The sequence below is a fragment of the Spea bombifrons genome, chromosome 1 (assembly GCF_027358695.1).
Source record: "Spea bombifrons isolate aSpeBom1 chromosome 1, aSpeBom1.2.pri, whole genome shotgun sequence".
Lineage (NCBI taxonomy): Eukaryota > Metazoa > Chordata > Amphibia > Anura > Pelobatidae > Spea > Spea bombifrons.
The window spans coordinates 9,871,202-9,943,290 of NC_071087.1; the positions used below are offsets into that span (position 1 = coordinate 9,871,202).

The window sequence follows — 72,089 nt, forward strand, 5'->3', positions numbered from 1 at the left end:
CAACATAACTATATATAAATATATATATCTAGTATATATTCAAATAAAGTAGATATTTATATTTGCAAATAAAGTGTAAATATATATATATTTATATATTTATATATATATATATATATATACGGTATATATATATATATATATATATATATATATATATATATATATATATATATTACGTTCTTAATAAAAATGACTGTGAAAAATGCTGAAATAATTCTATGATGTTACCAAATTGGAAATCGTCATTCGTGTGGAAACCATCATAAAGACATTAACGATGTTTAATAATCTTATAATCGTAAAAGGCATTCAGCGCTCAATCTGATAAAGATTAATTTACTGAAAATAAGAATTAGCAGAGCAAGAAGTTTATGCACAACAAGCTGACCCGGTCCAAGTTTAACCTCACGATGATTATTTTCTCAGCGTTTCCTCCTGTAGATTTTATCACATCAAGGCCAAGACACGGAGGAAACTCAGACTTGGATAGCAGTGAGTTCAGTGCTAATTACTTTGAATGTTTCTGATGGTCCCCGAATAACATTGGCATTGAGTGAAGTTAGTTGGCCACAAGTTCCATCAAACTTTACTAAAACACTCCCAGTATAAGACTATGTAAGCCACTGGTCTCAAACTGGCTTTTAGGCAAAGCTCTAGTATAGCCTCTTCTTCATCATGGATCCACCTGAGAGACATAACTCACCACATGAAGAAGAAGGTCCGTTTAGCAATAGTCTGAAGGTAACAGTAGCTGGAGACAGTAAAGCCCCTACGAGACCCTCGGCCATTAAAGTGAAGATAGAGGCATTACACGAGCTGGCCACATTATGCTGAAGCTTGTGTTTATGGAATGATTCTCGGTCCACATGCTAAGTGCTAAGGTTCCGAAACATAAGGAAAACATATTGTTGATTGCTTCCTATATGTGTCATTTCAGGTGTCCAAATCAGGACTCGTGTTGGGCGGTCTGGGACCAGGAGTGGGCTCTATGCAGACCCCGATGTCACATGACCCCGCAGTAATAGTGCACCAGCTCCTCTGGTTTGTGGCTCCTGCATGTACCCTGGTATAATAATACCCAAAAAGTGTACGTACTGACCCATTATTCTAAAATGGTGGGGCCGCATGAGTTTTTATACTGGCTCCTTCTCGCGCTAACATTAATGATGACTTCATTCATTTAACAACATCTGATCCTAAAGTTCTAAGACCCCTCACATGTAAACTTAATCTATGCTGATTGTATATATTCAGTACTGATGGATTAAATATATATATATATTATCTTAAGACAAATTTGTGAATTGTTTTAATCAGCATTTTTTGCTGTACATTCCAGCCGCGGAATCCTGTAGTCTTGGGTATTATTTACACTTTCTAAGAACTAGAGTTAGAATTCAGAACTAGAATACACTTCCCATGTTAAATTGCCCTTAAATGAGTATTCTATATGAGACTTCCTAGCACTGTATATATTCTTGCTGGTGAAACTGTAGAATACACAAGCAGCTCCGTATACAATAAATTCACCCAAAAATATACACCAGCGGCATGAAAAAAAAAAACATTTTAATGAAATTGAACAAAAACATTTACAATAAATAGATTATGAAATAATGAAACAACGTGTGGCATTGCGATGACGTCTTCATTCTACAAAAATAGATATATTTTCCAGTCTCTTTAAGGGTTTGTCTTATTTCTTGTCCTCTTCTTCGTTTAATGCAGTGACCCTTTGTGCCATCAATCTTTCAGCCAAGGTTACAAAGAATTTAAATCGGACAAGACTGTGTGTGTGTGTGTGTACGTGCGTGCGCGTGTATGTCAGACAAGAGCTTATGTTGTTTCGTTGCAGAGAAAGGCTTGGGACGTGGTGGGAGTTCTTCACGTAGGTTGTCCATGTCCTCGTATCAATGTAAATCCCCATTAAAAATTCAATAAGCCAATGTATGGAAATCCCTAACGCTAAGTACCGAGAAACAGTGGCACGTTCTCGACTCGGCTCGGGGCAACAGTTCGAATTACTTGGCACGTAATGGGGCGGCTGACGAGATCAGAGATCTCCTTTGTACCCATCCCAAATAGGTTAAGGAGAAGCGTGTCCAACCAGCACAGCCTCCACAATCCCCTGTCCCAGGGCTCAGCACGGTAGACGATGGCTGCCGAGGTAAGGGGGCGGCTGGCGGTGCTGCCCTGGGTCAGCGCTCAGCCAAGATACGTCTCTGCCAAGACACTTCGGGTAAGCACAGAGATAAGTTAAATGCATGCTCCGTTACCAGCTCTACCGGATCAGCTACAGTTCTTTCGAAGTGCTTTCCTGATATGTAAAAAGTGCTTTTGATCAGTTCAGAAACTCTATAACGGCCAAGCGAGGACAACGCGTTTCGCACCCCCCCGATAGCACTTTACGGCTTGCTCTGAACTCATAGTATCCCTGTTCATTCATCATCGATGGTATCCGTGTTTTGTTTTTTTTTAAATGTGTTCTAAACGGTTTTTCCATATATAAATCCTGCTAAATATTACATTGCAGTGAATAATACAACCACATGAGATATATCAACCCTAGTGGTATTCAGGCACTATGCTATAAATATAAAATAAATATGTGTAGTATATATATATATATATATATACATACATATATTGACACAATGTTGTATCTAGGGAAGTTAGTTAACCCTTTTGGTGCCAGAGCAGAGAACCACTAGCTCTCCATGAAAGCCAAAGTATACCCCTGAGTAGCCGTAGCCTACTTCAGCTGCCCGAAAAAAGAAAGACGGTTTCCCCAATAACTGTATTTTAACAGACCGTCCACATCAGAGGGCTGATATACTAATAATATGCATCTAAATATCTCGGGACAAAAGGCACAACCTATTTTCCTTTAACTGTACTTATGTTTAACCCCTTAATGACCCTACATGTACGGGCTCAAAATGCATTGTTCTCAATGGGTTTAGGAACCGCCCATTGTCCTTAAGGGGTTAATGTAATCCTGATGGTATAATTTGTTTGCCTTTAAGGTATATCATTAGCACACCCAATATATATAGCTTTACAACGGCAAACATGAACTTGGTTTCCTGCAGTAGTGATGGATGGACACAGAGGACGCTTGTTTTAAGAATGGAACGCATCCCGTTGCCGCTGTTCTTGGTGTCCGTTTTCCTTCGCCTTGGAGGCGACTCTCGACGCTCTTGAGAAAAACCAGACGTGTTTTAATGAGGCTGGTCCGGAGGGTTTACTGTCCGCCAAACCATGCTTATACTGGTGTGTGTGTGCGGGGGGGGGGGGTACCTTTAAAGCAAGGATACTCGTATCAGAACGCAACGATGGAGACGTGTTCAATGAGCGCGTTATTTGAGAAACGCCGGCTTATTTCCATGTAAAGTTGGTGGGTTTGGGAGTTAGTGAGACGCCTTCACTAAATCTTTGGCACAAGAGCAAACAAAACAATAAAACAAAAAAAAAAAAAAACGAAGAAGAAAGAAAATGTGCAACGAACTGCCATGAAAACATCCCGGTGTCACAGAGGAGGCACTGCTTAGTAAATTGCACACACTAAAAAGCCGAGTTGTTCCGTAACAGAACAGAAGTGTTTTTTTTTGTTTCTTTTTCTCGCTTTGTGTTAAAATGCTTTATGTCCAGATGTCTTTTTCAAAGGTTGGTGCCAGAAACTGTCTTCAGGATTTACCATCTGACGCCTGCCAGGACGGGAGGAGGAAGCCCCGCTTGGAAGGTCTTCTGTGAAACCAGCCGGTTACCGCACGTCACTCCTACAAGAAGAACAGAGAAGATCATGTTGCCATGTTTATACTTACAGTTCAGTGTTTCCTACGTCTACCCAAGGGCTGGAGAGGGATATATAGGTAATATCGCTTCGACTGGGCAACCACTCAAAAGGCAATTTATCATCAAATTACCCCTGCCCAAGACAACACAAGTATAACTGTAAGCTCTGCTGGACAGGAACCATTCATGCATTGATACCTGTGTATCACCGCGTACATCACTACGGGTTTTTACATGGATACTGTCTATGGCTGCGTCTTCGCTGTCGGTGACGCTCGAACGGTCAATAATTTCTGCATAGAAGCGGAATTGCACAGAGATTTAGGTGGTACGGACAGAACACTAATACATTTTGCTCTACCTGGAAAACTACTTTGCGGGAAATTGCCTAAGAAATTTTGGTCCCCCGGCTTGTTTTGGGGGTGATGACAGCTGGGGATGATGGGATTTGTATTGAAAAGTGTAATGGAGAGCTACAATTGAATGGGTCCTCATAAAAGATCTGTGTTAAAGGCTAGTTCCAGGTGGGTTGTGCTAAACCGATACTAGGCCCCCCCATGTTTTCCATGTTGACCCACGGCACATACAGCAGTCATGTTTCTACATTGTAAAGCGTGTGAACGGCTTACAGCTATTGGCAGTTGTCAGTTTAGGAGTTCACACTGGCTCGTTTTCGCCTGTTCCCCAATGGACCACTACGTGTTGTTCCCCAATTTACCACTAGGGGGTAACAGGGAGCTTTCATTCCACAGCCGTGATACGGTCTACTTACAGCTGGCAGAATGTTGGCGTTATTTGTATCAATCTACAGTTATAATGTAATCAGTTGGTCTATACCGGGGCGTCCAACCTGCGGCCCTCCAACTGCTGTAGGACTACATCATTATGGGAGATGTAGTCCTGCAGCAGCTGGAGGGCCGCAGGTTGGACGCCCCTGGTCTATACTATGTAACCGGAACATTTTCTTTACATATGAGAGAAAAGCTACAGGCTGTTCCTCCTGCAGGTAAGGATTCTCTGCAAGGCAGGAAACCCTTTAAGATGGATCTCCACTTTCTTAAGGTCTAGTGATAAGGAGAATGAACGGGATTGAGAGATCCAGCCATGTTGTTTTGAAATGTGGGGTGCAAAGGTTAAACCCTGAACCCGGCCTGGTATGTAGGTCTTTCTTATCCTACCATACTCACCTCCCTCAAATATACTTATAATGTCATTACTACGATATACGGTAATGTTCCATCAGACTAACTATAAATTCACAAAGCACTCACTGTCAGGTTTTACGGACAGGATGGAACAGCCATCCAGCAGAAGTGGTAGATGTTAATACAGAGAGGGAATTTAAACATACACGGGATAGACATATGGTTCCTGAATCTAAGACGGGACCGACGACTGGTTAAGGTCTGACTCTTTACATCAGGAAAAAATGGGCAGACTAAACGGGCTGAAAGGTTCTTGTTTGCCGTCAAAAATTCTACGTTTCCACATGCGTTGCCTGAACTTAAAACACAACCCGGGGTAAGTGAACCGACCAACGTAGCCTCAGCCCGATATCGGACCTCGCTCCTAAAGCTGCTAATCTTCTTTTTTTTAACAGACTTAATGAAAAAGCTTCCCGGTGCCGTATAAATATTACCAGCCCCTTTACAAAACTTTACCCGTGATCAAAGTTTAAAAAACGAGGAGATTAAAGGCTTCCAATGTTATGCTTTTGGAGAACTAAAAAAAAAAAAAAAAACTTCATTGCTGATCTTGTGCTGCGCATACCTAAATATTTATGTAAGAAGTTAAAATATGTATAAAGTAGACATTTTTTCCCTTCTTTCTTGCAATAATCTACCGTGTACTTTTTGGAATGGAGGGTTTCTAAAAGGGAAAGGCTATGTTCTGTTAGACCCTGCTCAATGGGCTGGGTAAATCATCGATCTCACCCAACCGGCCCATTATCATTATGGAGTACCATGCCCTCCTGTCGCTGTGTGTCCTGAAAATGAGGAGCACGGGGTATGACATCATAGCCTGGTGGCTCGGACGGGGCGGCCGGTGGCAGTGCCTTGGGATAGACCTAGGGCAAGTCCAAATGTAAATATGCCGCTGGACACACACCCTTCTAATGGAGGGCATCTCTGAAGAATCTTTACCACTGGCAGTTGCAATTCCACACAAGGCCACAAGGGGCATCTGTCAAGTCATAAAAATGAAGCCTACAGGCAGCATTTCCACCATGACTGGATTCCATACGTTTTCCCATGTGCAGCTGATTTACGGGAAACATTCCCAGGTTTTGGCATAAGTTTATTTATTAATATATTTATATAGCACTGTATTTTCTGCTCAAGGAGAAACATATTCTTCCCTAGGACTTTAGGCTTAGCTGTAGCCTTTTTGCCGCTACCCTGGATTTGTGGCTCCGTTTTCCCCATCAGATAGCAGCGTATCTCTGGCTACGGCGGGTTTTACACCCGGCAGTACACTCCAATAATATATATTTGTATATGAGACCCAGACGGGCCAATGCTGCATTATTTCCCTGTAGGAAAACGCATTTATCATTTTAAAAGTGAATATTGGGAATAATAAACAACAAGTTACTTTCTAGTCATTTTTATTTGCAGATTCCCCTGCCTACAATTTATACCCGCCATATAAATTCACGCTATAAGGTCTTTTTCCAAGAGAGCCAAATGGTTTGTGTTTAAAAAAAAAACAAATAAAATATAAAAAATGAAAGCATAAATAACAAAAAAATAAAAGAAATAAAAGACATGCTATTAACACGTAACATACATGCATCTTCATGATTTCACGTTAAAAGCTCATGACTTCTCCATGCAAAGTGTACAAAGTCAGCTTCCTGAATGATTAACTAAACAATGGAAATTCTTCATAAAAATGCCTGTGAAGGGAAATGCCAGGGTTCTCCCTGAAAACACGGTGGAAAGGACAGAAATAACGAATCCCAAAACAAGATCACTAAACTGACAGCAACGTTCAGGGAACGGCCTATAAAACATATCCGGCACCACTTCTAAAACTCTAAAAACGACGCCTTATCTCACCTGCCCGCTACACCGAATCTATACCTGATCTATACTGAATCCATACCGAATCCATACCGAATCTATACCGAATCCATACCGAGTCTATACCGAGTCTATACCGAATCCATACAGAATCTATACGGAATCCATACCGAATCCATACCGAATCCATACCGAATCCATACCGAATCCATACCGAATCCATACCAAATCCATACCGAGTCTATACCGAATCCATACCGAATCCATACCGAATCTATACCGAATCCATACCGAATCCATACAGAATCTATACCGAGTCTATACCGAATCCATACCGAGTCTATACCGAATCCATACCTGATCTATACCGAATCCATACCGAATCCATACCGAGTCTATACCAAATCCATACCGAATGCATACCGAATCTATACCAAATCCATACCAAATCCATACCGAATCCATACCGAATCCATACCGGATCTATACCGGATCTATACCGGATCTATACCGGAGGATTTCTCCAAAAAATATGTTCTAAATGTATACTTCTATGTAGTGTATAATAAGGATCTGATCAAGTCTGACCCTCACAGGCTTCCTGAATCTCACAACACATGCAGGTCCCTGATAAATCATACAGTGTGACCGTGAGCGTCTGATAGAATAACAACATTGTTACCGTTCACTAATCTTTTTTTCACAGTATATAGCCACATTTTAGCCAAAAATCTAGGTATCCAGGATTAATAAATTAATTATTATTTATTAATTTATTAATAAATAAATAAATAAATAAATGTTAAGAAATATAATAAATAATACTAAATTATATATATACATATACTATATATATATATATAATTGTTTAGTATTATTTGTTATATTTATTATTTATTTATTATTTATGAAACAATTTGATTTAAGATATTCCTTCCCGTAAGTTTTGTGTAAATATGTTTGTAATAAAAGTAGGTGTAAAAGAGAACCGTATTATAACATAATATAGAATTTCAGTGACATCATTTCTGCGGTTACGCGTTTGGAATTTGTTAATGACTACCCCAGAGTGATATTGTGACGTTAAGATATATATATAAATAAATATATATAAATATATAGTGTGCAGACGCTATGTAGCGTTTGTGATCTCCCCAAGGTCACTGATCAAGGAGACGCTGACGCTGGATCTGAATTTCTGTTCTTTAACGTTAATAAATGCCTTTTATCCGGCGAGCGGTTTTTATTCTGTCCGCATGCGGCGAAATATCAATTTCACACAAGCGGTAACCGAATTCCGAAGTTGCAGCACAAAAAAAAAAAAAATAAAAAATAAAATAAAACAAAAACTTTTTATGAAACCCCAACTGTTCTGCGGCGGTGGGGAATCTGGTTTCCTCTCTCATAAAGAGACCTTTAGCACGGATTTTCCTGGTGCCTCTGAAACAGCTGCTCTCTGTGTTGTATCCTGAGTGATGATGAGGTCCTGAAAGTGTTTTTCTGGAACAGATGGCCAGGAGAGAGCCGCGGAGCATGCCAGCAAAAAGCTGGGGAATGTGCCAAATCCAGCAGTGACTGAGTGTTTTAGGTTCCAGCTCGCGTGCCTTTCCCCTGCCCTCTGCCCTAAGTGGCGCCAGTAGGACTTCCCAGCTAGAACTCTGAACATCTGGAGTCTGAGGCTGCCAGAGAGAGAGAGACGGAGGGGGGGGGAAACAGACGAGTACACGGCGCGGCAGCTGCGCTCTAACACCGGACCCCTCGCAGGCTCCACGGCTGGCGGACACGCTTTTATATTAATACACGCAATTCTACACGGGAGACAGAGAGATAATAGATAGATAGATAGAAAGATAGATAGATAGATAGATAGATAGATAGATAGAGCGAGAGAGATAGACAGACAGACAGACATCTAGATAGATAGATAGATAGATAGAGATAGAGCGAGAGAGAGAGAGAGATAGATAGAGATAGATAGATAGATAGAGATAGAGCGAGAGAGAGAGAGAGATAGATAGAGATAGATAGATAGATAGATAGATAGATAGATAGATAGATAGATAGATAGAGTGAGAGAGAGATAGATAGAGCGAGAGATAGATAGATAGAGATAGATAGAGATAGAGCGAGAGAGATAGACAGACAGACAGACAGATAGATAGAGATAGAGCGAGAGAGAGAGAGAGAGAGATAGAGCGAGAGATAGATAGAGATAGATAGAGCGAGAGATAGATAGGTAGATAGATAGATAGATAGATAGATAGATAGAGATAGAGCGAGAGAGAGATAGAGCGAGAGAGAGATAGAGCGAGAGATAGATAGGTAGATAGATAGATAGATGATAGATGGATGATAGAGAGATGATAGATAGGTAGATAGATAGATAGAGCGAGAGATGATAGATAGATAGATGATAGATAGGTACAGAGAGATTGGTAGATAGAGAGCATGAGCGATAGATAGTAAGATAGATAGAGGAAGATTGAAAGATAGAGCGAGAGAGAGATAGATAGATGGAAAGATGGGTAGATAATAGAGTGATAGATAGATAGATAGATAGTCTGCCTATGTTTCATGATGTAGAGACTCAGCCCATGGTCTCGTCTTAGATTCAGGAGCCATATGCGTATCCCAGACATGTTTAAATCCCCTCTACCACTTCTGCTGGGAGGCTGTTCCATGTATCTATCACCCTCTCGTAGATAGATAAGTAGATTTCCCTTGCTTTTTTCAAGGCGCTGTATTTATTATTTTGGGAAATAAACTATAAATTGAAACCCCCCCTATTCACCACCCCCTGCGGGCTTTAGTACCAGAGGTTGTAGTTGCTCAGACGTTTGCCTCTCAAAGCGTTAAACCCGGGATCAGAGCTGGCGACCTCAGAAGACGTCTCAGAAGGCTTAATATCCTCCACAGCTATCTGTCTGCAGACTGCACAGCAAATCAAAATCACAGGAGGGAACGGGAACATTATCTCGCCTTTCACACTGATTTATAGAACCCTCAGCATAGTGTAAGCTCTTCTGAGCAGACCTCGGGGGAGTGTTACTCGGCTACAAACACCGGCTTGGGGGGGGGTTTCTAACAGCCGTACAGATCTGCTTAACGGGTCCCTTCATCATTTCTCTGCGAGCTGAAATGAGCTCTGCTGGGAGTGCTGGCCGGTGAGTGAGACGTCTGCATTGAGTGATCGCTTCTCCTGAGTGATCACTGGGGGGGAGGGGAATACCTGTCAATCACTGACTTGTTTATCACGTCCCAGTGATTGACAGCTTTGTTTCCCGAGGCATTCGGACCGAGGGACAGGCCGGCAGCTTTCAGTCCAGGAATTCTGTCCTAAAAATACATTGAGAGCGAGCAAAGGAATCCGACACTTTCACCAGTCCTATACACATGCTCAGCACTACTGAGAGAGAGAGAACAGAGGATGACGGAGCAAAGAAGGGATCAAGGCAGAGGGGAAGTGCTGATACCTGCAAGGTAACCCTAGTGCCCTCTCTGGCCACATCTGGAATTGCAGACACACATTGCCCATCTATCTATGTTAAGACTTCAGACCTCACTTAGTCCATGGCCTTGTGTTATATCCAGGGTTGTCTTAAGCCTGCCCCATGTATATTTAAATCCACTGCATTATTCTTTACTAACTCTGCCGGAAGGCGCATCCAGTTAACTACCACGCATTCAGTGCATACTGTTACTCTTATATCCCCCCTATAACTTTCACCCTCTAATTTCAGACAGTGACCTACTGAACACATTATATATTATATTTTATTCATATAGCGCCAACAATTTCAGCAGCGCTGCTTACATTCAAAGGGTCTGGCGCCACTAGAACCGACAGACTAAGACGAGCCCATACATCAGGTAACGAGGGTCCCGCTCGTTCCACGGTACCGGTACCGACTCTACGGCAAAAATGATGGGGCTCCAGTCTAACAATCCCCTTTAAGCGTCAATCCACAGGTACGGACACGCCGTCAGCCTTTAGCACCGACTATTTCTAAGCATGATCACCTGGAAGCCCTGACTTCTACCGAGTGTGTGATGTGAAGAAAGGGAACAGAGATGGTCGGCCGACGTGCTGCAGACTGCCGGGACGAGTCATGTTTTTTTTTTGTCCTTATCTATCAGTGTTTCTTATAGTTTTTGTTAGGAATACAGCCACCGACAGCTCATTCACTCGCATCTGCTGTTAACTCTGTGAGTTCCAGTACATTTCACGTGCCTCTGGCTTATGCTTCCTAATGCAAGGAGGTTGAGGATAAGAGGGGAAACACGGGTCTCAGTCTTTTATACGTATTCTATATAATAAGTGCCTTGTGCCGGTCCTCTTGGATTCTTAACCCCTTTTAAGTCCCCAAAAAGTGAGCTCACTCCTCTGGCACAGAAAAGGTTATCCCAGGTCTGCCTTTATTAGAACCATATGTGCAAAGAGACTCCGGGCAAATTAGGTCTGATTTAAACCCGACTGCCGTCACAGAAGCATAATTTGATTGAAAATGCTCTATTAGGGCTTTAATCCGCTCACCTTGCACTTTAATCACACGGTGCCTCGTCCACCAATATTCCCCAACTCTGTACTTAGGAAGCCGTGGCCACTTTTTAGGTTTTTTTTTTAAAAAATTCCTCATTTTACTATATAGAGCATTACACAATGACGTGCGGGTTATCCTACAAGAAGCGTCGTGGCTTTATATGTAAACTAAAAGTGCATTGAAAGGCCATAGGAGTAAAACCTAAATAAAAATGAAATAAATACAAAAAAAAACAAATAAAAACTTTGAAAAAACAGATATTGATCTGCAGAAATGAGAACGTCGTTACAGCCTGTAAGGGAAGCATTAGACGCCTTAACCTGTAACAGAGATAAAACTAAACCGGCTGAGGGTAATGGGAATTGTGTTAGCGTTTGGGTCGTTGTCGAATCAACCCTCCTATCACTCTCCACCAGCAACAGGCAACTTAAGCCACATCAGCTGGAGGGACGCAAATTAACCGGCACCAGAAAGGTGCAGAAGACATGGATGTTAGGGAGCGGTCAGTGTTAATGCTCCTTGTTGCCATAATAAGGAGCGAAGCCCTCGAATACGAAGCCTGATCGCCACCTTGGCCAGCATTCACGAGAGAAGAGACGCGGTCTTCGCATCGACAGATCCACACTCACGCTAACACCAAATACAAACAAAAGCAACACTTTGAATAATCTTACAGCGGAGAATCCTAAAAACAAACAAGGGGATGAGAATGTGACGTCCAGCTGTCTCCGCGAAGAGCCGCGGTCCAAGAAAAGACCTCAAGGTGCAAAACGAGCAAGTAGATTGCTGAGAAGGCTGAGGGGTCTTCCTTCTCTCATGAAGCTGTTTAACGGGGATAACCAACGTACTGCCCCTTTTACCATCACTTTGTGTAAATTCAAGAGTTTACCGTGTTAACCCTTTAAATCCTTGGAGTTAAAATGACTTCCAACTAAAGCTATGGGGGGCTTTACTAAAGCAGAGCTGCGGCCCCCCGACTGCGTCTAGGTAATCCCTTTCCTGTTGGGGCCTCTGGCAACAAAGTTCAAGAGTTTGTTTTATTAGCTCGCTTTACTAGATACTTTTCCCCGCAGTCCAGAGGCTCGTTATACAGAATAACAGAGCAGACGAAAGCCCCGCGTGGCTATAGAGTTAGTGACGTCCAACGCTCAGGGCGTTGACTCACACTCATCTACGCAGTACAGATACTGGGTATTTTGGAGCTCATTTACGAGCGTTTAGGCTGTGTGTGGGTCGGGAGTGTTGGCAGGTATGCACTACAGTCCAAGTTGATATCAACATTCACGCCGATTAAGATGTATTTCCAAACTGCCGTGAATTGGACGATGCTACTTCAGAAAGTTGTTTCTTGTTTGTACAGCACCGAGTTCATTAATCGTTCTTTATTCAGAAACCCCACGTTTTTACAAGTCCACTGACTTGCTTTGGGCTCTTTGTCTGCCCCCCCCCCTTTTTCTTTTGCACTCGGATGAGCGGAGGGACAAGTAGCCACCAACTAAAAAAAATCCCCCCCACTAGCTGCTCATTCATTTACTTTGGTCCGACGGGCCGGCTAATCGCAGTGACAACAGATCCCAGAATCCACAGGGAGGTTCAAGCCGAGTTTACAAACCTCCTTTTGTTAATAAAAGCCAGGACACAAACATCAATCACCCTTTTTCTTATTCATCCATGTTATTTTCCGAAAAGGAAAACTGTCCGAACAGTAGGCTTCCTCTTTAACGTGGTTTGATGATGATTTCAGCTAATTGGTCCAGCGTTAAATAACCTGAAGGAATGCGATCCGTAATTAGTGCCGTTTCCTCAAGATACCCGCGGTCGGCTGTGTGCTTCCAGATAAACCTTCAATTAGCTGCTACTTGTGGGAAACGTAAACTTAAAGCGAAGTCCGGACTGGGATCCAAATGCAAAAAAAGAACAAAAAAGTAGGATTCCTGGCGTTCGTACGGGATAGAAGAACCCCCCCCTCCACCGATTTTGGGAGGTGTGGAGAAGACTTGTTTTTAATTATATACGGACATTTAGAACTTTCTTATCTATTTCTGTAGGAATAATGATAATAATAAAGTTATTGTGGAAATATTAGGTTTATATTTTTTTTCCCTTTTGTGGCATGGGGGATGGTACGCATGGATTAATGTCTAGATGTAGAATGGTGAGCCATGATGTCATTCATATAATGTGACCTCATTTCTGATCTTTCTTCCATCGTTTTTTGCCCCAAACACTCTGACCGCTGCCCCATAAATATGCCTCCATAAATATGCAGCGTGTATATGTCAAGCAGTCTCCTGGGCTCCTCTCCATCTCCCAGGTGCTACTAACCCTAGGCTCACCCCTGACACACACTCACGATAAAACCATGCACAGACATCCACGCAAGCTTAACCATATACTAACACACACTCGTGCTAACACCATATACTAACACACACAATCTAACACCATACACTAAACAACATATATTCACATACACTTAAATACACACACACACTGACTCTAACACTATACATAAACACACATATACACTGACTCTGACGCTACAATACACACACACACTAATCCCTCTCCATCTCAGGGAGACCTGAGGGAGGTCTTCAACCTCAGGGTCGCGTAACACGTGTTACGTGACCCATTGGGCACATGCAGCCATACACGGGTGCCTGGGTTCCCAATGGCGGCCCTGGCCCAGCCTTCCTCTTTGTCTTTCAAACCCTGGGCATCAGGAAGTGATTTCTAACTGTACACTTATTAGCTATTAATGAAAACATGTTCCCACCCGTAAGACAGAGTAGACTTGGCTATGGTGCCACCATTTTGGGGGTGGCAGAGGCTATAGGCCACAAATCCCTTACTATTTGGTCAGTTTGTAAAGTGCCCCCCACCACAAACCATGCATTGCTGTGCACAGTGGGAAGGCTAACTAGCGTATCGCTCTTCTAGGGGAATGGCTTTAAATAGGGGCAAGGCTAGTCATGTGTAGGGACAGGGTTAGCCCCCAAAAATCCTTTACTGGGAAGGAACTGGCCTGGGAGCAGAAGAAAAGGGCCATGGAGCAGAGGGCACATGGGCGAGGCGTGAGCATAATCACACGCCGCTCCTCTGCCCAGAGAAAGAAGAGACCCAGGGAAGCGGGAACTCCGCGGCAAACCCAGAGAGTTCCCATGTATGATGTTGGGTCTTGTTACACCCCAATCCTTACCCACCCCATCTTTTTTGCATGGCGTGTGAGACGTAATCTCTGTGTCCGGGCACGTGTGGAATGTAAACCTGGTTCCGTATGTAAGTAGATAAGATTCACGAGTATATCACTACGGTTCACCTACCTTCCGCTTCTTGGACCTTCCTTCGGACTGTAGCGTCCTCGTGCATTGCTCTACACACTCGGAGAAGCTCAGGTTGCTGTGATCTGCGCTGTAATCGAGGTCGGCCAGCCGGGCTAAGGAGAGGATGTAGTTACAGGCTATTCTCAGGATGGCCAGTTTAGACAGCTTCTGTCCGTAGGAGTAACACGGGACCTGCAAGACAAGACGCAAACCGAATTAGAGGGCCGACAAACCCGTCTGCTACTTAACATCCAATAACTCGAGCTCAGGGGGCCACATCGTTCACACGACAAAGAGATTTCATTCTCAGACGCCAAATAAAAATAAGTTACGTTTGGTTAATTGTAATGCTCATGAATAAAAAGATACACAATATACACATTTAAATAGGGGGTTTGGCACAATCGTCTTTATTTAACACAAGATAAAAACCTTCTATATCATTATATCACAATTTTCCTTTATTATTTTTATTATAATTTTTTGTTTTATATAGCGGCATCATATTCCGTAGCGCTGTACAATGGGTAGGCAGGACATAACAAGTAGTATACAACATAACAACGACCACCTTTCCTGCTTAATAACATTGTGTTGATCGAGAAATAATAGCGTCCCCTCCCACCTCCTCTGCCAGAAGTCTAGTCCATGCATCCACAACCCTTTCTATAAAACTATTCCAGCTGTTATTCTCAACTGCGTCGCCCTAGTTTCATCCTTAGAACATTCCTTGACCGAGAAGGACGAGGGGATAACGTATGGGGGTGCAGAGCGGTTTCTTTCAGCTTTTTAATGGACACAGATAGCTGACAGAGAATTAAAAGCTGGGTGGTGAGACTTAACTATTAAATACTGTAGGAATTATGGGATTTTCAGGTTTTCTGGCAAGAAAAAACAAGAATTCTTACAGATAGGAGAGGAATAATTATTATTATTATGTATTGTTTTACTTAGCGCCATCATATTCCATAGCGCTGTACAATTTGACCATCAGGTGAGGACATGGGTGCCAAAAGTGGGCGCCACTGATTTGGGGGATCCTCTAAGGGGGTCTTATTCAGCTAACTGGGACACACACGTTATTCCTACCAAACCTGACCGACAGATCCAACCCTGTATGAAAGCACACAGGCTCCATCTGTTCATCTATTAAGACGCATTTCCATCAGATGGTAAATGCCTCCTTCTTGGCCGTCGGCTCCTAGACTCGGCGGCTCCCGGGTCTTCTGTCGGGGAGAAATGCTTTATTTTCAACACATTATGTGATGGATCGCTTCCCAGACATGCGAGCTATACGGCATATCCCTCGCTTTAAAGACAAGCTCACATTTATGGGACACCAAGACGTCCATCAATCACAGGCTCCTCGGGAGAGCTTCCTAAAACTCTAGCGCGGTCATAACCAACGTATAAAGCGAGGCTTTCATATTGAATGGGAGGGCATCGGCACGTACAGCGCTAGCCGTGGAAAGAAAACAAAACAATTTGGTAAAGATTATACCCTTAATGGCTAACTTTTTTTTTCTTTACTTTTTAAACCCCCCTTCCCCTTAGATAGCGCAGGATAAGAGACCCCGCAGCTAGATTGCAAGCTCTCTGTACCTTCTGTCCCAAGTGTTTAAATACGTCATTGATATATATCTAAATATATCGTATATCGTATAAATCTAACGGCACTATATTACCGTAATAAATAGTAACCAACATATATTGAATTATACTTTTATTATTAATGTTTATTCGCACAAGGCTTCTGTATACCCTTCCAATAAATTACGTTTCTAATAGATTAGGGGCACAATTTAATTTAATTGTCTTGATTATTTTAATGATTATTTTTAATATTTATTTATTTAAGTGCTAACATATTCCGTGACGACCCGCTTGGGAGTGTACAATCATAAAAGAATTAAATTATGCATTTTGGACACTAGATCTATAGTAAAAATATTATAAATATATATATATATATATATAAAAATATATATAAATATATATAAATATATATATATTTATTTAATATCCTTGGAAACATTCATTTGTAGGTAGTTAGTAGAGACCAAAGAAACCCCCCCAACGAGCTACATCTGTTTTTAAAAGCTGAGAAAAAAGTATTTGTAGGGTCGCTCTGGGGGTCTCTGACATTGTGCTGACTCGACTTTGTTCCATAATAAGCTGCTGAATTTCCCTATCTTCTAATTCTTTGGGTTTATTTTTGTTCTGGGAGTTAAAGTATTTGAAAGTCCCACCGGAGAAGAAGTCTTGGCTTGGACTAGATACGTTAACTGTCTCCTCGTTTCAACGGCATGACACGCCAAAAAAAAGTTTCCAGAAGGTTCGTATAAATGTCCCTTTTTTTTTTTAATAATTCCGGCTTCCTTACGTCATTGACATCTTAAAACTATTTTTACTCGTTATTATAAATAGAAAGATTTTATGATGATTTTTTTTTTTGCAGTGCAGACCACAAATAAACCCCCAGGAGCAACATTGAAACTTGTTAAGCCGTGTAACCTATTCACCTTCCCCGGCTTCCATTAAACCCCTCCATGTGCTGTCTGGAGTCAAACGTCATCTGTCTTCATTGTTACCAAAAAGTAAAAAAAATAAAAAAAAATAAAAAAAAATTAAGGAATCAGAAAATTAAAGATTTATATCGTCAAAAAATGGAAGGAAAAAAATTCTCTTTTGTACCCAAATTCCTCTCTCTGTCATCACTGATACCCACCCCAGAAGCCCCTCTCAGAAAAGAGGGGGGAATAATCCTTTATTAAAGGGACTCTCCTGCCATCATTTGTACTTTAATGCATATGATAGCTACGTGATCATGTTGTCCATTTTGGAAATGATTCTGCAGAATCCCCCCCCCTTATATGCATTTGCCACCCCTACCCCCCACCACTCAGCTAAATGCCCCGCAGGAGCCAAATCCAACTCCTTCTACGTAACACACTCACCTGCGGCGCCGGCTCAACGAGTGTGGAAAATGCTACTAATTATTTCAATGAGAGCACTTTTCTGCTACCACCTGGCTACATCAAGCAGCCAATCAGTGGGGAGAATAGTTGGGCCGTGGAGGAGGAGGGCAGCTGCTGCTGCAGGGCTGCCTCTTCTGTACCAGCTATTACTTCCTTTTGGAAGAATGCACATTCAAGTACTCACAGGGGGTTACAGTTAACACGCATCGTTTATAATGGGGGTGTCAGGGACGTCGGACTGTCCCTTTAATCTGTAAATTATTATGTGCTGCTAAACATTAAAAGTAACATTAGATGGTTATTTGAACAATTCCCTTGTTTTGAGGAAGCAGCTTGCACTTTGGAAGTTTCAGGCTGCTTCCCCAGGGTGAGTAGTGTCAAGAGCGAGTCGGTCACCGACAGTCACTCAGTGCTCCTGCATTCAGAGGCTCCGGTTGGACAGAGATCGATAGGTGGGATCTTAATTAGGTCCCCTCTATAGGTTGGGTGTGCAAACATGCATCTCTTCTTGTAGGTGCCGAGAGGGAGAGAGGAGCTCCTGATATGTTGTATAGCACCATCATATTCCATAGCGCTGTACATTCCTGTCTCAGCTGATTGGCTGAGGCTTGGCCAGGCGGCATCTCTATGCTTCTACAGCGCAGAGAGGTATATTTCACAGGATAAACCTCGTTTTCTGAAAATTCCCACACAAACCAAAAATAACAGTCTCCTACCGGAGAAACCAGTATAATTTTACGCATCGAATGGTCCTTTAAGCGGCTGAATTTTACTAGGACCAGACACGGGCAGGCTAAGAAGGACTTGGCTTTACAGACTAGGAATGCACTCAGTGCTCTATGGTACCGGAGACATAAAAGATGGTTAAATACCAAGAGGAAGGCTCATCCAAAATATCCTCTCCCGCCAGCATTCTTTAGAAGTGCCTTTGAACGGCTTTATCTTGGAAACGAGCTGAGGTATTATCCTTATTCCTAAATAATTAAATCCCGCCTGCTGTCTCACCGACCCTCTTCAAACCGATTTCTGCAACACACACACGATCAAAATTTCATTATACAGATGGCCGAGCTGTTAATAACCACGTCTCCTACAACGCAAGCTGACCTTTTACATGCGACTGAGGCTGACTCTTCTGGAAATGACGAACATTTCATTCGGAATTTTGGAATAATTTTGGAATATATATGCTTTTTAATCATTGTAGACCTGAAAATAACCTAAATTTATTTTCCAGCCGAAGGTCTTAACTCATGCCTCCCAGGAGGGATAGTCCCTCCTATGTACCCGAATCCCCCGGCCCTTCTTTCCTCCCGAGATGTCCCTCTTCTCTAGGAGCTCAGGACGTCTGCCCAACACCAAGCCATGCCTAACCACAAAGTACCCTACTCTGAAACGTTAGAAGGTACGATGAATGCTTCTGATCAATGAGAAAGATATGACGGGGTCGGCAGCATGTTAGGGGCAAAGGTAGACAATCCCCGACCAGCCATTGGGCTTCCTCAGCTGGGAAGCTCTTCTTTCTAAACTAAAAAGCTACTTTAATAGCCAGGAGATAATAAAGATATTTCAACAGGATACGTAGAGAGAGTCAGCAGTGCGGCTTTAGAACCCTCTCGGCCGCGGATGGATCGTGGTCGTGGTTATGGAGGGTGTCGTTACGAAGGCTGTAAAGGATCCTTGGCCAGACGGGTGGCAAAGATCAGTAGATGGAGGTGACCTTTCTCGAACCAAGCTAATACGAGTGATGTGCAAAACTGGTTACACCAAATAGTAGACATTGGAGGAGTGGAAATGGAGGTTTCTTTAGATCTTACTGGTTTTGACCAACAAACTAAAGGTCCAGGGTAGGAGTCTTCAAGAAGAAGCTTGTAGGCCACAGTTGGTTCTCCGGCCAGCGATTGACTTATGTGTTTTTTTTCTGACAATACTAACCGTCGACTATTAAAGAATAAATGAATAAAGTCTTTAGAATGCCATTTTTTTGTTACCTTTTCGTGGTAGTTCTCCACAGCATTTACGGACGTTTCTGCATCTACACGGGATGTCATGTTTTGGAATCTAGAAAATGTCCAGCCAAGCAAGTTTCAAAACATAGTTATTAAGCTACCGCGCTGCTCGACTCATTCGTTTTGTGGCATCAAATGGTGAATGAATTATAAAATATTCCTCATTTTATAAAATGGTCAAGCGCGGCATGCCGTTACCGAAGAGAGATATGGTGAAGGCTGGCCAAAAAACGTATCGTTTCTATAGCGATTCGTCGTTTTCTGGCCAGCGGCGGGGACTCTATAACTCGTGATTTTCCGAGGCTATCTGTTTTTATATGTATCCTGTTTTCAACAAACAGAATGTTCCTGCTCTTGAGGCGTCGCGATGAAGGACAACTGGAGAGGTGCTCTTCTCCTGGTTTTTTTTTTGGGTGTTTGAACTATCTTACATCCTAAGTTTCATGTTTCTGGAGCAGGAAATCATCTCATGACGCATTCGATTGAATCGTCTGCAAAGTGCAGACCTTGATTTATGGAATAACAAAGCCTGGCTCCAGATTCCCAAGTACAGAGAGACACTTTGTAACTTCACAGTCCCCAGCAATGCATGATTTGTGCTTTTATCCGGTACAAAGCAAAGCATCGAGTTACAGTCGGAAGGCTGGAAACGCTTCTAGAAGCTTGAGGTTAGATGTCGTTTGGAGCGGTGGCCACTTATTAAAGTTGGCAAACTGCACTGGGAATTCCTTTCCATTCAGTAAAAAAAAAAAAGCCTTCATTCTTTCGCTCGTCATTAAATATCGGTGCCGTACATTTTGTTCTATTGTATAAAGGGGGGGGGCATTAACTGAACTTTGGAACTGGGATAATCTTTAAGCGTAAAATACTATCGGCCATAAAGAGAGGATCTGTAGAAAATTCCCAGAATTCTATAGAAAAGAATAAACTGCTTTTGTTAGCCAAAAAAGTGGCTTTCGTAACAATCGGCGCCGATGACATGCATGTTAAACTGTGATGCCTCATCTCTCCGCTTATGTCATCACATTCAGTTCCATATGCAAATATCTTGTAGGGGGGGTAGGGAGATATTGTGGGTGCGGTGGGGTGGAACATCAGGGGTTAAATAACATTATGGGGTCATTTGTCTCTGCCCCTGTGTCAATAATGTTAACCTCTTGAGAACTTTGTTCTGCCCTTTAGACTGTAAGCTCTTTGTCTAAGCAACATATAACAATTATGTTTAACCCCCTCCCTCCCATTGGGTGATATATGTAAAAGGTAATAATATTTTGCATTATATATATATATATATATATATATAGCAGTTGGAATTACTTTCCCGGCACCCATGGCCCCAAAGTTAGGAGGGGACTTTACGATTACAGATGCAGAAAACATTTGTTGCATTTTGTCAACAGGTATTGAATGTCTCTTAATTGTCACCGTGCCCTTTGAAGCAGGGATGTCAAACGAGTGACCTTAGGGGCAGTTGAGGTCTCCTTGCTCCTTAACTCTGGACCTCTGTCCACTTTTATTTCGAATGGAATGCGGCCCACCAACGGTTCTACACATAAATCTTCTTCAGCTTCCCTGAAACAACCTTCATTACATTAAAATATGATTATATCTATATATATTTAGGTTGGGATCATCACAACACTCTCCACCCGTGGAACATGCCATCTGAAGCCCTTTGCGCATGCACACTGGCTAATTTGGGGGTTATGTCTGCACAGTTGCCACCCATTCCTGGCATCTGGGACAATAGTGGGGACTCTACCAGCCGATTCGGACCTATTGGTAGGGATGTCTTCAGCTTGTTTCGCAAACCAGATCTTTAGCTAAAGGCATCCAGAAATATCACTACACGGACACTAATGATTAGCAACTAACGGTGTGTCTTCACAAATTAAATAATAATTCGAATCACTTATTATAATAATAATAATTATAATACATATGACATTGTTTTTCTGCTTTCATGGCAATGCATAACTATCAACTGTCCTAGGTTTGGCAGGACTTCCTAAACAGGAGCATACACTCTGCTGTCCATGGTTACTCCTCCGTGTGTATTGTTCACGTGCGAGTATCCAGTGCAGTCCACGAGTATTATACATCTGATCTGTGCATGCGCTGCTAGTCTACAGGGTTGCCTGAATGACAAGCGGAATGTGAGCTCAGGGGACAAGTCCCCTCCAAGCCAAAGTCAGCCCCCCCCCTGCCGCTCCCATCTGCCAGCGGCTTGAAAGAGTCGTCAGGAATGGCCCGGCCCCTCCATCCCAACAGGGCTGCTGACCTTCTTAACGAGCTCGGTGTAATATCACAAGCAGATAAACCCATAATGTAACTTAATACACCTTAAAGACTTTCCCAGCAGGCCGCGGGATGCCCAGAAGAACCGCATCCACTCATGGTGGCCCCAGCTGGACGGCACTCATTTAGGATAAATGTGACAGATCATCGCGTTGGGATAGTTTGCGTTTGTCACGCGTGCGGCACGCGGGAACGTCTTCCAGGTTCCGGCCTCTGTCTGGTTATACGCTGGGCGCCTATGGGTGGGGAGGTGATGGCCGTGAACCCCCACTGACATTCTGCGCGCCCCCGTTTCTAATGCAAGGAACTTTCTCAACGAGCCGGCCCCGAGAATATTTCAAGGGGCCGTGCAGCCGCCGTGTGCCCTTTAATGCATCTGATAGCCAAGTGCCACCTTACAGCGTAACTACTTTGTATCCAAATGCCTAGAGGGGCTCAGAAGAAGCCTATCTGCATCTGGCGCCTTGCACCCCCTCCCATAGGCGCTTTACCCCCCCATGAGTGAGAATGAGTGAGAATGCCATGGGGTGTAATGAGAACCCCAGCGCGCATGCACAGAAATTCCCATTGATTTTAATAGGTGTGCTTTCCTGCCAGTGATTGGCTCTTCTAAGCGGCCACAATGTATGGGAAACGCTGACAGAGGTGTGCGTGCATGAGTGTGTGAATGAGTGTGTGCGTGCATGAGTGTATGTGTGCGTGTATGAGTGTGAGGGGGGTACATTGCAAATCTGTTTTTTTGGGCATTTTAGCAGTTATGTCTTCTTTATTAGTGGTGATTATTGATCACATGTTACTATCTATTATAAGTGCTTTAATGAGCATTCCGCGTTGTGAGGCTGTAGGGCCGTCCCAATACAACACAAAGCTGTTTGTCGGCATCAATTCCCTAAATTCACTATTCATTACGAAGGGCTATCGCCTGCAGCGAGCCGGCCTGAGCTGGCCCTGTATAATGCATGAGTCAATTGGTAAGGAGACTGAAGAAACCCCACTGATTTAACTATACTTTATACAGGGCCAGCCTAGCTCTTCATGCAGAAGCTCACTGGCGATGGCCCTTCATAATGTATAGCTATAAACAGACCGTCTATTGCAGTCACCCCATTATAATGCCAACTAGTTGGTACTAATAACGGTCCTTACAGAAAGTGACCTGTCTTGTGGTAAAGATATTCTGTATTGTCACCTGTGTTCAAGCAGGTATTTCAACTATAAAGTACCAGAAAAGCACCGATCCAGATGCCCACATATCGTTAAAGAGTCAGTTCCAGACTGCGGGACTCTGCAATCAGTTACATCAGAATAATTAAGCTCGGGGTAAAAACCCTACGACGTTGGGGCAAACCCTTAAATTCCCAAGGTATGCCAAAGCTTCCTCTGCCATTCACGGACACCAAAGGGTTACACACGCATAATAAATCATGTTAACTATATATATATATATATAAATATATACCCAAACTTATATTATTCTAGAGGATCTTACCAAATGCCACCGCGGGGCATCTTTAACCCCGCTCAGTCGCTCAGTAACGGGGTAGAAATAAGCATTGGGGTGACAACAGAAAATCGAACACTTTTTCTAGAAAGAGGTTGGCCCCCGAAATGACTGCTTTCCATCTGCTTTTGAACATAAAACGGTACATTTGGCATCGTATTCCCTAAATAAATTCTAATAAACAAACTGACGGCCAGCGCAGCCGCCATAAATTACAAATAAACAATAAAATACGCCCCCCCGGGATGAGCCGCCGCTCGACAACCACTGGCAAAGACAAATGCAATTCTTCTACGTGTGTCCTAGTGCCCTGCGGCAGCTAAACGGTTAACACCGCCTTATAGAATGTAGAATGTTGGATGCTCCCGGGACACACCCCCAACATTCCAAATGGCCCCAGAGGGACAGCTTTTGTTTTAGGGGGTGTGGTTAGAGGGGTGCGTAGGGGGCGTGGCTTTACAATGCTTTCTTATATGACTTTGTGACCTCTCTGCGTTTAGAAGAAGAATGTTTTTTATTCACTTTGTTTTCTTTATAAATTTATTCCCTGATGTTTCTATACACATTGTCGGGGCTTTTAGTGTTAGTGTTTGTGAGTGTTAATGTGTGAGTGTGTGTGAGTGTTACCATGTGTTAGTGTGAGTGTGTGTATTACTGTGTGAGTGTCAGTATGTGTTAGTGTGAGTGTTTGTGTGTGAGTGTTAGTGTGTGAGTGTTAGTATGTGTTAATGTGTGAGTGTTAGTGTGTGAAGGTGTGTGAGTGTGTGTTAATGTGTGTGTGTGTTAATGTGTGTGTGTGTTAGTATGTGAGTGTGCATTAATGTGTGTGTGAGTGTTAGTGTGAGTTAATGTGTGAGTGTGTTAATGTGTGTGTGAGTGTTAGTGTGAGTTAATGTGTGAGTGTGTTAATGTGTGTGTGAGTGTTAGTAAGTGTGTTAATGCGTGAGTGTTAATGTGTGAGTGTTAGTGTGTGTTAATGTGTGAGTGTGTGTCAGGGTTAGTGTGAGTGTGTATTAATGTGTGAGGGTTAGTGTGTGTTAATGTGTGAGTGTTAGTGTGTGTGTGAGTTAATGTGTGAGTGTGGGGGGGGGGTTAGTGTGAGTGTGGGGGGTTAGTGTGAGTGTGTATTAATGTGTGAGTGTTAATGTGTGAGTGTGTGTGGGGGTTAGTGTGTGTTAATGTGTGAGTGTGTATTAATGTGTGTGTGTTAATGTGTGAGTGTGAGTGGGGGTAATACCTGTTTCCTGAGAGCCTCGAACGCAGCGCTGATGGTGTGCACCCGGGTCCTCTCCCTGGCATTGGCGAGCAGTCTCCGGGTCTGCTGGATGGCTTTGATCTCGGTAGAGACGCCCGCCGTCTCCCCCAGCCGGCTCCTGGGCGACGCACACGGGTCCGGGCTCGCGCTGTACGGAACTTGCGAGACGGCCAAGTACGAGGCGTCCGGGGGTCTCTGACAAACCACGAGCCGGGGCTGCGCCTCCAGCCCCTCCGCACCCCCCACTTTCACCAAACCCCTCTTAGTCTGCGAGCTGCCCCGGCCGGTCACCCCGGCGGCTGTCACAAACGCCCCATTCCTCAAGTCCAGAGCGTCGGGGCTCGCACCGCTCCCCGCGTCCATGATCTGCGCGCCGGGCGCGACCCCCGCCGGTCTCTCCTGCGCTGCACCCACTACCTCTTCGTCCACACTCATCTCCACCCGGAAAGCCTTCAGTCCATTGGCGTGCCTGCCGGGCTCCCTGCTCTTCCTCTTCAGCCTCCTGGCCCCGTTCACCTCCCTGATGCAGTGGCTCTTCCATTGCCTCTCCGGTAGGATGTGCAGGTTTTTCATGGCTGCTGTAACGATCGCCGTGCCTGCCGTGTGTGGCGATCGGCGGGGATCTAGTGCCCCTCCGGCAGCCTGGCTGTCATTGGATGTCCCCGCCGCATTGGCAGCATTCTCGCCGCCTGCACGCGGAGCTCCATCTGTGTTTGTTTAGCCTTCGCTCACACAGAAGCCCCTGTTAGTGAGATGAGTGAGCGAGCGCCTCGCGCAGCCACAGAGTGAGTGAGTGAGTGAGTGAGCCCCCCCAGCCTGCAGCGCTACAGATGAGCCCCCTTTAAAGAAACAGGAAGCCCCCCTCCCCTCTCCCCAAAACAGCTGGACTGCCAGTGCCCTTTGTTCTTTTCTCTTTTGGAAGAATCTGTTTCCTTTAAAACATCATTTCTGGAGAAAAAAAAATCCCCTTAATATCAGCGTGCCTGGCTTATTAACCCACGGCTCGCCGGTGGCGGACAGCAGATTGCAAGCCTGCCAGCCAAGGCTTTGTCTCAGTCCTAGTTTCGCCAGGTTCTTTAAACGTACAGACTGTAAGAATAAAACATAATAATACCAAATAAAGGTGCTGGACGTCCCAAAGACGCAATGTTTTTATGGCATCTGCCAAATAATAATAATAATAATAATAATAATGTTGCTGTCTTTTTATTTATTTATTTGTATTTAAGTATTTATGACTCGGCATTCTTTCTACAAAAGTTTGTTTTTGTTAATGGTTTAAACATAGAAAAATTGGGGGTTCCGTCCTTTGAGGACCATTTATTTAACCTCTTAAGGACCGAGGACGTAGGGGATACGTCACCAAAGTACTGCTCCTGAAGGGGTTAAATATCTGAAAGCTCTTTCCACATTGGGCTTTTCATTAAAACACCAGTTTTGGCAGAGTGTTCTAAAAGTGATAGGATCACCATGGCAACCACCATAGCTTCACAGATGTCCTTCAGGAGTTGGGTTTCACGCTGCTCTTTTAGTCCTCCCCAGGAGCCAATGGTATGAATGCCCCCCCCCATGTGCTCTCTGCTACCGCCATCACTCAGGATTAAAACTTCGCTGCACCATGTGAGAAGCCGACGTCACCACTTTGACCCCCCCATGCCAGGTGGGCCTGAGAGGTTCCTACAGACACAGCCCCGTCCAAAGTGTTCAACGGGGATCCTCCTTAAAGTGTGACAGAATGGGCCGTACGTGTGATGTCACCGGGGTATTTGACAGCAGACGGCTTTAAAGGTCTCATCCCCTCCCCCGCTCGCTTCTACTGCAGAAGAGCCAAAGCCCAAAGTTAAAATAATTTGATAAAAAGTCAGGAATGGATGTAAAATGTATATGGGGAGCCGGTGACATATACTGAAATATATAATGAGATACCAAGTTCTGTATATCATTCCTCCTCCACTACCGGCTCCAACTGAAGGAGGCGCTATACTGAAATACACTGGCTAGAGTAGCTCTGAAAGAGTAGTACATCCCCTGTGACTCGGTTCCCTGGTGCACTGCGGCTCAGCGGGCCGGTTGGGGGATCAGAGATCTTTCTTGGTACCTGGCCAGTTGCGCACAGAGTTGGAGCACCAGCATATGATGTCATATCCTAGTGCCCAGCAGAAGGGGGAGCCACTGCAGAGGTGAGGGGTGACGGGGGGCTTCTCTGGGCCGGCGCAAATGCATTCCTGCTAGCGAGAGTCGCGGGACAGTCTCAGGCAGTGGACATCTTGGGCTGGTTGGGGAGATCTTTTCATATCCGTGACCGGTTCTGGAAGCTGTAATAATCAGTGGCGCCCCCTCCTGGCCACCTTGTGATGTTCTGCAGATAAGTGCTGCAAGGTGACTCTTTGGGCAAGTTGGGTGGGTGGTGACGCATCTGACTCCACCCCTCCTGTGTCTAGCCACACCCCACAACACAGGCATCCCGATAATGGGGGGCTATGGAAATGCATTATTAGCAATGGGCCCTCACAGCTCCGCCCACATACTATTGAAATGAATGAGAGCTCCGCTTTGTGTTGACTGGTTGCTGGGACGCGGAGATCTCGGAGGTGTTTCACTGATTGGCGGAGTATGTGAGTATGAGTTGAGATGAGTTGAGTATGAGTTGAGATGAGTTGAGTATGTGAGAATGAGTACAGAGGTGGAGAAACTGAAAGCCCTAAACTGCGTAACCTGTAACTGCTTTGCGTTATTTGGCGGCTCCTGCTGCGTGTTCCATGAGGATCGCCGCTGTATGGGATCCACCTGGGGATATCCACGCCAACCAAAGGTGTGCCTTACGCCCATTACCACCAGGGGAGCTCTACTCAGCAGTGAGGGCAATTGTTTGGATCTAAAGTAAGACGAGACTTTGGTCGTGTTTTCCACCGCACATCACATACCTGGGAACTGACGCTGGGACTCTTCAAAGATTAACATTTCAATAGCCCATCGTGAAGATGTAGTGACTCCCCATATCTGTCACCCAAATGGCTCTGATACCGGTCCTCATGGAAACCTTGACTTCTCATTATTTGAAGATACACTTCATTGAGTCACCTGCATTCAAGCAGGGATACAACTTAGTGATGACAATTGGGAGTTTCATATATGGTCATAGTAGTATAGCAGCTCCAGACTTTGTGACCCTGAGAATCTGCTCCTTAACCCCAAGACCCTGAGATTGAGGCAAAAACCATGAGACTCAGGGGCAAACCCTGCACATAAGCCCCCTGTATTAAAGCATTTTCCCAGAAGAGGGATAGCTTTGGGTAGCCCACCCTGGGAAGTTCCCGAGAAGCAAGATAAAGACTCCAAATGGACCCTCTATGCGTCACCCACATTATTTAGAGGATGGGGCCCAGGGGTGAGCTGGCCTGGGGGATATTTGCCCCATGCCCCCTTTGCCCCCCTTTTCCCTTTGTGAACCATTTTGGACCGGCCCGGAGAGGCAGGAATGCAGTGGGGTAACACAACCCAATGTTACGTGAGTGTGTTAAAAGTGAGACTGCTCGCTCACAGAGTGTGAGTGCCCAGAAAGGTGTGTTAATGTAGTGTAAGCGTGAATGTGTGTTCGTGTGTAGCGCATAGACACCTTTTTGTTTTTCATTTAGTAAAAGTCTTTCTACCTACTTCCCTCTCCTCCCTTCACCTTCTGAAGCTAAAAAGGGAGGAATACTCATGAAGATGAGGAGGGATTTCTGACATATATAGATTCTTTAGATTTTTGTTTATTTTATTCAGCATCATTATACAGGTTTATTGAGTTTATTAAACTGTAAAACATTCGCTTTTCTAAAGTGACCCTTCATACATAAAGCTTGTAAGAATGATGGCTGAATACATTGCATATGTGCCACCGTCAGCCACTAGATGGCGCTCTTACAGAACTAGAGAAATAACAGCGAACCATGGTGGATTACATCAAAGCTGCCATGAATGGACAGCATATGCTTTTTTTTAATCATAAATACATAGTTTTTAGATCTCTTTGTCATTCATGGCAGAGGAAGATACGTTATTGTGAAACTCTGTAATCCTGTATGAACAGTTGTCTGGTAAAGAGGTAGCAATAACCAAGAGGTAGAGCTCTCTGTAGAATGTTTATATCAGCGGTTTGGTGCTGGTTTCACAATAAAACCTCCAGCGATAGTTTAGAGTTATTCTGGAAATAAACCGAGAAAGGCACAGGTTTTACGTCTGGTTTTGAATCATTGTTTTGTGAAAGGAGTCATTGTTTGGATCCATTGGTGTGGAATGTAAGTTCACCCGCCGATAAAACGACTTTGTTCTGTAATCTTATTGATGCCCATCACTGCACTCATGACGTAGCGCTTCTCCGGTGCTGAGGGTATTGTCTCGGTACATAATGTTAATGGTGGAAGAGTAATGCTGCTCAATATCCCAGCTTTCAACACTCTCTAATTAGATGGTCCCATAAAGACAAGTTGGTCTTGTCATTACTGTCCACACTTGGCCTTCATGTCTACAATGTTATGGTCAGTGACGTATCCTGGCTGACTAGGCCTAGTATGGCGGGCGATCTACTAGGTATGGCCTAGGGCAGTGTGGAATGTAAATACGACGCTGGTTATTGTTATCACTGATCTCCCCACTATGGAGGGCTAAGTCCACACGTTCCCCCATAGCTTTCTTCTGTCTCGCGCTTCCTTTCTAATGATGGTCCCCTGATGCCTAGTAGTAAGGACAGTGAGAACGAGGGGGTGCTTCCCTTGGTTAGGCCTAGCGCAGTGCTGCCGTTGGTTAGGCCTAGCGCAGTGCTGCCGTTGGTTGGGCCTAGCGCAGTGCTGCCGTTGGTTAGGCCTAGCGCAGTGCTGCCGTTGGTTGGGCCTAGCGCAGTGCTGCCGTTGGTTGGGCCTAGCGCAGTGCTGCCGTTGGTTAGGCCTAGCGCAGTGCTGCCGTTGGTTGGGCCTAGCGCAGTGCTGCCGTTGGTTAGGCCTAGCGCAGTGCTGCCGTTGCTTAGGCTTAGAGCAGTGCTGCCCTTGGTTAGGCCTAGTCCAGTGCTGCCCTTGGTTAGGCCTAGTGCAGTGCTGCCCTTGGTTAGGCCTAGTGCAGTGCTGCCCTTGGTTAGGCCTAGTGCAGTGCTGCCCTTGGTTAGGCCTAGCGCAGTGCTGGCGTTGGTTAGGCCTAGCGCAGTGCTGCCCTTGGTTAGGCCTAGCGCAGTGCTGGCGTTGGTTAGGCCTAGCGCAGTGCTGCCGTTGGTTAGGCCCAGCGCAGTGCTGCCGTTGGTTAGGCCTAGCGCAGTGCTGAAGTTAAATACACCACCAGCGATCCTTAAAATAATTTAGGATTGGGGAACTGTATAGCTGTGCAGTTATTCTGCTACATTTCCCCACAAAAATGGTACATATGTTTTTTATTCACATTTTACAGTCCAGCAAAATATAGATACATTTACTGTTGTCTTGGCTGCCCAAACACTTTGATTTCAGTATTTAAGGAGTGCAACCGCATCCATTCATTGATTTGCACATTGACTTTTCCATATAGAGAAAAAGAGATACATCCCTGCTTTAAAATAACGTAATGTTTTAATATAATAAAAATTAGAAAATATAAAGGGAAGGTGGCTCGTGAAGACTCACCTGTCCACGGGAAGATCTAGTGTGAACAGTGAAGGTTCTGGGCCATATACTATACCCAGCGGCGTATTAACCCCCAGCGCTGCCCTAGGCTTAACCCACGGCATGCTGCCCCCTCTATGCCACCACCCTTTCTAGTGGGAGTCAGGATATGACATCATATCCCAGCGCTCCACTTTTAAATAAATAGGGCGCCCAGATGCAATCTTAATTTACTGGGTCCTTAGTACATATCTTCAAGGTCAATAAACACAACTCTGGATGTGTCTTCTTATGAAAATGTGTTTTTGAAATTTGGAAAAAAAAAAATTCCTTACCTTAAAAAAAATCCAATTTATGATTGCATCATACTGTTTATTTTTATTCACACGGACTCTCTTAACACGAGTCCACCAAGAGTAATGCAGTCATTTAAAGATTCTGGCCTGCGTTCAGGTTCTAAAATGATTAGCATATTCCGTTGCGTTCTTTTGCTGTTGAAAGCCGCGCCAAATGAAGGAGAGCCATCATCTTCACCCATTAAAGGACATTACATTATGCAGTCTGGGAGTATGGCCGTTAAGTAGCGAGCAGACACCACTCGTGTTGGTGATGTCAGTGAAATGCTATGATGTTCTCGCCGTCCAGCTGGGCTAAATTTAATCTTTACGGAATGGGCAGGATAACACCACCAAGACGCTAACCAAGGGTGGCCAAGCTGGCGTTCCACAGCTGTTGTACAATTATTCCCATCATCCCTAATCCTTCTCGTAGCGTGACTTATTGAAGTTATTCAGGCATTCTCAAAGTTATTCTACAGCCCGAGTATGTTTTTCTCCGCACTCCTGGGACTTTTGATGACGAGAAGTCCATTTATAGCTGAAGAGCCAATGGTGGTTTTTTGAGGAACGCCATTCTCCATGGAGGCGATGGTTCGTTGGCGCGACGTTCTGACAATCGCCCTTCCTCCGTTAGCGGCGCTCGGCGCTCAAATCGATTACGGAGCATTCACATTGTTTAAACTGCTAAAGCATCGCATCTGTTTGTCATAAAGCCTGGCCTCGCCATCATGAGCAACACATTAACTTCTTATGCAACCCCCCTTTGATATGTGGCTCCAATGCTATGGATGTCGTTATAACGTTAGCCTTGATTTCTAAAACATATTTCCACATATGCCCTTTTTTTTTTCTTGTTTTTTTTTTACATTTATCATCACAAAAAATATCTTCTTGGTAAAAATAAAATAGAAATAAGATTTTTGGCACGTGTTCTGCTTGTTTATAAAAACACTGGTTTTTTTTAAACAAATATTAGAAGATGAGTCATTTTTTCTGACCATTCCCTGGGAATATCATTAAAAAATAAAATCGTTAGGAATTAACTAAATGACGTTTCTCAAAGGAATTTTCTACAGAAACTGAGGGATCATAAATGCGACCAATGGTTTTCACTTTTTAATCGAGGTGGCCGTTCTCATAAGATACAATGAAGCGACTTCCGGTTGGGGAGAAAAATATTTCTGACTCCAAAAAAGACAATCTGATTTCTTCCCGGACCACCAAGCTAGACCATATGACCAAAAGTATTTGGACACTTGACCATCACACCTGTATGAGCTTGATGGACGTTCCATTCCAAAACCATGGGCATTAATAGGGAGTTGCCCCACCTTTGGGGCTATTAAGATCCTCCATGTTTTCCACAACATTTTGGAGAGTGTCTTGTGCTCACTCAGCCTAAAAGAGCATTTTTCGGGTCAGGTACTTATGTTCATACCTGGGAACTTTTAGGCTCCTGCTACCCGAGCCCCTCTTGTGGGATGCGACCAGGACCACCGATGTCAGTGGGCGTTGTTGCTGATGTCACAGGACCCCCCCCATTTAAGGTGGAAATGGTCAGGGAGTGTCAGGACCCAGCTCCCTCAACCCAGAGGGTTCAGGTGTCAACCTGCTTCATTGCTGAGCTGTTACTCCCAGAAGCTTCCACTTCACAATAATAACACTTACTGCTGCGCTTCTTCTGCCGGGGCCATAACAGGAGGCGCCCTGTATCCACTACCTAGCAATGCCACTGTTTTTAGATGAAGCTGCTACAGTAACTTGACAACATACTGTTATAATTTCTTCTTTGAAGAACACTTAAAGTAACTTTGTCCCCTAAAGAAAACCAGCATTTTAAGAGAATACGAGAAGTTTCACTGTTCTCTTATTAACGCAAATGAGGATTTTACAAATGGAATGCATATAATAGCTTCATAGGTTTAAAGAAAGCATATTAAAGCACGTAGCAAGTATTTTAACAAGCACTATAAGGCTCCTGGGCCCTGCCGTGCATACATCATTTGGGAACGACAACTTTAAATTTATATTGGTGTTCAAACAATTCGGTTTTTACAAAGTAATAATGTGTGGCCGCGTCTAGCGGCCCGGAGGTCACACGTATGACATCACGTCGCTGTCCTGCGCTGTTTATAGCCGCGGTGGTTTACGGTCTCACAGGTGCAGATTACACGACATGTGGCTGCCGTGGCAGACGCAGCTGAGAAAATAATCTCATCGTCTGTCGCTTTCACGCTTGCATAAGTGGCCCTTTACTTCCTGATACCGAAGACGGACATTTCTTCCTCTCTCATTGTACAAGTTCTGGAAAACCCAAACAGATAAGAAATAAATGCAAAACGAGCAACAACAAGATAAAAGATACTGAAATGTTACATTCCTTTATATAGAGAGGTTTTAACCCCTTAATGACAAAGCCCGTTCATGTACGGGCTCAAAATGCATTGTTTTCAATGGGTTTAGGGACCGCCCATTGTCCTTAAGGGGTTAAAAGAACATCTGATTGGTGTTCTATATAAATAACAGTATCATTTATTGCAATTCCACCTATAGCTTAATGTTTTGTTGCAAAGATACATGCATGTGATCTCTCCAGGTGTGACTTGGAGTCTCCGGGTGAAGAGTTACTTCCCTGGGTCTCTGAGTTACTTTGCTGTTTCTCCGAGTTGGGGAGCGCTGTTTAGTCGCGCAGGGTCCTTGCCCAACCTTAAGGTGGATTTACCTGATTTTTAGCACACTTCATATTCACGAAAGATGGTGTATGTTCTGGGAACTTTAAGGATGAGGCTACCTTGGAGCTGTACTTCTTCTGAGACGTGGCTTCATCGGGGGCCAAGACTAGCCATGCACAAGGGCGGGCCCAGCTGCTTGAGAGGTGTGGCTAGCCATGGGAGGGGTGGGGCTAACTCAGAAAAGGGCAGGGTTAGCATTAAATGGACTGGGAAGATGGGAAGTGAGCATGGTCCCTTACCCTGGAGAACGAGGAGAGTGACCTGGAGATCCGGGGAAGCAGCGCCTCACCCGGAGAGTCCCCGTTACTGCTGTCATTGTGTTCTTTGGATGGCTGTTGTGAAAAAACCCCCAAAAACGTAGCATTTATAGCAGGGCTGTTTTGAGACGTATTCAGGTTGACCTAAATATATTTAGATTTGTTGTGTGTCCCCTCAATAATTGTGTTGTTGAATGAGATTTATCGGCGGTGCCATATGCTACGCATTTCGAAATCCTTTTCGGCGTAGAAGTATGTGACCTTATGCTTAAGTGACAGCTCAGGCCTGGAATGGGCACAGGGGCAGAGCATACATACGGAGCTACGCGGTGCCGTGGCAAGCCACCAAGCTCTTTATTTGGCTTTAAGGAATATTAAATGGATTAGCGAGTTAGGAATTACAGCATGTCTGGGCTTCCCCTCAACAATTCGCTGCTTTAATCTGTCGTTCCATCTTTATGGAGAAACAAAGCATAGTAATGCTCCTCGTTCCCGGCCATGTCAAGACGCCGGGATATTTGAAAAGAATCCTGGATTGTGTGGCCGAGTCCTCTTTGTGTCCCTCGGATCGTTCCATAGGAAGCGCCTTCCTTCCATACTCAGCATCTTAACCCCAGGCGACCTTTGTCCCCCCCCCCTGTGGACTTGGTGGTTTGGTGGCCACATGTCGTGGCAGCTACCAAGGGATTGTAGTTACAATGTGTTATTTTAATGGTGACGGCACTCTGTATACGCCGTGGATGGGAGACCACACAGCGGAAAAACACAGTAAGACAAAAAAAAAAAAACCTCTCTTCTGCATTCTCAGATTTCCCTAAACCGGCCGGGATTTGTTTACCTTAAAAAAAACCATGAAGGCATCCAGTCACTTCTGGGCTGAATGCCAGCGATTGACTAACCTGATGCTTCCTCCCCGATTCACATTCCACTGGCATGTTTTTTGCCCTAACTGACGCCAACCTTATAGCTCGACCCCAAAGCAAACATTCACCACTGGCACCGCTGCTTGCTTTTTTCTGAAGAGGCGATTCATAGCGTTTTTAATCTTTCACTATGTCATTTGTTTTTTTCTATTTCTTTCTTTCTTTCCATTTTTTTTTCGCCCCCTCCAAATTCGGTGCCGTCCCGGGGCCGCCTGGAGCCGACAGGTGACCCTAATTAATGAAATGGAATTTATGTGACGCACGTACCGGCCGTACAACTAATGCATTATACCTTATGCTGAATAATGCGGCATTTAACACACAACAAGACAGCGTGCCAAGAAAGTGTGAGGTTACGTGACGGGCACTAAGCTGGCCCGCGTTTTTAGTAAGAAGATTGCAAGCTTTTGAGACTACTGATGGGAACTATATGGGGCAGGTAGAAATATCAATGACAGTGAGCACCAATTTAGTTATCTGGAGATCTCAGAAAAGCATAGTTGGCATAATTATTATTTTTTATTAATATTATTATTTTATTAATATTATTAATTATTTTATTATTATTAATTATTATTATTATTGTTATTATTATTATTTTTGGTGAATCACTTAGAAATCCCGCTTGTTTATTTCCTCGCCAGTTACTTTCTGAATACAGTTATTCTGCGCATGAACGCGTGACAATCCATCCCCCTCTAGTCCACATACGTGACGCACTTCACCGCTGGTGGTCATCACATTAAAAGGGCCGCAGACGCTATTTAGGACACAGAGAGGCTGGGGGTATTTCAATATTTGATTAAAAGTTAATGGTTGAATTTAGTTGAGTTTGGTTGCTTTTATTAGAAAAAGAAAAAGATGGAAAGTTACATAAGCATGGATAGAATTCCACCAGATTCCATCTGAAAAAGAGACCCATGAGCCCCAGAAACCATATCTAGCATTGGTACTTTTATATGTTGGTCCCATAAAAGGAATCAATTTGGATCTTTTTCTATGTTGCCCAATAATCAGTGTCAACTAAGTTTTCTCTTGGACTAACACGGCTACCATTTTTCTTTTTTAAAAATGTTCTTGGGCTTGGCTGTTCCTTTAATTGTTGTTTTTACTTTGACTATTATTATATATGTTATATATATTATATTATGTATTTATTTTTTTTTATATCATATTCCATAGTGCAGTGCAATGGGATTATATATTATTATATTATAATTTATGTGTTTGTTATCTCTGTATTGACAAAAATCACAATAAACATCTTGATTTTTTAAAAGAATAAAGCGCTTGTTTTTTTTTTTTTTTTTTAAAGAAGGGGCAGTTATGAAGCCATTGATTTTCTTATACACAGTTTAAAGGAAAATGATACATTGGTTCTTTTTTTTTATTTAATTATATCGATAAACATTTCATTGCATCTTTAAAATGATAGTGATAATGGATAGTCTGATGTATACATGTTTCTGAAACGCTCTCTTTTCATGTGGGGCCCAACATCTGTTTAAACTATTTAGATTGTCGCCCCCCCCCCCTTGTTGATGCGCTCCCGGGTTTTTCTGTATTGAGGTTCAATGATTCTTTTTCATCATAAACGGTCCGTGGCTTTTCCGCTTGGATTTTTCTCCTTTGTACGCACAGCAGGTACAGCTAATAGATTTCTAAATGGACTGGAATATTATGGTTTAAGGAAATCATACTTGCCAAGTGGTCCTTTTTAGGCAAGGGTCCTGTCTCCCCGTGCCGGTTCAAAATAGTTGAGAAAGGGCCCTTCCGACTTGGAACGGCATGGTCCAGGGTGTATGGGGTGCTGTCAGCCAGAGTGCCAGTAAGTATATATATATTGTTTTATATAGCGCCATCAAATGCTGTTGCGCTGTACAATGTATAGATATATATATATGCGTAGTTTTTTTATTCAGCGCCCAGTGTTTGCTGGATCATGCAAATCTCATTTCGATTAAGGCATTGCATTCCTTTAATTGCTCTGCGCAGCGGCCAAATATTCCGCAGCTACTGAAACAGTATCTGGAGTAATAAATCTAAAATAAAAATGTTCCCAGGTACAAAGTGCGCATCATCAGTAAGTTAACACCAGCCTCGATGGGGATCAGAGGGGATGAGATCGTATCATTATCTGCTACACTAAAACAGATTTATGAATGACGTTAGATTAAAACACCATGTAATAAATTATGAGTTATTTCACAAAGTTTGCTTCAATGTTAAGGGGGTCTTCGATGGGGTCCGGTTGGGTGGAGACTGCCATGGAAAGTATTTGATGCCAGCTTAAGAAGCTTTGGGCAATTATACAGGAAGGACCCCTTGTCTAGATTTCGCACCTTTACCAAGCTCCTTTCCTCTCTTTTTATCTGTTTTCTGCCGGTCTTCTTTCCTTTTGTTTTTTTCTTCCTTTTTTTGCACCTCGCTTGCTGACATCATATACTTGCTTAGATGTTGCTCCTCTAAGCCATAAACCAGTCAATTACACTCTGAGATTACGTAAAGTAAACTTGAGGCCGCAATAGCGACCTTTAATTTGGGAATGAAGCGGTTCCAAGGTCCTGTGACATTGGTCACACAAATCTGAGCATTGGTAATGTGATAATGATGGACGCGGGGCAGCCTGGCGATAGTCCACCTTTAATATGGTGCCTCTAAATGAAACGTAGATGCAGAGAGACTAGGCCACATTGGCCAGTCCTACCCAACATAACACGTTCCTTTCCGTGGATCCTAAAACTAGTCTTGGGCCCACTGGTGGCCATACGTGGAACTGCAATTTAAAATAAAAACCTCTCCTTATTATTATACTTGAGGGTAACGGGGTAGCTGGGCAACCATTGTGGGGAGGAGGTTCAGTAAATACAGTTGTTTGCATGGAGTCCTCTTTCCACATCCCCACCTTAAATACAGATGCGTTGGTTTGTGTCATGGCGGGCAGGCTGAAAAACATGAGAGGGCTCGGGAATAATTTTAACAAGGATGCCCTGGGTGGGGGGATTGGTGGCCTTTCTTCTAAACACAGGGGCTAAAGGAAAAAAGCGAGCAGGGTTTTTAAACATGAAAGGCACTTTGAGGGCTGGAAGGGGATGTGGGGGCATGGGCCCTAATGTGATACTGGCCCAAAATGTCTGATAATTAGTCCAGTTAACTAATTTTTCCTGGGTCCCACCACAAAAAAATAGTTTCTTAGGGATGTCAGCGGTATTTGCACATGGAGGCCGAAGAGATGTTAATCCGCAACTGGTTGGTAGCAAAATGTTGGCCTACTGGAACATTTCTATATTATACTATTTTTTTTAAATAATTAAAACAATCCACTTAAACAGCATTTACATTTATGAAGTGTGTAATATGTATGTAAAGGGGGCAAATTATAACATTATCTACATCATTTTTTTTTACATTATTATAACAATGGAAATTTTCTATGGTTTCTTACGAAGTTGTAAAATGATCTTTTAGCTCCCTCTACTGGCCATTTTGTAGAATACAAATTCCACAATATTCTACAAGAAAGCAATATTTCTATTTGATTATTGAGCAGAATTATGTGGGCTGTAGCAAGAAAAAAAAGTGAAAATAATAACGTTTTAAGGGACGCTCGCGCCATCATATGCTCTTTAATGCCTATTATATCTGCATGACCCCCTTAAATGTGTGTGTAGTCTGTTTTGCAAATGCATGCAGAAATCCTGAAAAATGAATTTACCCCTTTTCCCCAAACCCAGCTAAATGTCCTGCAGGAGATGCATTCGGCTAAACGCATGTACCTCCAATCAGCTCCAGTACTGGCCGGGGCGAACGCTGCGTTTAGATGCCAGTGCCCTGGGTAAAGTCTTCCCGTTGATTTCCTGCAACTGGTTGAGAGCTTCGAGCAGCCAGTCCATGGCAAGACATTTCGGATCATAGGGAAAGAAGGCGGTTTTGCAGTTCAGTGTCAGGTAAATATTTTATTTATTTTTTTTGGAAGAATACATATTAACTTCACAGAGGTTTTTAATATGCATCCTTCTACAGTGGGGGGACACTGGACTGTACAACAAAATAACAGTAAAACAAAATAAAAAAGAAAGTATTAAAAAGAGGCTACTGGTGCATGCCGGCTCAGATTGTGTTTGTTCTACATTGTGATTATCTAATTCATCACAAGACATTAAATCTGCTCCATGCTGCAATGAGAAAACGCGGGATATAAAACTGAGACTGCCCCACACCTTGTGGAAGTGTAATACATTCAGCAAATTAATTCAAGGATGAAGGATGTAACTTATCGATCTAGAGGAGGTCCTTATACCAAATAGATATATAGGATAGATGTCCTTCAAAAATTTGGAGGTCCCTTCTCCATCCCCATAAGAGAATTTACTGGATATGTAGAAATATCACCTAGCTTGTCACTTTACTAGAGGTATAGGAGCCTGTTTGTATCAAGGAAAATTTGGGCAAGAAATAATAACTTTGCATCAAGTTTTCCTATGTTGTCCATTATTTTGGGTGGTATAGGATGACGCATGTTCTGCATCCCATTTTCCTAGCTGATCAAACTTATGTCTCGAAATTACTAACATATAAGCGAAAATATATTAATAGAATAATAGAGGAATCTTTAAAAAAGAATATACCATTTTCAATAGGCTAGCCCCATTTCTTAGCATTTCACCATTTTATAATCATTGATTTTTGCTAAACACAAGCTGCATTTCCTATAAGGCAAACTAGGGCACCTGCTATATTTTCGGGTCACCGTGGCAGGGAAATGCTTGTGGCTAAATCAGGTATTTGGCAACCGGCGGGGATCCTATATTTGGCACCCCCCCCCAATTTAAAATGTACAAACACCCAGAAAAAAATTTAATGTTTGCAAGAATATTTGTGATCTGCTTTTTTTTTTGCGAAGCAGCGACAGGATTGGAGGTCAGCGTCTTGAGGCAAGGGCAAAACTAGAAACTACTGGGCCCCAGCATGCAAATTGCCCTGGAGCCCCCTGACTTCACCAAGTAATAAGTCCCATAGTGCCATCTTTGCCAATAAACAGCTTGTCAGTGCCAGTTTTGTCCACAAACAGCTTGTCCGTGCCATCTTTGCCCCCAAAAGGCTTACCTGCACCATCTTTGTACCGAAACAGCTTGCCAGTGCCACAAACAGCGTGCTTGTGCCATTTACCCCCCAAATAGCTTATCTAAATAAGTAGCCCAGTGATTGTCCAATTTTGTTCCCAGTAAGTCCCCAAGTTAGATATGCGAAAACCAAAAATCCAAAATGGACAGTTTTTATGTAGAAATGTATTCATGTGAATAAAAAGTCATGACATTATTAAGTTTACCGTCCCTTTGTTTTTCCTTTTCTATTTCCATGTGTGATTAAATTGTTTGTCTTCTGAAAAGGAGAAGAATGCTCGGGTTTTGTCTGTTCTAATGGTTCGGACTGGACTTGGGCATTGGTGAAGTCTTCCTTACGGGCGAATATTTGTATACATTCTTCATATTCGGTTTTCTCTTTGTTTTCTGACAGTTTCCTAGTCTATCCTAGCAGGGCTTAATACAGGAATCCAGAAGGGAGAAAAAGCTGATAGTGTGAGAAAAATAGATCCCTAGCTCTCTGACCTCACGCTCGTTACGCCGAGATGCACCTCGGCTTCATCAGGGCCGGGAATCACTAAGTGGTGAATCTGGCTTTGGAGCCAGGATTTTAAGGTCCGTAGGAGCGACTCTATTGGTCGCTGGCAAGGGGCTTGTCTGGCATCAACCAATGAAGAGTCTGAGCAGCTACTGTACCCTTTCCATTCGTTCTTTAGTGTGAAATGAATGCAGCTATGTCAATGCTGCTGCTACCTGTTACAGTGTTTTTATGAATGAAGGACGGCGTTGGATCCTGCATATAAATCGGCAGAAGAGAACCTATGAATCAAACAAATGTATAACACTGTAATAGTTAGCAGCAGCATTGACGTAACTGCATCCACACTAAAGAATGAATGGGAAAGGGCAGCTGTTCTTCATTGGTTGATGCCAGATGGGCCCCCTGCCAGCGACCAATAGAGTCACTCTTACCCTGAGCTACCCTTTTCAAAACATACAGGAATCAATAACAGCATGACGCTGGATGCAATCAACCATAGCTGTATTGATACAACCAAAGGATTTACCAGGTGAAATATATACGCCAGATACAGTATATCTAAAGTGTACGTTTGCAAGCAGGGCCCTCTTTACCAAATGTATGGGTTTCTCTTAATCTGTAAGTCCTCGTCCTGTCAGACTCTATTAATGTATGAACTGTAAGACACAACATCAGAGGACCGCCCACTGATGTCAGTAAACCCGCCCACTGATGTCAGTAAACCCGCCCACCCACATGTTCCGAGGTGTGCAGATCAACTCCTATACAGCTCTGTTACCTGCATAGCAGTATCTAAAACATGTTTACATGTTACATGTTTTACCAAGAGACTGGGGTAAACATAGAGCTATCCTGAGACAAGACCAAGGACTGATTAAAGTCAAATTCTGTGTTTTATGGCTGCTGAAAATTTGCTTCCAAACAAAGAATCCTCCAGCCACAATAACATAAACCCAGGACTGAACAGGGACCCAGAAGGGTAAACTTTAAACATTAAAAGTTGCTCAAAAATCATACAGAACCAGAAAGCTTCACCATTTAGGTGATCAGACACCACCACACGCCAACAGCAGCCTCAGAACCAAGGCTAAGAAAAGGGTAGGATTAAAAGAATCACGGGCCTGGTGCTGAGGATTTTGGTGCCACACTGACACCCAAACAGACGCACAACAGGACAGGCTCTGCCACACCGACACCAAAACACAAATACCAGGACCAGAGCCCCGCATCCTCTGAGAGCTCAAGTTTGCCCTGCACTAATGTCCTGGGCGGTCGTGCGGCTGCATCGACCACTTCAGTGCTCCACCAGCCCCTGGGCCATGGGAAATCTCCCAGTTTCCTGGTGGCCAGTCCGGCCATGACTAGGCCTTCTTTCAGATAGGGGCCTGGAGCTGCGGCTCCATCATCCCCTGGCCCTAGCTAAGAACCAAGTAAGGTTGGACGGCAGAAAAAACCCCCACTAACAATTAGACAGGTCAAAATGCTTTAATCTGAACAAAAACACCAACATGTCAGACCTAAAAACTACTTATGCATAAATGGATTTGTATGGATGTTATGCTGTGAGATCAGTAGCCATCTCTATGTACATGAAAACATATTAGTTGTTTGTTTGTTTTTTCTTGATATTCACAGCTACCTTCTCTTGCACAATGTCATTTTTATACGTAACGCTTCATATTCCTCTGTGATGTCAGAGGTCTGTCTGCTCAAATACAGACACCTGAGCCTGAGTTCCATACTTTGCGCGAGGCTTGAGCGTTCCTTTCTACCTACTCAAAAGATGTGACAATGGGGAATGCATCCATCATTTTTTAATCTTAGCGTATTGGTTAATCAGGCTCTTTATTCCGACTCAGCCTCATGTAATTATAAAGCGTTACGCTAAACAATAAATACCAGAGAGAGACCCACAGAGGCCAGGTAGACTTGTGATTATTGTGTCTTTAACAACAAAAAAGGCAAAGGAGAGATAAAACGAAGGCTGGTTACACCGATCCCTTGGGAGAAACTTCGTGCCCGATTCCCTAGGTAAATACTTTGATCAAATATAGTCAACTATTTAACAGACACAATGTTGTTTAAAACACTCAACTCACTAAAATGAAGATCATAAAGTAGTGCTTGACCTGATTTTTCTTTGGCTTTGATGTTCATTTGTTTCTATAACTATAGCCCATTGATCCCACCTCATATCCAACGTGGTGCGGAACGTCCGCTGGTGCCTTCTGCCCCCAAGGTGTCTCCCGATAAAAGCTGTTTTGTTTTGGAGCAGCCGTCTTCAGAGGGAGCGCAAGCCGGTGCGAGGAGGACAAAAGGTAAATTTAGTTTGAAGCATAAAAGACTAAACTTTATATCTTGCACTTCCCACAGCAGAAGCCAACAAGCAAATTCATGTGATGTCATCGGTGCCTGTTGGAAACAAATACAGACACGGGCCAGTTAAACACAGAGCACACTACAAAACAGTGACCTAAAAGGATCCCTTCCTGATGATAACAGCGCTGGAGTATTTAAAACTGTGTATTAATGTTACTTTTAATTTATAATAAAAACATAAAAAATATTATAGGTCTGGAGACTGTGTGTTCTGTAAGGAAAATTGAACTGTGTGATCTGCGTGTATCACAACATCATGGAATATTTTCATAATTGGAATATTTTATAGATGATCTAACCCTTTTAATGATTGATGCGCAGAAATAACACTTGAAGGGCATCACTTTCATTCCATCTGTGGGGTGCCCAACCTTATCATGCATGAGGCATTAGTGATGTCATACACAACTTGTTACATTAAACAGGATTGATATGAACTTGGCTGAGAAGGAGGCACAATCCCAATGAAACTGACGAAAACGAATGGCAACACCACTTTGTTATGTTTCGTTCATTCATCATCTCCACCTCTCACACATTTTCTGCAACGGTTGCCAGTAATCATAAGTTGTTGTGTTGTCTGGGGTCAGGCAGGCTTACGGAAGCTATGATTGGCATTTTTGGAAGCATACCTAGAAAATGTGGTTATGGTTCAAAGTGGGTACACGTGTTAAGCATCCAGAGTCTAATAAATCTAACAGGTGCTGCTATTATGTATTAGTAAATACAAACTCCGCAGGAAACAATCAAGGACAGGGTGCAAAAGGTTACCTCCAGCAAAAGAAAAAAGGGCTATAGTTAACCATTGCAATGCCAGAGATAGCTATACTGAAAAAATCCCACCTCAGATCACTCTAAAATTAAACTTTTAATAATATCTTTACAATTCTCATCCAAAACACCAACTCAGGAGTTCTGTGGACCTCAGGTTACTTATATTCACCATCCCTTGAGTAAAGTAAATCTTCCTTACAGTATTACATTAAGAAAAACTAAAAATCTCAGGGGTTCTGTGGACCTCAAGCTTATTTTGCTGGGAGGCTGTTCCACATATCCACCACCCACAGTAATGTAAATATTCTTTACATTATGTAAGACTTTATAACATTTAATACAAATACAAATCTCAGAGTACTGCTAAACCAATTGGTTGATGCCAGAGGAGGCTCCTGCAGGCGACCAATAGACTTTTAAAATCCTGGTGCTGCAACTTGGCTCCAAGAGTTAAAGGTCCGTACGAACAACCAATAGAGTCGCTCGTACGAACCTTTAACTCTTGGAGCGGGGAGACAAGCCAAGTTGCACCGTCAGGCGTTAAAGGGCCGTGCGAACAACTCTATTGGTCGCCTGCAGGGGCCTCCTCTGGCACCAACCACTGCAGGTGACCAATGGAGTGCTTTGTGTGAGTGAGTCTATTGGTCGCCTGCAGGCGACCAGTAGAGTCGTTTATCAGTTGATGTGACAGAATGTGCGATTGAAGGGGGAAGGCATGAAGGGGATGTTGATAGTTTGGGGTTTACACATCTGATATCGCTAAGCCCAGGGCACACTGACATCTCACACATAAACAAAGTAGCGGAGACCCCATGTATGCTATCAAAATAGAATTCTGGAGACTAAAATGTACATTCAGCAAACAAGTGCATGCTGGGGCAACATAGTTTATCTTGGGACAATCCCTGATTCCTTTTTATAAATGTGCTCACAGCTCACGCTGTCCTGGCCAATAGTCGGGGGTTTAGAGAGCACCACCTTGTGGGTTAACACAGGCATTACACGGGTTAAACAGATGTAAGCACCTTAAAGCCACAAAAAAATGAACATGTCAGTAGTATCCCACTGTGCTTCTTCCCTTCATTCAATAATTACAACCCCTCACCGGTTTCACTAAATTAACTAAATTAAATGAATAAACTTTTCTGTAATTCTTTTGGAGAAATGTATTTTTCCATGTAGGGAAGCCGAGGCATAAATTGGCACGCTAACAGCATAATCGTGTCCTAAGTCCTCTCTCTTCTTTTCACTTTTTAATGGTAAAAATAACTCCATGATCAGGACATAGTTATTTAGTAAAAGTGCGGTTTCCAGTATGAAGTCATTTGTAAGATCTCTCCACCGGGGGGAGCTGCTGTACTCTGTTGTAATGCTTATTTTGGGGTTTTATTAAGTACAGGTTAAATAATGTTTTTTATAAAATACCAACAAACTATTTAAATTTGCATTCTCTATTGTGTTATTTACATTATGGTTAAGTTACACAGATTGCAAAAAAGGAAAGCAAAATCTATAGGTTAATAAACAGCTTTAATCATGATAAAACTTTTTTTTCTTTTTCTTTTTATATAGTTGTTGCATGCCACAGTTTCCAGATTGTAATGTAAAATCCCTCTGCTAAATAGGTATTTGTGTCCAAAACTATACAGAATAATCTTCATGGGACAACCTACTGTGATTGGTGAAGGTAAAAAATAGAGAAAATAACGCACATAAATACATATAAAGAAAATGGATACTTTATATCAAGGTGAGACAACGGTTGATACACAGTGACTTTGTGGGTCCGTTATCACATCCCTAAAAAAATAATATGGTACAGAATGACATCTCGCAAAAAGTAATGCTAGGGCGGTCACATAAGTCCCCACAACTGACTCACACCGGAAGAAAATGAAGTCTGGTTCGAACTTCTATAGTACAGCATCTTCGCTCTGTATGTCATACTCAGATCCTGAGCTCCAGGATATGACATCATAATCTTTGTCTGATGTTAGGGGGGCTATACTATAGAAGTCTGAGCCAGCGGAGGCAAAGACCACTGCTAGACTGTCAAGGATCAGACCAAAGAATCGACCTAGATTGCACAGAACCCGCACATATGAACCAAAAACACAAACCAGGAATTTTAGATAGTTCTTTGTACAAAGATAAATAAATAAATATACATCTTAATTGGCTTGGTGTGATTGATCAGCACGTGCTATCGTTATGAACTAACTAGTACACTTTATGTTATAAGGTGCGCTTTATCAAATAACCAACCAGGGGCGGGCTGGGCCGGGGGGCAATTGCCCCCCAGGGGCGGGCTAGGCCGGGGGGCAATTGCCCCCAGGCCGCCCCAAATCTAATCTAAACGGCCGCTGGGTGCTGATGCCGCCGGCCGGCGCTACTTTAATACTTTTTTTTAAAATTTAATATGGCAAGCCGGATCGGCTATTAAATGAAAAAAAAATAGTATAAAAGCAGCGCCGGCCGGCGGCATCAGCACCCAGCGGCCGTATGCGATGGCCGCCAAGTGATGGGAGCATCGTGAGGGGTGAAAGCTCCTCCCCCTCGCACTCACCTTTCACCCCTCACGCTGCTCCATCACTATGCGGCCATCAGATTGTTGGAAATCGAATCTAAACGGCCGCTGGGTGCTGATGCTGCCGGCCGGCGCTACTTTAATCCTTTATTTATTTATTTTTAATAAGGCAAAAAAAGGATTAAAGTAGCTCCGGCCGGTGGCATCAGCACCCAGCGGCCGTTTAGATAAGTTTTCCAGTAGTCTGATGGCCCCATAGTGATGGGAGCAGCGTGAGGGGTGAAAGGTGAGTGCGAGGGGGCGGAGCCACTTCACTTGACTTGCCCCCCAGGCCTTAGGCTGCCAGCCCTCCCCTGTAACCAACCCTGTGGGTTTATAGAAAAGGAATCGGCGATGCTGAGTAAAGTGTAGGGCAGTATGGCGGCACTTACATTATGAAGTATTTTTGTTAAGGTATATAAAGCATGGCGTTGATTACTGCTGTACCTAAGCTGAAGAGGACGCACTATTCCTTTAGCTAGGTCCGAAACATAAATTCTATTTTGTATTGTGTTTCACTGGAAGGCTTCTTGCCTATTCCCATGTCTACCTTCTCCAAAGCAGATATTCCAAACACATAATCGTCTGTATACAGCGAGCTCTTAGAGGAACGAGTAAAAGCTAAGTTGCCATGAAAAGTTACATTTTCACGTTATATTTAATTGAAAACTTGTGAGCGTTCTGGAATGCCACCAACTACAGGAAGGGTGAATACTTAATATCAATCTTATAATGTGCTTACTGGAAAACAAAAATCATTGACAATAAGGTTCTATTTCTACAGGCTTTGGAACACCGATGAAAGAGAGTGCTTCAAGAAAATCATACAAGGTATGGTGCCCGTTTTTCTAGCCGTGGAATGCTGGCTGAACAGAGGCCTTAAGAAAAAAGTTATAGACAGCGTGGTGCCAGTGGATTGGAACACCAACCGAGAAAAGTTCTCCATGTAAAACACAGTGCCAGTTCTTCTAGTTATGGGACAGGGGTGCGTAACACCATTTTACGAGGGTCTTCTGGAAATTTGATGCCCGTGATCAAGCTGGGATATCGAAAAATGATGGCCTGTCTGCAGCCCTCCTGGCCTACAATTATGCCTACGTTGAAGATCAACTAAGTTGTATAATTGAGGCCTGAGCTGGCTTATTTGTGACATTTACGTGTCATGGCAAAGACCCCGTGTGGATCAAAATATTGACTAAGGGCGATGCTTGATTAATAAATACTACTTTTCATATTTTTGGGGAGCGTGCAGGACTTTTATCTCATATTTGAATTATTAAAGCAATAATTATCATATTTTAAACCTAGAATACGAATTACAAACAGGGTAAGAAGCCCTTCTCGTTTCTTGTTAACAAATTCCAAACACATGGGATTTAGCAGTAAGTATTAATTTCCAGCCCCACAAGCAAGGAAGGAAATTCCAGGGTATTTGCCAAAACAATCAGAGGTTTGAGATATTCTTGTGAAACCGTGGGTCAGGCAAGACTTAGTTTCTCATCCTTAGTCAGCAGCACCATGGAAATAGACCTGAAATGTGCTGTTTGTTCTGGTTGAGAGATAGGGAGGTCATGGCCAGGTTTTTAGATTTAACTGGAGCAGGCAGTGCTTTTATAGCCAACACGTGGAAAAAAAGGAGACAACCAACATTATCAAATACCATAATATAAAATATTAGAATGTTGGAGCCACTTCACTTGTTACATCATTGGAATATTCACCAATAAACCAAATAATTCCATCTCAGGAGATACCATATATCTCTATCTATCAAAAGATGTTATTACACCGATGCATTATTCCAATGGAAGGACTGAATCTTTTTTGTTTTACCTACGCCGTTAACATACGGTAAATGTTTTACTTTATTTCCAGACGAACTTGTTATATTAGGAGACTTCTGATCTCCTTCGCAGACGCAGTAGTTGTTTGTGGAAATATATTATCAAAATCTAGTCATATAGATGGCATATGTATTGAGGAGACTTCTGCATTTGGCTTCAAGTGAATTTTAACGAAATCTGCCAATTTCGTTAATTCACATGAATGTCCGAAAATGAGAAGGGACCCCAAGGAAACAAACAAGCAAAAACGAAGGGGCGAGCTTCTGCTTTTTTCACGATTTCTCGCTCATTGTCTCTCTTCACCAACCACTTCCATGTCCCAGTCTCCTTTTCCTCAGCTCTGCTTCTTGTCTTTCGTCTTCTCGTTTTTCGGTCTACTTTCTTGGTCCGCTTCTTCCCGCTATCTGCTCTGGAAACCTGCCCTCCTAGACTGGGCGGAGCCATTGCGCACACCACGGGGACAACCTATCCCCCGGTTGGAGGAATGGGGGAAAGGCGGTTACCATGGTGTGCTCTTTGACCCCGCCCTTTTCCAGTAGTACTCCAAGAGGCCAGAATAATGGGGTCATAGAGAAAAGAGAGGTGCAGAAACGCCTCAATCGGGGAGAGGGTGTGTGTGTGGAGGCTCTGTTCTCTTGAGGTCCTCTACCCCCGGGAGGCCTGGAGAGTGCAGTGAATAGCAGGGAGAAGCGGAGCTGCCGAGAAGAAGTCATTCCTCTAGTTGGGCAATTTTCTGCAACTATAAATGACAATTGATATAATATTATGGGACAGGGGAAAAAGTCATATTATTTTTTACAGCCTTCCTTTGTACTCCACAGTATTTCTGACTCAAATCCTCCTTAGGGCCACTTGGTTGCACCCCTTCATTGTACGCTAACCTATTTCAATCCTGAACTCTGCCGACCCTCGTTAAGAAATTATGCACTAGAAGTGTTCGTCTCACTGATACTTCAGAAAATGTACATTACTGCTTCTCTAAAAACACTATGAAAGTCTAATTTTATTTTTTTATCCTTAAATCTCTCATTCTCCCGTTCCTGAGAAAACCTCATGTTCTGAATTAAATTTGCGTTAAATCACGCTGTACCTTGGTTGTACGATATTGGTGGCTCTAAAAATATTCTCCAACCTTATTATTAATGGTTACGTGGTAGAAATATTACTGGGTCAATAATTACTCGGCAGAATAAGTACATTTATTATAAAAACACTATTGGTGGGTGGTCAAAAAAAAATGTATAATGATGACCGTGTTTGACTCGTTTCAGATACCTCAGTTGATATTAACAAATCTCCCCCAGAAACAAAAACATATAAAAAACAAATAGTTTTTTTTTTTAAAATAGTACTATTTTGCTTTTGTGGAATAAAAAGCCAAACTTAAACGTTTCTTAGTTGGAAAAAAAAAGATATATTTACAGAAAAAAGCCCATGTTGTGGGGGTCTATAATTACCAGGGCCGGTTTGAATTTTGGACGCAGTAAAAGTGAGATAGAAAGCTGCCGGTAAGGTAAATATGTGTGCCGGTGTGTGGGGGGGGGCGAGGAGGAGATGGTACCATTTAGCTTTATCCCAGATAATCAATATATTATTTGTTGTGAAATCGGCCTTCCATCTTGTTTATTTAATGTTCTCCTAACTAATATACCTGATTGTTTTATCTTTTTTTTAATATTGCCCTGTATGCTCATTGGGCAAAATTCCCTGGGCAACTGCCCCCCTATTGCCCCTGTCCATGGGTATGGTGTTGTCAGAGCAGGGTAATGTCCGCCTCTGTTGGTACATTCTCTCTTTCACTGTTCTTTGCATGCAGTCATAGGCTACTAGCAAATTAAGGAGCTGGGTTATAATAACCCGAAGCTTAATATGTCTGGGGAAAAGGGGGATAGAATCCTAAACTCCCATCTGTCCATGCTTATAGATAAGTCTATGAGATGATGGGTCTACCTGGGAGCTCCCCATGGGTTGACATCCAGAGCGGAGACCCTACTGCTGTTCAATCATTTCAGGAATCTTCCAAATACTGCTTACCCCTAGAAATCTTCTCCTAGTCCTTAAGGGAGGTGGAGGTCACCCCAGTATATAAGAAATCCGGCAAGAAATGGATAGAGCCAAACGCCTTCCTTCCCACCAGGAGGTAAGAGCCAGTCATTGACACCAATTGGGATCGCTGGATCCTCTGGCTAAATCCAAAGAGTCCTCATGTATGATAACAATGTTGATCTAGATAGAAAACATAAGTACATTTTGGGTCACCAAGATTCTTAGATTTTTTACCTACCCGCTGAAATAATGTCAAACTCTCTTGGTTATTACTTTAATTCTATACCCCAGGCTCTTTTTGTTACATGGTTAATCCACATGGTATTGTAGTCTCGAGAACCCGCTACTTTGTTAAATCGCCTTCACTATTTTGGCTGGTCTGTCACCTCGTTGCGATAAGACTCTGCATAACTCTATATTCACAGGACACTCTTGTCACCCGTCCTTGTATAAATTGGCTGTGGTCGTAGATAATGCGGTTCGAGCCTAGTATAGTTCAGCGTTGCATTCTCTGGGAAGCTTGGCATGGAGTCGTTTCTCCTTTCCATGTAAGATGAGCTCATCTCCTATTGTCACACATCTTTTTTTCATCCTATCTCTGTTACTTTAGTCATTGACCTTACCGGTCGCAGGAGCCAGGATTTCAGTCTCCACGCATAGTCTTTGAATGTCCCTTTTTGGTCTGTTTGCGTTGCCTGTTAGTTGAGGGTCATCTTTTTTTTTTTTTTCCTGGTGTCTGCTCTGTTTGCCAAGCTATGAACGATGGCTGATGGATCGTCTACTTAAACACCAAACGGATTGTCTGCATAAATTCCGGACTCCTCGGCTTGTCTTTGTGAATTTCTGAATGACTGATGTTACCAGATGGAAATAACAATGCGACGCTTTTTTTTTTGGGATGGTCGTCTAAAAGAGAAGACGTTGTTTTTGTTGGTTTGCGGGAACATCAGCAAACATTCCGCACACTCAGGATTTCATTTATAGGACATATTTATAATTTAGTACATTAAAAAAAACTACCGTTCACTTTACAGCTCCGTGGGCCATTCAGTGGAGAACCCAACTGACCCATATTCTCCACCGTAGCGTAGCAGTGGGGTAGCCCAAAAATCCTAACTGTCCGAGACTGTTGGCAGGTATGGTAGTGTTTTACTGCTCACCATGTTGTTTAATATATTCTTGACTTCTATACTTAAGTTTCAATTAGGTATATAAAACAAACCCATACATACATAGATACAGACGCTGCTGCCGGAGCCCCCCCAGCACACAATCTAATGCGGGATAATATTTATCAACAGAAGCTCTTCTCTTACATTCAGCTAAGATACCAAAGTAAGAGCGGCCTTTCTATCACATTTAATCCATTAAGGAGTGATTACACTACTTCCCAAGTGTCCCATTTTGATCCAGACAGTCACGATTTTCAGGCACTGTCCCAGGTTACCCTACTGTGGCACCTTAATGGGTAGTGTTGATCAAGGGTTGGTTTGGGAGACCCTCTGATGTACCACGAATCAAGGTATGTGCTGTTGCCCTGAATGTACCCTGAATCAAGGCATGTTACATAGTTACATAGGCTAAAAAAAAGACACACGTCCATCAAGTTCAGCCTTTCCCATATCTGTTTATTTCTTGCTGTTGATCCAAAAGAAGGCAAAAAAACCCAGTTTGTGTCTCTTTCCAATTTTGCACAAACTAGGTGAAAAAAAATCCTCAATTGACCCCAGAATGGCCGTCAGATCTCTCCTTGGATCAAGAAGATGTTTCCCCATAATTTAAAAATTATATCCCTGAATATTACATCATGATGTCGCATTGGTCAGGTATGTGATGTATCACATTGAGACTTCTGCTTCACCTTCATCTAAAAGAGTAAGGTTGGTGTCCCTGGCCTTTCCAAAAGTCTATCCACCTACATCCACACCCCAATGACGACGTCCTGGTTTGGACACCAGAAATGTTCGGGGTCTGCATTATGCACGGACACCACCAGCAAGCTTCCTATGCTAGGAGGGCTGAGTATTGTAGGAACAATACACAGCTAAATAGTTTAGGGGGCTGAGATTGCTTGAAGAGATTTGTTTTATAAGTAAGTCACCTTTACCCCTGGGAAGCCGAGGACTGCGAAAAAAGTAGGAAAAAAACAAATAAATGAAATGTTTGTCTGGCTCTATGGAAAGGTTGTCCAATTCTGCGCCATTACAAACCGAATGTCAGGTAACCTGCGCTGGTGTTAGACTTTTACGAGGATTTTATTTATTTACCAATGTGCTAAATGCGCTTCCAAAAACATCGCTCCTCGGAATGTTCTGTAGCCAAACTCTGTGAGCAAATGGCGTGTTTTTTTTTTCTATGGAAATGACTCCTCAATTGGTTAACATTTGGCCTGGAAATGAAACCTTGAAATTTTAATTTAAAGAGGCTTTGGCCCTGGATGAAGCTTTTTCCATTGCCCAAGTAAACTCGTCTTGAAGGACTCGTTTCGGGCGTACTGGGACGTTGTCAACGTGCGCTGGAAAATATATGTTTCATAGCAGGTCAGCCATTGCAGAAACAAAGCCCTCGTAAATTACATTTCACAAGGTCCCTAATAAAGTAAGTTGTAAATGCCAAATGTGTCTGAACAAATATATGACATCTAAAGGGACACATTCTTCCCTGTTTTATGAGCACGGAAAACACAACCTAATTACCAGTACTTTTTGCCCAAGTCTTGGAATAAAGATTTTTTATTTTTATTTGTTTTAATCAAGCTGCCTAGACAGACCCACAGCACTGAAAGCTATTTTTTTGGCATTTAAATAATATAATATATACACCTGACAGGGAAGCTTTGTTCGCTTGCTTTGTCAGAAACCTTCCTTTTTAATACTATTTTTTTGTTCATTTTCAGTCTGTAAGATACTTTTATACTAACCCATTTGATATTGTGAGAACTTTCATCTTGGGTTGATAAAAAAACCAAGGTCGCACAAGATCCTACTTTAAGTAAAATGCCGTATTCATTAGTTAGGCCGAATAATCAACGGCTTTTTCAATGATGGACCTAATCGGATAACTAAATAAATACTACATTGTCTAAAAAAGCAGTATAATGACCTAACTCAATTATTTTCTAACAAATACAACTCATTCATCACCTCCTTCTTTTAATGAAACCTTTATTTCCTAAATCGCGGAAATAAAAAACCTGTGAAGGACATAATGTTGGCATTGAGTGGTCCAACAGGGAAAAAAAATCAATGATGTCTCATGAATCGATAAGCTCCAGCGAGGTTCTAGGTATATTGAGGGAACCCTTTTCTCTTAAGTTAGCCAAGGAATAGATTAAACCAAAAGTGTTAGGTAAAAGCCTGGATTTATAGGACAAATAGTACCATGGCCTTCATCCAACTAAGCACCATTTGTTGAGGAACAGTAAAAGAGCTAACGTATCGGTCTGGCGTTTTTGTCAGACCATTTCAATGTACGTTCTGTATGAAGCGCTGCCCAAATTGTTGGTGCTCTGTAAATAAAAGATAATAATAATAATGTATAGAGCTGGTATATATATATATATGTCCCAATTACAATAAGAATGATGCACTGAGTATTAGGGTAACATCACGGTTCACTTGTTTGCCTTGGGACACTTTAAGGGTTATCCTTAAAGTGATTCCTGCATCAACATGGCAACCAATTTGAATGGCAGGTGGTGACAAGACCATTTTTAATATTAATAATAAAAGATAGATATACTATTAATAACAATAATAATAATAATCATTCCCAGACAAAGTAATGTCAAAGGCCAACAGGTAGCGTCCTAGCCTCGGCCACTAACTACATCGTTAAGGCATCCCCATCTAACTACCGGTACATCAATTATTTAATAGCAATCGCTATATAGTGATTACACAGAACACCATAACATGCACCACTTATGTGGTTGGCGTTTGTTGGCTAGTTTGTCATCTATGTATGGTACGGTGTAAGGGTTAAAGGATGAAGCCAAGGCACCATTGGAGATTCAGATCCTCCATAGCAGTATGAGTTATTTTGGTTCAAGGCTTTATTATGACACAAACGCCATAGCAAAACGTATGAACTTTCAAAGAAAGGGCAGGCAACTAAAAATGGTTTAATATTCAACCAGATGGGGGCACGCGGTACCTGTGCGGCGGCTGAACACCTGGCCGTTCCGTCCGGGGGAATGTCATTGTGTGCTCAATCTCTTTCGGGGTTTATTTGCTGGTTACATATGTAGCTCCTGTTCAGCTAGACAGAGATTAACCTGCTGGGTGTTATCTGGAGCTTCGATGATCAAACAATAGAAAGCCTTCCACCTGTAGTAGCCGTGCCCCATTGTCTCGTGACAGATCCAGAATGGATGCGTGCCGGCCTTTGTATCCCATCTGTCTTTTTCGACTGGGCATGGAAAGAGATTCAGTAAAAAAAGGTGAATGGTAATGACTTGTAAATAAAAAAAAAGAAAACTCACAAAGGAACGCTAAAGGTCACAAACAATGGTACTTAGTCGTGTTTACTTTAGGTCAAAGAGTTATTTATTTGGTAAACGAGGTCCTACATGAACAAGTTGGGAAAAGATGTGAATAAAGGAAACCAGTAATGTATGGTCTGTATTTCTTGCCCTTTAAATTTAAAGTAGATCATAGATCATGGGGAAAAAAATGTTTTAATTGGGTTCTCTCCACTAATGTCCAATGTATCGGCTTTCATAGTCTGTCAATTCTCTTCTTGTCGTACCTTATCTTAATAAATTGGTACTTCCCCTTTAAACACAAGCCATTTTTGCATAAGCAAGTGGGGACTGACAATGCTTTAATCAGGCAGTTAGTATAAAAGTCCAGATAAGCCACGGCCAGGATCCCTTCTGATAAATCGCTCTGATAAACCCAGCCTTTAAATACCTGATGACTGACGTCCCATCTGTGTGCATTCGTTTTATAGCCTGATCTGCGCATTGAATTGGATATTGTAATATAAGCCATGCTCCTCTGTCGCTAACACACAGTTTGCACCTGAAAGTGTCTGCCTGTGCTGTGCTTACAGGGGAGGCAGTGCCAGCAGGAGCAGGAGCTTTATTCCTTATATGGGCATACGTTGGCCAAACTGTCCAAAAGGACATTGCTTACAGATGCTGCAAAGCTGCTCAGAAAAACAAGGAAAGGACTTGGGTTTTGGCTACCTAAACAGTATAACTCACTTCATCATGTGGGTCTCAAAGGACACAGAGAGAGGAGAAATGGATGTTTTTTGCTGTTGCCTGTGGTTACCCAGACCACTCGATCTGGAAAACAAATGCTCCAATGGCTTCTACTATTTAGCGTCTTAAAAACCCGACCTGCCTGTAATATCGATTAAAAATATTTGCCAGAGAAAGAATTGTACATTGACTGCTATCTCTACTCCCTCCAGCAAAATAATAATAATAATAATTGCTTTTTAAATAATTTCCTTACACGATTTCCCTTTTCTATGTATCATTTATTCTCTATTAAAGTAAAAAAAATGTACTTTTAAAATTTACTGATTTAGACTTTTTTGTGGTAAGTCACATTGAATTTGTGACTTTTATATAGTTTATTATCTGTATTGCATGTGTATAATGTCTGGGAAAAGTTGGTACTGTAAAGACTATTCCATTTGTTTGTTTGTTTTTTTGCTGTAATGTTAGAGGACGCTCGTTTGGTCGGGGTCTTCTACATGCGCAGTGGATATATTCACACTGCCGCACTAGTGTATACAGGAAAGGGGAAGATGGCCACCTCTGTAATGTAATCAGATATTGTGAAGGTTTAAGAAGAGATTGTTGCCCTAGGATAGCCCATGAGAACTACCAATGCTACAGTTTAGATCAGGGGCGTCCAACCTGCGGCCCTGCAGCTGCTGCAGGACTACATCTCCAATACTCATCAGCCAGCCCCTTAGCTGGAAGAGCATTGTGGGAGATGTAGTCCTGCAGCAGCTGGTGGGCCACAGGTTGGGGGAAAAAGATAATGACACTAGCGGAAAAGATTCATGTAGGCCAAGCTGGCTTGACTGACGCATGGCTCGATGAGCAGAGCCCGATGTCTGGAGTGACACTGGTTCAACTCATGTTGCTTCACCAGCCAACTCGCCCACATCTAGTAAATACCGTGCTACAAGCAAGTTCCTTTTGACTCATTCTCGGTAATATGTCTCCGAACAACCGTACAAGGAAAAACAAAGAAAAAAACGGTGTTTAGGAAGTTAAGAAAAATGTGTACAATATTGAAATTCTGGTGAAGATTCCAAAATGAGAACTTCCATTGTTTGGCATAGATTAAAACTATAGACACCCCTACCCTAACAAAATACTTACAGATAAGTCGGTTGAGTTTTATGCAATATGGCTTTAACGAGTCCATTACGTTCCGCTGTCTATTAATGTATCCATTATCCCTCTGATGATCTTTGTAGGGCGTTTGGAAGACTCAGCTTGTGACATGACTTCAGTAGGTTGGCTTACAAGCAGTTTCTTCTTCCCTGAGGTCTGATTCTTTTTTTCTTTTGCTTTATTTTTTATGTTTTCAGATTTCCTTCCTTTCCCAAAGTGTTTCATTTTAATAATCCAAAGTGAGTTTTTAAGGGCTTCCATGCCACACAGAATCATTGACCTGATCCAAAAACCGGTTGCACACAGTAAGTGTCTCTGCGAACAAGTTCTGGACTGCAGCTGTGCTAAATAATTGGCCGACGTGGGACATGATGTCATGGAAAAACTTGGCGTGTTTTTTTGGTTGTGATGCACGACGGGTCAATTCATACTATGAATTTCATTGTTCCAGGTACTCCACCCATCATCTCCAGATTTAATGATGCTGTGTCCACACACTAACTGGAGGTTGAAAAGTTTTTTGTAAATAGGTTTAATACATTCACGGTCATAAATGGCGCCAGTTTGGCAAACGCAAAAATCTAACTGAAAAGCCCATGGACTCAAAAACTTTGGGACATTAAGAATTCTGGACAGCTTTAAGGGGAACTCCCACCATTTTGGATATTGGCCACTTGCATGAGTTATAGCTCTGTTCTTAGCGCGATCTACTAGACACCCTGCTTGGTCACCACACTGCCTGTGGTAGACAATAGAACGTTTCGGTCTTATTCACCCAGTGGGACATGAAGGATTATGGAGGAGCGGACTTTGTTGGCATTGCCATAAAGAATCAGCTCAGCGTGGTGATTGTGTAGGAAATGCCACCTAAAATATCACAAGACTGGCAACAATGGTGGCCTCCAGGTCTGCAGATAAAATAAGTTTATTGGGAAAAAAGGTCTTTTATCAATACCTTAATTACTGTATACAAAACTGGGGGTTTTGCGGTTTTGCCCAAGGAGATTTCTTTTGTATTGGACCTTCCTTGTAAATTCATTCTCAGATGAGAACATTGCCTGGCTAGCGATGCTTCACATCAGTTTGTGGTTATCTTTGGCCAAGATATTACGTTTTTATAAAGCTGCATTTAACGAAAAAGTGTCAAAACAGAACAGGTAAAAGATTACTTTTAATCCACTCCTAACCTATTTTTGCCATAAAGTGTTAAGGATAATAGAGACTGCCCGCAGAACAAGACAGAATCAGAGTTGGAGTTTGAGTAGGGACACTCAGAGGTGAATGATGATGAACAGCTTTGTGGGATGAGTAATGGTGCATAACTGCTGGAAATTTAGGGGAAAAAAGCAAAAATAAGCTGCAAGCAGATAAGGTGCTGTAAACCAAATGACACGATGGGATGGCTCGCACTTGCAAACGTCTTGTTACTTTGATGTGAGTGATGCATTGGTCTTATCGGTTACACGGCTCACACCTCCCGCTGTGAAGTCATGGATAAGGTAGCTAACTGTTATTGTCAGAGATAGCTGGTCTGTTAATGTGTCTGTTACCCGTAAACAGATAACAGCGGCTGTCAACATTCCGAGATACTGGTGGAACACATAACCGTTATGGAATGAACTGGGCCCGTATCTTACAAGTCAAGATGCGAGCAGATCCATTGGGTTCTGCAGTGAATACTCCAAGATTAGCACCTAATCCTAGACCTACTCCGGTTTTACACTGGTAAACATGGCCGTCTAATGGACATCCACTGAATTTATTTGAGCTGGAATTCACAAGCTTAGCTGGACACAAACCGGTCACCAGATATCATGCGTAGGGAGAGAGTTCACCACATTTTTTGGGCAATGGAGGTGGCTAAAAGATCATCTTGGCGAATAGGACCTACAACTAGTTAATGTCACACCAGTATTGTGATGAGAGGTATTTTTGAGAGATGCTTCCCAACTGTCTAGCTTCGCATGGGACAGTCCTGATTTTGTCACTCTTTCCCACGGTCCTGCCATGCTTTACCCCTGTCCCGCTTTTAGAGACAGAGGTAGAGCTCAGTGGGACAGCAGGATATTTTATCAATAAGTCAACTATTACAGCCAGAAATCTACTTTTTGGACCTTATCTTTACCAAAAAACCTACTTCCTTGGATTCTTCCATTTATCTGTTTCCTATCAGCTAAATGTATAATGGATTTACTGCTTGTATCTCCCACTAATGGAGCCCATTATCTCTGTGACCATAACAGGCTGATCTAAGAGGGTAAGAAGTCTATCAGCATTAAATAAATGGTATAGGGTATGTGAGGTTACAAGTACAAAACCACAAAAATAGGAAACAACTCCCCCCCCCAAAAAAGTTCTAAAATTAAATCCAGATAGCAAAGGGAAAGGGACAGATACAATCCCACCACAAAAGGTGGAAAATTGATAAATGCACCAAGGCAATGCTTTGATGTGTTTACTTTACAGGCTGAGATAAGATTAGACTTTTACCCACAAATAACGAAACATGCAGGAGGTCGTATTTATCAAGGCATTGTTTGTTTGTTTTTTGTATTTTTTGTTTTTGGTACCGAAATATTAGAACGTTAAAAAAACCTAAAACAGATTTATCATTTTATTTTAAAAAAAATAGGTTCGATTCCTTATCAATACTGGATAGGGGCAGTCAAATGATGGCATTGTAGAGGAGCTGCAGTATCGAGATTGGCGCAGAACTACCAAACTACCCATAGTTCACAGCCATCGTCAGCCCATGGACTACCAACAGTTCAGTGGTTTTAGTTGAAGAGGAATTAATCCCTGTTATGTTTTTTTTTGTTTTCTTAAGCGGGATAACTTTAACCATTTAGGGTTCCTATTCACCTTTTGAACATTTTATTTTTCAACCCCAAACTGTTTAAGGAGTTAAAAACGCCAGCTTTCACTAAGCTTCCCCAAATATTTCTCGGCCTATTTGAAGGTGAAAAGGTTGAATGTCCTGAAGAAAGGGAATTAACCCTTTAATGGAGATCGTATTGTGGTACCATGACCAAACGGATTGAAGAGCTTCCCTGCACCTGTGCTTACAAGTGGTTAACAGAGGTGACTTGGTTTATATCAATGAGGATTTCAAAGCGATATCAGAATAGATATGGTTTCAGGAACCAGAAATAAAAATGTGAAAATACAGCTAGACAAATCTACGGCAAACTGGTTCTTTCGCTCTAAGTTTCTGTGGATCTTTGGCGTTGAGACATCTCGTATTGAGTTCTTTGTGCATTCTCTTTGAACTATGGTGAGTTATATGCTGGTCTTTGAAGTGTAGATCGGCCTGGTTGTATGATTCAAAGACCAAATTACCAAACTGTCAGCCAACAACAACAAAAAATATTAATAAGCTATTTTTGACCAAGTGGAATTTTATACATCCAGCCCCAAAATCTAAACAAATCACTACAAAAATAGTAAACAAAAAATGATCTTTTATATGTTTTTGTTACTATTTTTTTTTGTTGAACCACAATTTGATCACAAAGTGCCGAAGTAATACGTTGGAATCTAACTACTTAACAGTGATCAGATGCTTTAACCTATGACCTTTAGACTGGCGGTCTATTTACTCTTTGAGAAACCTCAGGACAGGAATCTTTCAAACAAATCAATCTAAGAAAGCCAAGGTAACCATTAACTCATTTATTGAGAAAAACACGTCTTTTTTTTGTTTATTCTTAAGAACATTTTTCATGGTCAACGTATTTCATGGAGTTGTGTTGATGGCACTAAGTTTCCCTGTGTATATTTTTTTTAGGACTTTTCTAAGAATTCAGACTCCTGTTTTAAGCTCACCAAACTTACCAAGTAAAGATTAGACTTGGGCGCCGGCCATCTCTTCGTGTTGGTGGGGTAAAAAATCTTCGTATTCCATGAATATTCTCCCGTTCCTGTGTTCGGTTCGGGCGAATATTCGTGTAATTCTTTGTGTATGTTTTTTTTTCTTAGTTTTTTGCCGAAGGGGTTAATACGGGGTTAACGCATTACGCAGCAGCTTTGGCGCCAGGTCTTTAAAGGTCCGTACGAGCATCTCTATTGGTCGCCGGCAGGGGCCTCCTCTGCCATCAACCAATGAAGTGCAGCTGACGTGCATCTATCAGCCCCCAAATGTAGGCAATTACTGCGAAATTTCACAGGCATGCGCCCTTCTTCCTCCCCTTGCAAATGCCTCTTACACTCCATAATACATTGGATTTGCGCTCCAAGCACTGCCATCCTTCCCAGCGTTGGACTCTAAATGTCTATTTATTCTGAGAACAATTATTCTTTAAATCTGACGGCTCGGATGTGTAGGAAACGTCCCCCCCCCCCCGGTCAGACACGGACCAATGAACATGCGATAAGATTCTCACATCTATCACTTATTTCATATTCTCAGCAATTTAACCTTTTTTTCCCCCTTTTTTTGTCAAAACGATGGATAGGGAAAGCTAGTTAGGCATAACCAGATTGAATGCCGCATACCTATCCTTCATCCGTCTGGACACTTTTAAAGGAAATCTTTGTTGCCTTTGGCAGACGCTATTATTGCCAATTACGATTCTGAAATGATTGCTCGATTTTTACCCCGTGTAACACAATAGTATCTTTTTCCTTTGCCATAAATAATATCCGGTAAGGTGGCAGGTCGCCAGAAACTCGTTTTATTATTATTCCCCAAATAAATCTGGCACAAAACCTTAATAAAAAAAAAACGCTAAGCCCATTCTAAATATCGAAATATTCGGCACTTTTCACGTTTTGTCTTACGTTTCAGTTTCTCATAAGTCAAATAAAGATGAAATAACGAAAGTAATTAACCCATTGGGAACCGCATAGAAGCCTATATTTGGTGTATATTAAAGTACGCTGAAATGGGTGCATTGCTTTAAACGAAAAGGGGGATCCTGAATAAAATAAATGAAAAATGTAAATTTGGAGATTAACGTATCATTTACTTGAGTATTTAGTGATTACATTTTTTTTAAGTGATTTTGAATTTGAAGAGTTATTTTGATTTTCTGTTTAAGAGAGCAAGATAGTTGCGATGGTCGATCTCTGTTTGGTTAAAGGGTGAGTTGTAGGAGTTGTACCAATTTCACAAATTGGAGTGTATTTAAAGACTATATTTTTTATTAAAGCTACCAACAGCTTATGTTTTTTTGTTTGTCGATCTGTTTTGGAGACTAGACTTAGTTTGGATATTAAATTTAAGATCTGTGTCTCAATATGGCACAAAAAAGACCGAATCAATATCCTATCATGAATTTCCCTCCCTTGTCCTCCCCTAAAAAAGGCTTCCTGAACCAATCAATAATCATCAAAAACTTGACAATATGGGGAGAGTAATGGGGACTGACACCTTTCACGCGCACACATGCTACTCTGCCACACTAAAGGTCAGGATCTGCCACACAATCAGCAATTAATGGACCACTTAGAATTCGCACGATGGCCAGCCCGGGCCTGGGGGACAGATAGTTTACTGGGGAGGAATAATAATGCAGATAGACATTTAACTATTAATAGTTATTTATGTAACCGAATAAGGCTTTTTAAGGAAAAACAAATGTATTTTACCCATACAGTTCATTTTAAACATGTTTCCTACTGTTCCCATACAGATGTGGGCAATTAATGGACCACTTAGAATTTGCACAATGGCCAGCCTGGGCCTGGGGAGGGGGACAGATAATTTACTGGGGTGAAATAATAATGCAGATACTTGGAACAGGAAGTTAAGATGGCCTGTACCACGGCCGTTTAATATATACCGGTATATTTAATATGCTAATACATGTACTGTATATACATAGCTTATTTTCATTTTTACATAAAGTGTATTGAGAACTTTAATACCATATGTAGGATTTGGAAAGCGCTAGATTTTAGAAGCTTTTTATGCATGAAAACACATTTTTTAAGGGAAAAAACAACACATTATTCCATGTGAATAATCCTAATAATGATTACTCTCGTTTTTATTTAGATTGAAATGAAAACTCTAGTAAGTATGCATTGTTTGCCTCTCGATCTCAAAAGGGTTAATTCGCACCTAATGGAACCTAGAAAGACATCTGTGCATTCATAGGGAATTGGCCAAAACAGCGGAATTAGCAGAAAACATGCTGTTTAATATTGTAGTCGCGCTCTTAAGAAAATACATTTGCTTAAGTGTTAAATGAAAAAAAAAGAACGACTGGGATTGAGGAAAGCACAATAAATCAAAGCGGTGTCCCCGTCCGTACCAGTAGCACATATACAATGAACATGTCTGCAGCGGCAGTGAAGCGTATCAACACCACTGCGATACCAACAAGGAACATCCGGAGCGGCCCTGCAAGAATCCAAAGCAGAAGCAGCCCCGCACATGGTGGCGCAACCTGAAACCGATTGAGACTATTATTCCACATAAAAAGAAAGGTTTCAACATTTTATCACCCCCTCCAGAGGCTTCAGTCCTAAGTAGGGGGGCATAAATATTAGTTCAAAGGACCGGTATTAACCATATGAGCACCAAGATGGTGATTGAAATATTTAACCAGATATTACCCGGTGTGTATCATACATCCCAGCTTTGCCAGCGTTGGAAGTTGTGGCGGTTGCGGTAGTAGACCAACTTTTTGTGAACGCGTAGTGTTGTGTATGCATTATGTGGGTATAGAAAAAGCTGTTCTCGGAGGCTCTATTAGTACATTCTCTGGTTTCTTCCGTATTTTTAATATAAGAAGGTTTAATAAGAACCGCTCAGCAGCGATGTTAGTGGATGATTGACAGGGAGTAATCTCAAGGAAAGTAAAAAATAGCACATTTAGATGATGACGCCTAAGCTTTTGAGAACTATCGAAGGCTATGGCCAGATTTCAAACCAATATTGTCCTCAGATGAATTAATACGGCAGACTAATATATATATTAGTATACCTGGTAACGTCCCAGGGTAGGCTACCTGGAGATGTCCCCTTCTGTGGAGCGGCTTCATTAGAAGGTGCGGATGTCGTATTTTCCGACATTTAAAAAGAGGCACTCGGGTTGCTTAAAGGTTTGAGTGGCGGTTGGGCCTTCTCAAGATCCTTTATGTGCCCTTTTTAACTATTAATAGTTATTTATGTAACAGAATAAGGCATTTTTTTAAAGAAAAGAGTGAGTTTTACCTACACATTTCATTTTAAACACATTTTCTTCTGTTTCCATACTCCTTATTGTGACTCTTGTGGGCAGTAGAACCCTGTGATACCCTCATACCCAGCCAACGTTCTGGGCTCCTGAGCACATCACGGCGATAAGGGATTTGGGTTCCAAAGAGAGACTGTTGCTAAAAAAAGGGGTGTATGGGCTACAATGGTAAACTAGACATTAGTTGCCTTTTTTTCCCTCCAAGCTAAAATAGCCATATTTAAAACAAATATATCCAAAAGAATTGAATGACGCTAAAAGCTGTTCTGGTAACATTTCCCCTTAAAGCTAAATGATAATCAGACATTCTTTTTTTAAAAGAACAAATAGGGAAATATTCCAAAATGTTAAGCACCGCATCACTCTAAATATTTACTTTAAAGTGAGTGAACGGGAAGTTTCAGCATTGCTTGCGAGGACAGCTGTCTCTGCGTAAGAAACATCCAGTGCCTCCAACACGCCGCATTTCCATTGAGATGAAAGCAGAGAAGGCAGCCAATAATTGCTCATAGCTTACAGTTCAAAAATGACATTCTTAAATAAGTGCCTTGTTTGCCGGCCTGGCAGATGCGGCTGCTCTGGGATCAAAGATGTGTCGGGCTTTGTGGAATGAGCGTTTGAATGAAACTGAGATTTTTGCAATAGTCTCCGTCTAAGGTGGTTCTTGGCAACGGCCCTTCCATAAGTAAGCACCACTTCTGTGTTTACGATATGGCCAGCCGCATTTTTTTATCAAGTACGTAGTGTATCCGCTAACTGTCCTTTCCAGTAGTCAAATAATTGTATCCCAAGAGAAAGAAATGGCGCAAGAATGAAAAGTGACGTAATTGTAATGGCCGAGGTCGGCCATTTTTGGGTGTGTGTCTCATTCCTTGTTCCTACCACATGGCAGCAATTTTTTTTTTACTGATAAGTCCCACATATTTTTAACAAGAAGAAGTAATCCCAGGGCTTTAACAAGAGAAGTCAAAGGGCTGAAATCACAGTCCCCCGGGTTGGGGTAACTTCTGGGACGCTTGTGGCAGATTGCTGCTGCCATGAATGGAATTGCTTGGCAGATTTACCCAGCTTACCAGAAGTATAAATACCATAGAAGATGACAGATGAGCTCTTGTGGACTTTAGTTTCAATAATACCAAGCCAGAATGATTAATCCGGGATGCAGATGTGCACAGAAACCGCCTTATTTATGGAAAAATAGCTTTTATGCCTGGGCTATTTTATTTATTTTATTACTTAATTGGTTTGGTATACACAGCATTGCTATATAATGCGGAAAAAATAATTTTTATTGTTGTTTTCTTTCCATTTGTATGATGTACCAGGTAGGTCAGAGTGAGAAGCCCTAAATGGAGTAATGATGTGTATAAATTATCTTTCCAAATTAAATGGTGCAAATAAAACACATTCAGTCACACAGCTATTAACAGGTCACAAAGTCACATAAAAGATGTCATTAAACACCCATTACCTGGCCACCTGTCTATACCCCATCCCTGAAGCAAAATCCTTCCCCTGTGGCTGTTCTTGATTTTGGAGGTCATATGCAGTCTTACCCCCAGGGTATTTAATGAGTTTGTGTGTATTATTATTATTTAGTTATATAGCGCCATCGTATGCCACAGGGCTGTTCAATGGGGTATCTCCCCAAACAACATACAAGTCAGAACTTTGAGTAGGCGACTCCAAAACCTTTATTTTGTTTCATCTGAGACATTCAGACGTGGACTTGCTTGTGTGTTTCGGATCATTGTCCTGCTGCATAAACCAGTTGCGGTTGAGCTTTAGGTTACAAACTGATAGCCGGACATTAGAGAGCAGAATTCATGGTTCCATCAAACAGGTCCTGAAGCAGCATAGCAGCCCAGACCATCACACTACCACCACCGTGTTTGACTGTTGATCTGATGTTCTTAATGGGGAATTATGTGTTAGCTTTATGCCAAATGCAACAGAACCCATCTCTTCCAAAAAGGTCCACTCTTCATCAGTCCACAGAATATTATCCTAAAAGTATTAGAGGGTCATCAAGATGTTTTTTGGCAAATGTGAGGCGAGCCTTTGTGTTCTTTTTGGTCAGCAGTGGTCATCCATGGATGCCATTTTTGCGCAGTCTCTTTCGTATTGTGGGATTGTGAACACTGACCTTAACTGAATGTGAAGTGAGTCCTGCAGTTTTTTACATGTTAGTCTGGGTTTTTTGTGACCTCCTGGATGAGTCGTCGATGTGCTCTTGGAGGAATTTCGGTAGTCCGGACACTCCTGGGGGGTTCACCACTAGCCCAAGTTTTCTCCATTTGTAGATAATGGCTAAGCCCATGGTTCACTGGAGTCCCAGAGCCTTGAAAATGGCATTGTAACCCTTTTTTGTGAGTATAAAAGTAGTTTTGAGGGCTTGTGGAAAATATCTACTCCAAGACAGTGTTAAAATCCTTGCTGTCATGCATATTATTGGTTAAAAGCTACTCTATTCAGTAATTGGAATTGGAATGACATGCGTGGGCACAGGTAGCGGGCCAGCCCAGCCCAGAAGCGGTGCAAGGAAAAACCTGGAATCAGCTTGTAGAGCGAAGCAAGAACTTCTGACTTTTCCACCAAGCTACCAAAGGGTATGGGGTGTTTTAACGGAATTAGATGCCTCCCCTTTTACCAGGCTTAAGTCTATTCCTAACCCTAGCAGCTACAGTCATTAGTATTATTGTTTCCAGGGTCAAATTTCCACATGGCAGACACGCCATGTGAGAAAAGCTAAATCTTTCTTATTCACCCCATATGTCCCCCATTTTCAGTCATCTTTCCCCACGCTCAGACCATTTTTGACTCTGCTCTGCTTATAATGCTTTGGGGGGTCTCCGTCGGCCCTAGCTTGTACTCAACAGCTGAAAATCCGGAAACCAGCGTATCGTGACCAATGATCACATTCCAAAACTCCTAATGATGAGTTAACACATTTCAGAAATGTTGATGGGATCTGTAGATACGGGTTAGCTGTAACCGTCAACCTGATGGACTTCTTCTTGGTATATTGTTGACCATATAGTCACACAGAAAAGTATATATGAAGCACAGGTGGTCACCACGACAAGGTCAGATCTGAAACAATAACACGAGTGTTCCAAACGCTAACAAAACTAGACCTTGAATAGCCTATCTGGTATTAGAATTGAATGCCCTGCATTAGCATTCGACATTCATAGATATCGTGGGGATAATGGACAGTTCAATTGTGTGGAGAGAATGTATCTACCCTTTAACGAAAGATCCATCAATTGAAACAGGTCAAAGAGAACCAGGACGGAGTATCACATGATACGGATTCCTCGGTGTCTAATCTTCTCTATTAGGTATCTATTGTCCGACTTAACAAAGTTAGTTTTGTTTCTTCTGCCGAGGAGCTAGAGAACCCAGCAAAAAGCCATTGTGAGGAAGGCAGCACGGATGTTTGGACGCATCATTAGGCGGAATTATTTATTTTCTTCTGACCTACTTCAGATGACACCCAACATTTGCCGATGACTAAGCTACAGGATACACGGTATCTGAATTTAAAATATACGTACCTCTGTGTGTTGATGAATAAAAAGAAAAAATCCGATAGCCTCCTTAATGGTTTATTTGTTTTTTTTCACAATGTTGGAAATGGGCATGCTGTACAAATAAACAGCGATTTAACCACTTAACAGCCACAAAGGCTTGGATTTCGTCATACTACCCAAAATAGAAAAGGAATGGTTTTGTCAGACCTTTTGAACGTGTGGACTGTAAGAATTGTTGTTTATTCCTAATGGTAAGTCACTGAGAAAACGCAAGGTTCATTCCCGGCGACATAGTGAATGTTTCAGATTAAGGGGTTAAAATGTTGTAATTGGTGTATAAGGATAATGTTTTCAAGGGGTCTCAAAGAGCCCCGTTTGTAAGTTTCCCAATGATGGCTGAAGGCTCTGACAGCAGATCAGAGAGCCGTCCCCCCCCCTGTCCCCTTATCTGGCTTAAATCTTTCACAGGTGGTTTATCTTTCAATAAACTATTCCTTTCAACATTTGGGACTATTTTGAGATTCTTCCTTAAACATATGTTAGGTCAGTCCCTGTCTTTGAATCGTCTTTTGAATTCCTTTGAGTTCTAGTATACTGTCCACCTCTGTTACATTTAAGTAAGATCAGATGTTGATTAAATCATTAACAAAGCCAATATGTTTTATAGAATGTTATTAAGCTCGCTGTTTTTTTTTTTTTGGTTTAAAGTTAACATTTTAAGACTAGAATGTCATAATATATGTGTGAATTCCAGTAGAAACTCATATCCTGTCTGCGGAATACTAAAAACATGTATTAACTTAATGTCTGTGTTAATATTATGTCATCGGTTTCTCCCATCCAAGTCGGTATGTACTGCATAAATTCAGCCACATGTTAACAGACTAGAGTCTATCATACTGTGCCGGTAATAAATATTGCCTTCAAAGAAGAGATTTTATTTTGTAGTTTCGAAAAATAATAACCTTCTTTATCTCTTAGAGTCCTAAAAAAGATATAACAGATGCCAGGTTGACCCATAAATGTCTGGGACACATGAGAGAAACCACTAATACTTTGATCTTCTTTGAGTTTAGACAGAAGCGGCTCTGCTGGGGCTGGCTGCGTGTTTTTAGCAGTCCTAAGTGAAAAAGATTTAGGGGCTCCATCTTAACAGCATTTGATGAAAATGGATATGTATACATAAAGAAAATATCAAAATATGATTACCAATACATTATAGTGATAGAAATATGATGACTATGTGCCTCAAACCTCCCATGTGCTCTGAGAGGGGCTCTTAGACCCGCCCCTGAGGTGCTATATGGTAGCACCACCCCTGAGCTCAACAATTCTTTATTATAAAACGTTGTCACTGTATTCCAATTCAATCTGCAAGTGTATGTTGCATGCCCCATAGCAATGCATAGAAGAGAAGATCGGTTAATTTCATACTAAAAATAACTGTTTAAAAACATACTCATTTTTTGTATTATTACGTATTATACGTATGGTTTTCGTATTATGTAATAGTATAATAATACCGTGCATGTCGTATTTTCAAATTATATCAGATGTTCCATAGTGTGTTAAGGGACAAAATGTGCATAATAATTGTCAGGTATTATATAAGGAAGAACGTGGTGATAATATAACATGTTCCATGGTGAGTATCACCATGATATAATCCATGCTGTAGGAGGAAATACGTCATATATTGCTGTGAATGTATATCATACACTTTTCAAGTGTTCTAAAATTCGGGAAATGGTATTTGGAAGCTTCTACAGTTAATAAAATAAATGAAAAAAATTCAACGTGGACATTAGAGAATGTTTATTTTGAAAGGTGATATATTATGGCCCCTGTAGATGGTAAAGCGGTGATATTTGTTGTTAAGATTTATTTTAACATTTTCTTTACATTTTTAGGGATAAATTAGATGTCGGCTGATAATGTCTCAGAAAGCTGATTTGGGATTCTCCTGCAATTACTATGATCCTAAATACCATTTGACCAATTTTAACCCTCTTCAGCTTTAATTACAGGATCAACGGTTTTGGTAAAAATGGCAAGGCAGTCAAATAAGGCCAATCAATGCTGTAATACAGAAATACGGGGCTCGATTCAATGGCACATCTGAACTTTAAATGGCGTTGAATGGTTTGCTTTTTGAGTGGTGATCATGAACTCTTTACCTTGAACCCTAAACAATACATTGAAATCAATAGGATACGTCTTCTGGCGCTAATTTTAATGGATACTTTTTACATGTATGTTCCAGACCATAAAATCCAATGTCTAGAACCCACAAGACACTTCTGAAGAACCTCTGCTGTTTACCATAGAAAGCAGAAATAAACCCAACGCAGAGTTCCAGTAAATGTCCTTCAAACTTCTATCTCTTTAACTGTATCGATTGACTCAGAACTTGTTTGACTTCGTGTAGGAAAATCCGTCAGCCATAAATGCTAAGAAATATTATTAGGTTTCCAATATGTAGTTAGAATGCATGCATTCCTTGCGCTGATGACTTTAATGTTGATCCACTAGATGGTGTCGCCAACTCGAATTATGATAATAACAGCGTGTAAACATTAAGTGGAGTATTTTAAGAGAGCCTCTGCGGCTGACTCAATATCTAAGCTCTAAAGATTCCAGCTCTACGTTCTAAGCTGAGATTCTAACCACACATTCCACGGTGGAACGCTCTATAATGTTTCCAGTTGATGTCACATTTTACACATCCAAAGCATGATGCGATCTCTTCAGCCAGTCCTACGGAGGGACCAGTCATGATAAATGAGTCACAGCGGAGCAGATGTTCTTTTTTGGATATTTAAAGCAATGAGGCAAGGAAAAAAAAATAAAATAAAAATAAAAGTGAGTCAGCTTGGAGCGCATCCCCTTCAATAACAGCGAGAATTAAAAATAAAATTCACGATAGGAGGGAGAATATCAGTTTCCTTAATATAACACACACGGGGGGGGGGTCTTATCACTAGGATATACTCCTTTGATCAATAAACAGTGCCGTATGACCTCCAAAAACAGGATCGGGATCTGCGTGTCTGATCTGGAGGCAGTTATGATACAGTTTTAGCCTGTGTTAGGTTAAGTTTGGTGGCTTCTCCAGCAAGCACTTGGAATAGTTTTGAACTGATAGCACACCATACACATACACACCCTTACACACACTTACACATACTTACACTTACTTCCATATACATATATATATATATACAATAAACAATTTCTGTTTTTATGAATTAAGTGATATTCTTATTAAATTACCCCATTTTACATGAATATTAATAAAAATAAAAAATAAAAATGAAAAAAATAAAATAGGTATAGCTCTGGAATAAATGGAAGTTGATATTCTTTCCCTAAAAACTAAAAATTCTATCCCTATAAAAAAAAAACATATCGCCAAAAACCAAAATACTAATTTATAATGCATTTATAGCTCCAGACTAACGCGACTAGAAAGAAAGCTACGAAACAGTAACATGAAATATGGATTATGATTGTAAGGGTTATCCAGACAAGCCAAGCACGTAGTATAAAGGTAAGGCATTGTCCCCTAAATCGAGGAGTCAAACAATGATGTGGGTTTATAAATATAAATCCGATCTAGCGAGTGTTTAAATATAGCCGATCTAGAAAATCTATTGAAATATAACGCTGGGTAGTAACATATGTGTTCCTGTCAACACTTTGTAAAAACTGTTACAAGATTGCACCAAGCCAGATGCATTCCATGCTTTTTAAGCCCAAGAATGTTACGCCGGCATAAAAACGACCCACGCCGCTGTTTATTTTGCTATACAGATAAATGTCCCCGTTTACTCAAATAAGTTCGAGTTTCCGTTTCTTATTAAGATGGATTTGGTAATGCTCATATTTATCTTTAAAATTTAATCAAGACGTCGGATAAATGCTCGTAAAGATATCGGTAGGGTGAGTATGATGTCATATACAAAGTGCACAAAATCCCTTAGTGTCCAGCTTATACCTGCAGCAGGTAATGTGCGCTTTCCTTAGTTATACGCAGTAAAATATTATATATTGAAGACAATTATTATACTCTTTCCAAGGAAAGCTTTAGATCGCTTGAGAGTCTCTTTTGGGTTAAAATGCAGCGCAGCCCCACTGATTCAGCTCCTTCGTAAGCAATTTACCCCCCAAAATTAAATAGGACTAGGGGTATTTGACATAGTGGGGGCTAAACTATATACGGCCATATAGAGTGACGGAATCCCCAATATTTATGCCTTAGATAGGTGTTTTTTGAATGGAATTCACTGGGTATGCATTGAATTCTTGCTTTGTTTAGGGTACTTATTGGTGATTATTATTCTGGCAGTCACCCGGGAATCTGAATTATTATGCATTTTAGATTGTGCACGCCTCTATTTTCCTATAGTATTACACTATATGTATGCTTTTTTTTTTATATATAATATTTTTTCAAACTCAAATCCTATCATCCTGAGGCATCACAGCTTTCCCCATCTTTCTGATTTTATTCTACAAATTTGAGTGCATTATTGCAGTAAAATAATTATATAATAAAGACAGTATTGCAATATGTATATATATATATATACCGGTATATATATATATATATATATAGCCTCTCTTTTATATATAATATTTTTGAAAACTAAATCTCATCATCCTGAGACATCAGAGCTGCCCCTGGTTAGAAGAATACTCCATAGCTTTGCATTACAAATTTACAAAATATTATATATAGAAGACAATATTACACTATATATATATATATATATATATATATATGTTTTTGTCTTTTTTCTATACATACCAACTCAGTCGAAGTCTATACCTCATCATTGGAAGATATAATATAGAGTAATACTAGCGCACACATCATTTGTATATGATGTTATGTTACAGAAAATGTGGGTGTAACTCGGACTCAGATCCGCACACCAGGCGCTGGCACACAGCTCTACATACTAACCCCGATCTGCCGCTCCAGCTGCAGTGTACAGCCGCCGGCTGGATATGCCTGTGCGCACGCTGCGCGAGCATTACATCATAACACGCGTCCGCACATATCCAGCCCTAAAGTACCACGGCAGCCTTGCCATCCCGGCTCTGCTTGGACAGTGAATTATAGATCCTGTGTCAAGACTGTAGCACCGGCGACACTTGTTACATATGTATGGCTAGCC

General features: G+C 42.0%; 1 protein-coding gene across 1 annotated transcript; it reads right to left on the bottom strand.

Moving 5' to 3' along the window:
• Window positions 1-3,387: 3,387 nt before the first annotated feature.
• ATOH8 (atonal bHLH transcription factor 8) lies at window positions 3,388-25,345 on the bottom strand. Its single transcript, XM_053458161.1, has 3 exons — window positions 24,715-25,345; window positions 14,692-14,883; window positions 3,388-3,782 (listed from the first exon to the last, which is right to left on the bottom strand). The coding sequence occupies exons 1-3, from the start codon at window positions 25,303-25,305 to the stop codon at window positions 3,777-3,779; spliced, it is 789 nt and encodes a 262-aa protein (XP_053314136.1). The 5' UTR covers window positions 25,306-25,345; the 3' UTR covers window positions 3,388-3,776.
• Between the last annotated feature and the right edge of the window lie 46,744 nt (window positions 25,346-72,089).

Coding starts and splice junctions, on each gene's coding strand:
- ATOH8 (XM_053458161.1), bottom strand. CDS start 25,305: ATGAAAAACCTGCACATCCTACCGGAGAGGCAATGGAAGAGCCACTGC. Junction 14,884..24,714: donor TCGAGGCTCTCAGGAAACAG/GTATTACCCCCA, acceptor CTTGTCTTGCAG/GTCCCGTGTTACTCCTACGG.